The sequence below is a fragment of the Poromitra crassiceps genome (genome assembly GCF_964638095.1).
Source record: "Poromitra crassiceps genome assembly, chromosome: 5".
Classification (NCBI taxonomy): Eukaryota; Metazoa; Chordata; class Actinopteri; order Beryciformes; family Melamphaidae; genus Poromitra; species Poromitra crassiceps.
In genome coordinates this window covers 36,058,680-36,130,768 of record NC_139642.1, presented here as the reverse complement: position 1 = coordinate 36,130,768, position 72,089 = coordinate 36,058,680, and the positions used below count along the sequence as shown (strand labels likewise).

General features: G+C 42.7%; 3 protein-coding genes across 4 annotated transcripts in view; 1 reads left to right on the top strand and 2 right to left on the bottom strand.

Annotated features, from left to right (window-relative positions):
* Positions 1-22,863, bottom strand: part of eml2 (EMAP like 2) — a 38,235-nt gene extending 15,372 nt beyond the window's left edge. Inside the window, exons 1-5 of one of the 2 annotated variants that reach the window (XM_083636405.1) lie at positions 22,722-22,863; positions 15,971-16,201; positions 14,595-14,712; positions 12,044-12,172; positions 330-358 (exon numbers count right to left, since the gene is read on the bottom strand). In XM_083636405.1, coding sequence (XP_083492531.1) covers positions 330-358; positions 12,044-12,172; positions 14,595-14,712; positions 15,971-16,201; positions 22,722-22,728 — 514 coding nt within the window. In that variant the 5' untranslated portion in view covers positions 22,729-22,863. Of the gene's footprint in view, positions 1-329; positions 359-8,919; positions 9,031-12,043; positions 12,173-14,594; positions 14,713-15,970; positions 16,202-22,721 lie in introns of those variants that run through there. The other variant, XM_083636406.1, reaches the window with a different exon arrangement.
* Positions 22,864-34,049: 11,186 nt separating this feature from the next.
* Positions 34,050-41,751, top strand: rhbdd1 (rhomboid domain containing 1). Its single transcript, XM_083637200.1, has 8 exons — positions 34,050-34,268; positions 35,119-35,283; positions 36,822-37,101; positions 37,517-37,649; positions 39,258-39,346; positions 39,473-39,529; positions 40,067-40,183; positions 40,360-41,751. The coding sequence occupies exons 2-8, from the start codon at positions 35,131-35,133 to the stop codon at positions 40,461-40,463; spliced, it is 933 nt and encodes a 310-aa protein (XP_083493326.1). The 5' UTR covers positions 34,050-34,268; positions 35,119-35,130; the 3' UTR covers positions 40,464-41,751.
* Positions 41,752-43,921: 2,170 nt separating this feature from the next.
* On the bottom strand, positions 43,922-62,042 carry LOC310776444 (solute carrier family 35 member F2-like; the record flags this gene model as incomplete). The annotated part of the gene is made up of 9 exons (XM_083636635.1): positions 43,922-43,948; positions 50,323-50,505; positions 54,010-54,164; positions 55,020-55,072; positions 58,456-58,612; positions 59,286-59,445; positions 60,249-60,376; positions 61,310-61,485; positions 61,933-62,042. 9 exons carry the CDS (start codon positions 62,040-62,042, stop codon positions 43,922-43,924), a joined length of 1,149 nt encoding a protein of 382 aa, XP_083492761.1.
* Between the last annotated feature and the right edge of the window lie 10,047 nt (positions 62,043-72,089).

The window sequence follows — 72,089 nt, the reverse complement described above, 5'->3', positions numbered from 1 at the left end:
AATTTCCTGTAGGAGCTCTAGTCTAGAGACCATTCATGACTACTAATGCAAAAGGCTGAGAGAATAATAGCAATGTCCTCCAGCAGTGTGTGAAGGACACCAGCAGCTTTCCATTTGATCTGAAATTGAATTACACACATCAGACACCGCTCCTCCTCCTTTAGAGCACATTACAGCACTGCCTGCTGTAATGGGAGGGTGCATGTGAGTTCCTGATTAATGGATTCTCAATCTGCACACACACACACACACACACACACACACACACACACACACACACACACACACACACACACACACGACCTCTATGGGGTAAAAATACAACTTACCTGAATTGAGGGTGCAGTCTTTGGATTTGCTGAAACAGAAGAAAGAAAAAGACAAATCAAATGTAGAATCTGCAGAGTAAAGCACTTCTAGCACATGGATTTGCAGGTTTGATGATCTCTGTGGAGGTCGCCCACATTCACAATACATTTAAAACATGTTCATCTTGAAGGTTCCTTTAATCCTGTATTAGCTTAAACGCTAATGTTCCTTTAAGAAGTGTGAAACAGATCTTGGTAAGATTAGTGTGAGGGGACTGGGGATTTTCTGTCAGATTTGGCTTCCAATGTGGCTGTCTATCTGCAGGGGTCTGATTCCCACTTGGGCCATGAATACTAAGACACTCAATAGGAACTGCTTTGGATGGAAAGGTCCCTCAAACGATATAGGCTATATACACACCGGTATTGTACTTATTATCAGTTGTGTCACCAACTCTGTTGGGAAAGCTCCTGAGATGTTGTTCCTTGACTTCAGGAGTTCCTGTAAGATTCTTAATTATTTATTCTTTGCCCTCGGCTGCAACTCTGACCACTCAGGCTCCTGTTAACTGGAAAATGAACAGAGAGACATCTCTCAAAGGGCTGCAGAGCATAGTCAGCAGAAAAACACAGGCCTTTCATGACACAGGAGAGCTCTGTAATACCTGCAATGTGTTTTTGAGATGATGTCTTCTGGATGCAGGATCCAGATCCCTTGTGCTGAGAAATACTGTTGTCAACGTTTATTTACTCCCATTGCACATATTAAAAGTAATGTGAAAGGCGTTCTGGAGTTTGGGGATTACACAGTAACATTTGAGATGTTTTTATCAGTTGTATTTTTTTAAATATGGACCAATAAACTTTTCCAAAACCCCCCCCCCCCTCCATTGCAAAAGCACATGAGCAACTTAGATCAGCGTTTTGATCAATGTGTCTAATTCACTAGCCGGCAGTTATGATTTTCTTTATTTTACTGTACGCATATACTGTAAGTCTCTGTTATGTGAAAAGGCACACAGCTGAGGACTCGTATGAATGGAGTATAATTTTTTACTCTTGAATCTGTGTACGTGAGCGGATTAAGAAGTTGGCTTTGAACTGGCTTTGAAAGAATCCAGGACAGGTTCAAAGCAAGCAGACATATCCTATTATCTGTGTATCCACACATGGGTGGTGACACCATGCCCAAGGCCTGGAGCTCTAGATGGGATAGAGGAGACATGAGGATCAGGTAGACAAACACACAATGAGTCTGGTGCCCGGCCAGCAGCTGTTACAGAGGAGCATGAGAGACTGACAATGAGGAAAGAATGAAACAGAGATAGAGACTGCGGGACGGTATAGAGGCCATTTACACCTGGCACTAACATGCATTTTCTGTGATCAGTTTGCAATCGGATAGTGTTTGACCACTTGAAAGTACAGGTGTGTAAGACACATTGGAAACGGATTGCCATCTGATCGGCCAAACCACCTCCGGAGGTGGTCAGGGACGCATTGTTGATTGAGAACAGTTGATTGAGAGGACACCCATTTTGGGTGATCATATTGCAATCAGATTCCAATGTGATCACCCAAAACGCATGCTCATGCCAGGTGTAAATGCAATCAGGCTAATGTGGTCAAGCACTATCCGATTGCAATCTGATCTCAGAAAACGCATGTTAGTGCCAGGTGTAAATGGCCTCTGACACAAACAACAGGCAGGTAAATATTAGCCAGCTATAGAAACACATAAAAATGTCAGTGAAGTACCCCATCTCCAACTCACAATACCAGATCTACAACATATTATTTTGATCTCAGTTGTCTTCTTCTTAGCCATGTTGCTTGCTGTTTGTGGTTGTCTGTCTTGGCTGTCAGTGTGAAATATACTAACAGCTGCACTTTGCAAGTGTCAAGATGGACTGTTTAAAGTGCAACATCAGTGTTTCTGTCAATTCTGTCTCTGCAAAGTGCACTTGTATGTTCCAACGCAGGGGTGAGCCAGTTACTTCCTATTGTGTTGACACTTCCTGTGACAGTACAGTACTAGTGACCAGGTAAAACAGACGGTGTTTTGAACAGGAAGTCATAACACAACTGGGTCAAGTGGGCGGGGCTACATAAGGTGAATACTGTACCGCAGGAATGAGTCCGGATAACTGCTGTAGCACTTCCGGCTCGTACGTGAAAAAGTGAATTGGATTTTTGTATGGGGATTTGGGTTAAATGCATGAAATCTGTGGTAATCTGTGGTAATCTGTGGTAATCTGTGGTTAGCAAAAGTGAATGAAACAGCGACATTTGTGTTCAGCAAGATAATCTTCCTAAATGAGTACCACTTTTATGACTTTATTTCATGCATTTAACCGAAATTCACATACAAAAAAATGTCCCTCTACGAACCAGCAGTGCAGGGACTTCTGGGTAAGCCTACAAAACAAAATGTCATCCCTGCGGTACTCTATTGCTGTGGTGTTCCTGCACAGCACCTCCCACAGATCACCTGTCAATCAAACAGTGTGGGCGGAGCTTGGATCCTCTCTGTCTGTTCAGACATGGTGGCTATCACTGCTCATGATAACTACACAGTTCTCCTGTTTATTACAAACAAACTGGAAACCTAAAATGCATCACTTCCTGTTTTCCCAGCAAACAACTCCAGATATATACTGCAGGCTGAATCACTGTTGTGTTATTCAATCGGTGATAGAGAGTAGGAAAACAGTATGTATGTCAACTTGACTTTAATCTATACTGAGAGCCAGTGAGCCAAACTGCCAGTTTGTCAAAATGTAGATGAGAGCACTCAGTCAATCAAAACTCAAACTATTTCTAGCTGCATCGGCTGAGCTACAGTACAGTGACAGCACTTCCTGAATCATCTGTCTGTCAACCAATCACAACTGCCCACTGTACAGTTCTGTTCGTGCTGACAATTCAACCTAACCTGTCAGGATGCTGTCAGCCAATCAGGCTCCGTCAGGATGCTGACACGCTGCCTCAGCGGACAGGTGGATATCACCATGGCGAGCGCAGTAAAATAAGGCTGGATAAGATAAGGAGAAGCTGAGGACTGCCTCTATGCGTTCAGCATCTGGAGAATACAGAGTCTAGAGAACAACTTGTTTGACTTGACCTGAGTGTTTGTTTCTATGGATGCAGAAGCAGAGGGGGAGGTGGGAGGGAACACCACACCACACTAGCAGGATACACACTCAAAATCTGCAGAAACCACATGCTTCTAGACACGCTGAGGAAAAGTCCAATGATTTAGGAGGTTTGTCTTAAAACATCAGATGCAAAAGAAACCAACCAGAACTGTCACACTGATGAGAAAAGGAGAAGTCCAAAGAGAAATCCAGAAAATGCCAAAGACAGTCAGTGCACAAACAACAAAAGTGCACAACAGAAAATGTTGCACTCAGGAGACCACAGTTATGGCCCAATTCCACCGCAGGTAGTACCGCGGTCCCGCTCCGCTCGACTCGATAAATGGTCTCATCCCATCGGTAAAAACCGGCCCAGCCCGGGTGATTTGGGGCTGAGTCGTGCAACTTTTCGTCCCTGCCTCGTCGGGGTTCTATTCTGCGAACCCGGGTTCATACGGTGACGTGAAAACATTGTAGACGACTGATTGGTCAGGCAGAATCGTGTTTACTCTGTCTACTGACTGTCATATGTAATGCTGGCGGCTGCATACCAGTTTAGTGGGCTTACCTTCTCTCTGTTATGTATATTTCCATCAGTCTTTGTGTTGCTGCCTTCGCCTCCGGTGAAATAAAATCGTGGCGGGTGTTCAATTGTCTGAGAAAAAAGTCAGCTGCTCGCTCAGGGAGCTCTGTACTGTAGCTGAGTGGAGGCTGCAGCGCTCCGCTAGGCCGCAGCGGGTGTTTGGTGAAGCCGCGGTCTTGCCTAGAGGCCGCGGGGTAGAGGCGTCACTCTGTTGCGCCTCTCCCGTCCCCGCACAGCGCAGCGCATGCCTGTGAGTGATATCCATTCTCCTGGTCGATTGTCACATTCGCCCATGTACACTGTAGGTCATTTAGAGGCACCAGTATTTCATAAACAGTTTAAAAGTTCTGTGGATGGATTTAATTGTAATGTTATGTTATAGCCTACTTCGGCTATAAGCGAAGGACAGATATGCAGATATTGCTATGATGGGCGGGGGTGGGCGGGGGCAGATGAACGGCGGTCGAAACAGAACGTCCATCGAGTTGAAACAAGTAGAGGCGAGTGGTGACGGGCTGTGCAGGGCTGTAAAATGTGGTGGGAAAGAGCCATTAGTTCTCAATTGCCTGTCAACCAAGTGTAAAAATCTTTCATGGACTATTAGTATGACATTGTTTCTCTTGCATTGCAGGAAGGAGACTCAACAGAATCAGCCCAAGCACCCATATTGGATCCAAACTCATGAGGTCTCTGACATATTTGGCTATCACACTATCAACAAACTGTAAAAGAGGTGATATGATGGTAACTGGTACTCTGGCATGAAGACAGACTGGAGGCAACTCTAGGAAGCTACCAGGATGAGCCGTGTGTATCCTGGCCTCACATTTGTTTAATAGGGAGTCGACTGGGAAAAGCCTCACAGCATTCTGTCAGCTCAGTGTCTGTCTGAGCTCGTCAAGTCACATCAAGCTCAATGTATTCATACAGTTTTTGTTTGTTTTTTACAAAACAGGTTTGCTACAGTGTTTCACAGAGTGACAAAAGACACATTGATGAGAGAAGAGTGAACAAATCTCACAACATAAAAAAAAAAAATTGAGACTAGAGCTTGCATGTGTGTGTATATAAAAAGCATAGAAGGGCAGTCTGAGGAACAAGTGAACCTCATGAGGAGCAGACTGGTGTCCATGTCTGCTGTTTGGGGGCAGCTGGAGACAACCAGGCAGAGTCGCCTCTTTAAAAGAACCACATAAAGGCCAGCTTGTTTCTAAAGTGTGTGTATGTGTTTGTGTTTGTGTGCCTGTGAGTGTGTGTGTGTGGTCTGCCAGGAAGGACGGGGAGTGGTCTGGTTCTAGCCAATGAGAGAACAAGATTGATTCAGAGCCAGTAATTAGTGCAGTGCATGCTGGGTATCTGGCAGCAGGACAGGGGAGCGGGGTAAATAACTGTGTGGGTCTAATGAGGAGAAGGGAGTAATGCACGAACACACCGCTGACTCATTATGCGATGCTGAGGGAACCGGTTAGCATTCTCTGCCTGTCTGCACTCTAAAAACGAGAGTTCTTCTAAGATCCAGAGGGACCTAATAAGCACCATATGGTTCTTGATTGAATAAAAACAACAAGGAAAACCCGGCCCTACAGGGTTCTTTAAAGAAACCTCCCATTATGTTACACGTTCATGAAGGTACATGAACCCTTTGTGAAGAGGTTCCTCAAGGAAGCCTCTGAGTTTACCCTATGGTTGACACCTAACACCTCAAACACACCACCTGGCCGTTCACACCAGACGCACATTGTTTTGCTCCACGCGGGTCACAACTTGTACTGACTTCCTAGCTCGTTTTTGACACAATCGCTAGCGGCTCGCACAAAACTAGACCAGATGCCGAAACTGTCACTGCAGGGCGCGAGCCGCCTGTGCTCTGAACAGTCTAATCTGCTAGCAAGGCCGCTGAAATGAAACTAGCTGCATTTCCAGGTGCTTCGCAGCGCGTCCGCATCACTTCAGTGTCTGGTGTGTTCCTCTTGAAAGTTCCTTAAAAAGAGTCAGCCAACTTTTGTGTTACTGTTGAATGCCTGTCAGCATGTCACAGTTAGAATGTATTTAACAAGTCAAAACATGCTGTGTTATTAAATGTCGGCATATCATGTTTGACTTCTTCACTCACTTCAAATATTCCTCAGGTCTCTGCGACATTTTATTGACCTTTTAGGCATTCAGATGACACGCTTGTCCACAGCAAGGTAAGTGCAAGAACTTGGTGCAACAATATAATAGTTAAATTACTAGATTTGAGTACAAGAGATTACATTCCATTGTAGCCTATTTGGTAAATAAATGATCATCTGATGAAAATGGTTCCTGTAACTGGGAAGACTGCAGCGACGGCTGTTGCAGTAAATCACTTTTTATGACAGCGATCCAGCCATTAGGCAAATGGATGGTGCGGTCTGAGTGTAATGTGTTCCCAAGTCCCAGTCCATTATGAGGGAAGACTGCAGAGGTACACTTAATGGACGAAGAGACACAGTCAGTGTCTCTCTCTCTTTCTCTGTCTATATCTGTGTGTGTGTGTGTGTGTGTGTGTGTGTGTGTGTGTCTCTCGCTCTCTCTCTCGAAAATACAGTTTGAAAGACCTTTGTGTCCGATTACATTAATTAGTCTAATCCAATCTGATAGGTTCTGTGCCCTGTGGCGTTAGATACATCAGGACAAGAGAGAGAGAGAGAGAGAGAGAGAGAGGGAGGGAGAGAAAGAGAGAGAGATTGACTGATTGAGCATGATAAGAGAAATTTTCCTTATGTCTTATATTTGCATGGATTCAGGTCTGCTGTATGACGTAACCCCAAATACAGTGCAATGCACAACTTCCTCCAGCATGCCAGGCCGCAGGGCCATTTTGAGTGTACTTAATATTAACGCGGGCAGTGTAAATGAAAGTGAATGACTTTAAGCACTGACACAAAAGCTTTCTGGAGCAGAAAAGAAATCCTGGTAAAAAAAAAAACATTGTTTTGTGTAGCTGCAAAGTGCTGCTCTGTAACCAGGGCCCCAGCCGATGCGTTTACTGCATGTCAATTCTGCTTGCTGAGCAGAATCTGTAATCCTGACAGATCAGTCAGAGACACACCCCTCCTGTCCCTGCTCCACTGCTGCAGGCAGGCTGTTACAGAGCTACCATGTTAGCAGCATGTCTCTGTTGTCATGTGAAACCTCCAAACTGCTATTATGGGGATTTTCATGGTTTACCCTGGAAATTCGGCATCTAAAACTTTCACCTGAAATTAGTGCTTCTAATATTTTCACGCTACCTAAAAGAAAAATTAAAAGGAGCACAACTGATAGGCATTTCCAATTATTCTCGACAGACCATGCAGCTTAATGTCCACCCTGTGGTCCTGTGTTAGCAAAGAAGTTTAATTTAAACCTTCTGACCATCCAAAAGTCAAAATGCTCCATGTTAACTTCCACAGTGCAATGTTTCAACTCAGTGTCTCTTTGTCAGACAACACATGAGAATAAGAAAAGTGTGTGTACACACAGCTACATGTATATATAAAACATAAGTAGGTCAAATGAAGTAATTTGTAAAACCTAAGCAAACGTAAGATTGTTATTTACTTTTTCAACTTTATTCTATTATATAATGCAGGAGCTCTGTCCTCGGTTGCCTCTGTTGAGTCAATGAGGTTGTCTGCCTGTCACTTTACATCTCCTCTCCCTGTGTGTGTGTGCGTGCGTGCGTGCGCATGCGCATGTCTTTCATAACTGGACATGGACACAATGTGACATGTTTGTTTGTTCCCAACCATAATTTGAAGCCCGCGGACAAAAGAGCGAGACGGCCCAGTAATGTAACAACATAAAAGAGATCCACTCTTGAAAAAGGCATCACATGCTTTCATGAGCTGGTGGAAAACGCTTTAGATAATTGTTCCAACATTTGCAGCCTGAGATGAAGACCGTACAAATCAGTCTTCCATTTTTGGGGGAGCAGAAGTACAGCAGATCTTCTTTTGGAGTGTCTTTGTTTTACACAAGTCTCATCTGAGAGTAAACAACCTTTGTGAATGAATCCAACAATCCAATAGTTTTTAGATCATGAGACTTGAAAATATCACTCATCTGAAAAACACGACGACTTTTTCCTCTTGGTTTAATCGTATCAATAGCTGAGATTCCCACTTGAATGCTCCTCAAAATGTCTTTTATTAAGATATCTTGTTTCCGTACACTATAGCGGTCTATTGTCATCTGATCTGTGGCTCATTACAACAACTGGCTGTGGTTTGTGTTTTATTTATGCTGTCACTGTGTGCCTGCCCCTCCCCAAACACACAAAAACCCTGCTGACGAGGAAATCAAACGCACCAAATGGTTTGCGTGACAACACTGAGCTGCATTAAACTACTTCCTCAGGGTGCAGCACAGTCCACTGGCTTCATCTCAATACAAAATAACCCAAAAGCAAACTTTGAGCAGTGGATTCTACTAAATGCATTTTACAAACACCCAAACCACACTAAAGTATCATCTGCACCAACTCATATTCCACTGTGCCACATATAATCTATTTGAATAGTAGTCTAACAGCAAATGAAGGGCTGGCTGGCTGTGGAGACCATTTTCCTCTTTTATCATCATCCTGCTACTTCAAAAGGCTAGTAATCCATTTTGGAAAAGCAAGCATCTCCATCATATAATATATATTGTTACCAGTTGGTCATCAGAGGAATTTAGTTTCCAATACCATTAAATATCTCAATTCTTGTGCAATGGATCATTCCGTGAGATTGAGACATTTTCGCACATCCCCCTTTGGGAAGCAAAGCACTCCCATGTAAAACCTTTCTGCTGGCTGTATCCTGCACTGTCTGTCACATGTAAAACCTTTCTGCTGGCTGTATCCTGCACTGTCTGTCAAACATGTCAAGCGTGTGTTTACCTTGTAGATTTCTTCATGGCTCAAAGCTTCCCGTTGGGTAACAGTTGTCAAAGCGGTTTCTGTCCTGTCCGGCAACCACAGCAACACACAGACTTCCTCCTTCACTGAGCTAACTTTTAGCTCTGCCTGGAGAGCCTCTCCAGCCAATCACAATGCATTTCCTGATCCTGATGCCCCAGCCCACTCACCAGAGAGAGAGAGAGAGAGAGAGAGAGAGAAAGAGAGAGAGACAGTGAGAGAGGAGGCAATGAGAAATAAAGGAGAGAGAGAGAGAGAGACAGAGAGAGAGAGAGAGAGAGAGAGAGCGGAGACAGTGAGAGAGGAGGCAGTGAGAAATAAAGGAGAGAGAGAGAGAGAGAGAGAGAGAGAGAGAGAGAGAGAGAGAGAGAGAGAGAGAGAGAGCTTAGTCTAACTGTTGCATTTTACTTATTCCATAGGTGGAGAAAGGAAAGGAAAGGAAAGGAAAGGAAAGGAAAGGAAAGTGTAACGGTTGATGAACCCTATAATAAGAATGTGAAGTGTGTATGTGTGTGTGTGTGTGTGTGTGTGTATGTGTGTGAGAGCTGGGTTTTTGAATTAGGTAATTAGGGCCGACTAATTGGCCAAAAATGACGAATTAGTGGCCAAAATGAATGAGTTCAGGGCCATGGAGAGCTCTAGAGTGGAGGAGCACACAGGTGAGTAGAGTTGGAATCAGCCAGGGAATGGGACTTACGAAACCCCTCTGAGGAGAGAGAGGAGAGGCTGCATGCCAACTCTGTGAGCGAGGCCTGACTAAATGGCCGGGCCACGGGTATTCCACTAGTATGAAGGATGGTGATGAGAGAGAGAAGAGAAGAACAAGAGACAGGAGAAATGTGTCAGATAAAATTGTTAGAGGAAAAATTGTGGAGAAACTGGAGAATTGAGACACAGACAGACAGACAGACAGAGCAGACAGACAGAGCATACAGACAGACACAGCAGACAGACAGACAGACAGACAGAGCAGACAGAGCATACAGACAGACAGACAGAAAGACAGACAGACAGACAGACAGACAGACAGAGCAGACAGACAGACAGACGGACAGAGGGAGAGGAACAAGGTGTTTGACTATAACCATAAACTTGTTCTTAACAACGCATCCATAAACCACCGTATCACTCTGTCTAGTTTGCCAAACGATGACCGGCCATCTGGTTTGTTTGCGGGCGACAAGCAAACACGTGCTGCCTTCATTTGCCTGGGAAATATGAGCGCTTCACGGTCCATTAGACTTCACAGAGAGATGTGGAGACTTGGCAGCACAGCGCCAACAGCCTGTCGACTGATGCAGCATTTACTGTGACAGACAAAAGTTGACTTACTGTAGGCGGACAAAGCTATTTACCACAGTGCTGAGGGTGGAAGTTACACATGGCGACGAGCCACATTAGATGAGATGATAGTGTCAACTCATCTCTATCTCGCTCTACTATCTGCTCACACATCTCTCTCTCTCTCTCTCTCTCTCTCTCTCTCTCTCTCTCTCTCTCTCTCTCTCTCTCTCTCTCTCTCTCTCTCTCTCTCTCTCTCTCTCTCTCTCTCTCTCTCTCTCTCTCTCTCTCACAGACACACACACGCACAGTCTGAATTATTAAGGCAGCTCAAGCGTCCTGTATGTACTTCCCATCTTTGAAACTCAAAACCGTCACATCAGAAAACAACAGCAGCTGCATCAGTGACTGTAGTCAGTGTAAAATGGCTCCATCAAACAGAGACGTGAAGCAGTGTCCTTGATCTTGATTCGGGGGCAAACACAGCCAGTCTGCTTGTCCTCTCCGCTCCATTCCAGGCTCTGTTTCATCTTTTCTCTTCATCCTAGATGAAGTGCAATCAATTCTTTTGTGGTTCAGGAGGTTCATCAATGATGTGACATTATGAAGACTTTTGTCATTTACAAACGGATGTCAAGATTGGATGTTTCATTTCCAGCGTGTATCAAATAAGATACAATTCAGAGTGACCTTTTCACTGTGAACCATTAGAAATACTTGAAAAAGGTGTGTCTTTCTTTAAAGAAAATCTCCTCAGGAACAGTAGGTACATAGTTGCAACTTGTTTCTTTCTGCTTCTGACAAAACCACACAGACGCTTTGCTGACCGTCTCAACTTGGGTTCCAAACTATAGATGTCAGACAGAAAAGCAGACAGTGAGTCCAGGCAGGTAAGACAGCTGATTACAACCTGATGTACTGCTAGAGTACACACACGATATCCACAAGCACTGACCTATAGGATATAAATATCCTCTCTCAGCTTGTTAGAGGCAACATGGCCATCTATATCGTGTGTGTGTGTGTGTGTGGGTGTGTGTGTGTGTGTGTGTGTGTGTGTGTGTGTGTGTGTGTGTGTGTGTGTGTTTGCTTATTTGTTTATTTAAAAGGATCCCGATTAGCTGCGACTATGACGACCGCTAGTCTTCCTGGGGTCCAAGCAATTACACATTACATGACAAACAATAGTAAAATGCAAGCAAGAGTAGAATGCAATAGTAAAATGACAATATTAAAATGACAAACAATACTAAAATGCAATAAGCCCACACACACAAATCACAGAAGACTGAATAAAAAGCAATACAAATCAAAACAGACAATAGCTTGGTCTGCTAGTTATCTAGCTGACCTATAGCCCAAAAGGGTATAGGATCAGCACAACTATAACTGTATGTCAATCTGCCTTTGTCATCACCCTGTGCGGTATTATATATATCTTCTTTGTATGCATTATTGTGGTCGCCAATTAGGCACTCTTGTATCTGACCAACTCCCAACATCTGATTGCATTACTAGTGTAAAAAAATAATAATAATAATTTAAATGTGTGTGTGTGTGTGTGTGTGTGTGTGTGTGTGTGTGTGTGTGTGTGTGTGTGTGTGTGTGTGTGTGTGTGTGTGTGTGTGTGCACACGCGCGCGCGTGCGTGCGTGTGTGTGTGTGTTGACACTCCCATCACAGCTGGAGACATCTTGTTACTTCTGCCTCTGCCACAAAATGTGGAAAGAGAGACATTGGTGATTTTTGGATAAGTATAATAGAATCCCATGTGTTGGCAAATGTCTCCAAAGGACAGTCTAAGTCTAGCAGGATAAGGCCGTTACCTCTTTCCGCTGGAGGAGCTGCTCCCGGAGGAGGTGGTTCGACTCCGGCTCTCGCCTCCCATCTCCCTCTTCACCAGGGTCAGACGCTCTGTAGATATGCTCTTCAGACGCTCTGTAGACATACTCTTCCTGAAGGAGAGGAGCAGAGGAGAGGAGGAGAGGAGAGAGGAGAGGTGTAGAGAGGAGAAGAACATTCAGCAGAAGCGTTATTTAAAAGAAAGCCGGATATTTCTGACATCATTATTACTCAGATGTGATTGTGTATAACCTTCCCTCCCTCAAAACTGCTCCCCCGGGCCACTGCTAAAATATTAATATGGTTTAATCAACTTGCTTGGTTAAATAAAGGTCATACACATAACTGTTAGATTGGTGAAGAACAGAACAGAAAGTAAGAGTTGAGGAGCTTGGAAGGAAAACGATTTGACAATCGACAAACGATGACCGATGTTAGCCACAGCGGCGTCGATTCCTCATTAGGATACAGTTGGCTCTAGTTGTACTGCCTGTCAGCAGCCAATCACGTGCTAGAATGTGTACAGATAACAGGACTCATCTAAAGCAAAGCACCACATTGGCTTCAGACTCCACAGTGTGCACAGCCTTGCTGGTTGTTGAACCAGTCCCCAGTGCTTCGTCATCTGCAACTGGTCTAAAATATCACATGACATGGTTGTGTCGTCTGGTGGAAAAGAGTCTCCATTTACTTTTCTGGTTTATTGCCTTTGTGTGGTTGCCAGTTCGAGGCCCGGCTTGCTGAGCTCGTTCGAGGATATCTGCACCTTCAATTTTTTTTTTTTTTTTTTATAGGCAACAGTTTTTACATAATACACATTAACACTGAGGAGTAGGCTTGGGCCGATTTTCAGAAATATCACAATATTCGTGAAATATCACAATTTTGAAAATATACTTCCAGAGGGTGTAGCGGGCTCAGAGTGATGTTTCTGGTGCCATGAAGACATAAGCCAAACACTGAATTCCATTTGATGTCTCCAGGTGAAGATGCAGTTCTTTAAAATAATTAGCATTGTGGATATAGTCTTTTTATGTGAATAACATTTTGGGTTAAGCCAGATTTAGCTATTTCAAGAAAAGTGGCAGCAGTGTAGAAGCTAGTGTAGAAGTGAGTGACTAAGCTAATAACCATAACAGCACAAATAATTGACCAAAATCTCGAAATAAATATACAGTATTTACCCTAATGAGAAAAGGAGCAAAATATTGATGGTTAAAACTGAATAATGACATCACAACAGTCTAATCCTTATGTTAATTTAAAATGAGATATTCCTCTAAATCTGGCTTCAAATGGACATTTTAGAAATAGCTAAATGGACTAGGGATGTTCATTTTGAAAATTTTCCAAAATCGATAATTGGTGAATATTAACGATCAATTATCGATCATCGATTTTATTAATACTTAGAAAATTTTCAATATTTTCAATATTTTTTTTTTTTTTTTTTTTTTTTTTTTTTTACAAAATGAATGCCTATGGCAGAAAATACGAAAGACAACGTGTTCTCCTCAATGAACTCTTTATTTCAATGTGTCTCCTCTCCAACACTGCTGTCCCCGGCGCATGCCGGTGTGAATTTCCCATGTTTAAAACAGTTTTGTTGGCACAAAGGCCCGTGCCCAGCCAGAAAACTAGAGACTATATGAAGCTCCACCTCACGTTAGTCGGCTGTGCAATGGAGTGGAGCGAGGAGGAACGAATTCCACCCAAACCTAGTCCCAAAAAAAAAAAAAAAAAAAAAAAAAATTTTTTTTTAATAATTAAAAAATCGATCCAAATGCCACAGGATCGATTCCAATCCTTAACGATCGATTATCGATTTTCGATAATTGATGAACATCCCTAAAATGGACCGATTGATAGATAAATCAATCAATCACGATTCAGCACACTTTATCTAGGCAGACTGATTGAATCATTGCAGATCAATTCAGACCTTAGGTCGCCACCAACATTTTTAGCCGGAGACCTTTGGTCGCCCCCTCAGAATTTTGGCTTGCATGATGCCCCTATGTGTGTGTGTGTGTGTGTGTGTGTGTGTGTGTGTGTGTGTGTGAGTCTACACATTTTCAAAGGGGTCCTCTTTTTCACAGCCTAATGTTGGTGTGTGTGTGTGTGTGTGTGTGTGTGTGTGTGTGTGTGTGTGTGTGTGTGTGTGTGTGTGTGTGTGTGTTTGAAGCGCTTGCGTGCGTGTGTGTTCTGAACCAGTATAGCCTTATGTTGTTATTTAGCCTTTCTGATGCATGGTTAAATCAGATAATTTTCTTTTATGGGGAAAATATTGTTGGTATCCGCAGTGGGAGTGGTCCCTGGGAGATTTGGTTAGGTACATAGAGATACTTGGTCTGAAAGGTTTGGGAGCCCCTGCCCTACGTTGTGGTTACCTCTTTAATTGCAACGTGTCCCCACTGAAATGGAACATAAATGGACAAATAAAGTGCAAAACCACAGCACGTATAGACACGTATGTGTATGCGGTGTGGTTCTACTATGCCTTAAGGGTGGAATGGGGATGGGTGTTTACTGTACCTCTTAATGGCCTGCAGCACCTCTTTCTTAGGAGAGGAAGGGGAGGAGAGGAGGCGTTTCTGTTGAACATAACCGTTACTGAGGGGTCTGGAGGGAAGAGCCTGGAGCAGCTGACGCACTGAGGGACAGGAAAACATCACATTCATAGACTGAAGATAGGAAAGGAAGCATATTCTCTACTTCAAAACACTTGTAGCAAATTTGTACTTTTGCATTGTTAGTTACAAACTAGCTAGCAGGCTAATTTACAGTAGCAAAAGCAAATGATTCTTTGCTTTTGTTTAGGCTATGTATCTATTACAGGTACATACTGTACTTAAGGTACAGTATGTAAGTTAGTGAGCAAATCAGATGTTAGCAACAAGGCAGTGATGGTGATCTGACCAGATGTGCTTAGCTAGCTAATAAGCTGGCTTTGTCTAAATGCAAAATTGATCAGATGTATCCGTTCCCAGGCAAAAACAGCACAGACATTTATGGTGACACTTTCTACGAAGGTCTTGTCTATAACGCATTATGAGCACATTCATAAGACATTATAATGCATTTATAAGCCTTTATAAAACTTTATAAATGTTTATAATCATGCATGGCTACTTATAACAAGGTTTATAAAGTATTATAAGGTTATTAGCAATTGTATGATACTAGAACTGTTATGAGAACTTATGAGCAGTATTTGCTGGCTGAAAGTAAAGTGTAAAATAAAAGGGATTATTCTTTCAAACATGCGCTATGAATGCTGACCTTATAATACATTATGTGGACCATTTATAATACTTCATAAACCTTGTTATAAGTTGACAGGCATGATTATAAACATTTATAAAAAAAGTTTTATAAAGCCTTATAAATGCATTATAATATCTTATGAATGTGTGCATAATGCATTATAGACGGGCAGCTGTAGCTAAGGAGGTAGAGTGGGTTGTCCACTAATCGCTTTGGATAAAAGAGGTTGTTGGTTCGATCCCCGGCTCCTCCAGTCTGCATGTCGAAGCGTCCTTGGACAAGATACCGAGCCCCAAATTGCTCCCAATGGTGTGCCAGCACCCTGCGTGGTAGCTTGCACCATCGGCGTATGTATGTCTGTATGTATGAATGTACCTACTCATTGTAAAGTGCTATATAAAAGCAGGCCATTTACCATTTTACCATTTAGACATGACCTTCATATAATGTGTTACCAAAGTGACCATGTATATTGTCTTCTTTTTTTATATTCTTTTGAGACAGCCAAATTGGTCAAGAAACACACCCAGCTTTAGTTTCCACAGCTACTGTTGCCAAGCAGCTGTGGACCTCCAACATGCACGCCAGAGGGCGTGTCACGTCACCTAAAAGCCCTCTACAGTCCTGTTCACCTGTGTTCTTACCTTTCATGGGCGGTGCTGGAGGTGTGGTGGCCAGGGGCCTCCTCCCGGCAGCACGTCCCCCTCCCGGGTGCGACCCGGCAGGCTGCTCCTCGCAGCAGCCCAGCCTCCGCAGGGCGTCGGCCAGGGCTGCCTTCAGCAGCTGGATCTCATCCTCCTGCAGCTGCAGCCTCTGCTCCAGCTGGGACACCCGGTCCTCCATGTCCATGTTACTGCTCGCTGACACCGTGTCATCTGGACAGGACGGAAAGAGAGACCAGACATAGAAGTTAGCGGGGCTTTAAATTAAAAATTCAGGACATTTTCAGATAAATAAATGTCCCTTCTGTGCCTCTCTATTGTTGACCGAGACGGCACAATAGTGATTCAAAATATATACAGTTGATGAAACATTTACCATTCTGATGTCACCTGATGTCCTCTGTCACAAAGGAATGATGCATTGTATGTATGGCAGCAGTAACAGTGGTTTGTTTAGAATAAACAGAAGAAGAACTGGGCAGTAGTTAACACGAGCAGTGATAGCCACCATGACTGAACAGAAAGAGAAAAGGGCACCACCTGCTGTACAGAAACTCACACTGCATCAACAGAAAATCCAAGCTCCACCCACATGGTTTGATTGACAGGTGATCTCTGAGAAGTGCAGAGCGGAAACACCAAAAGAGGGAGCAATTAGCAACCGAGACGGAGACTAAATACAAGGAAAGAAGGCAAGTTGCTTCAGGTGAATGTCATGGATAGCTGTTGCTTTGTGACGTGATGGTTTTGAGTTTCTAACTTGGTATACGGGATGCTTGACCAACTTTAATCAGTTAAACTGTGTGTGTGTGTGTGTGTGTGTGTGTGTGTGTGTGTGTGTGTGTGTGTGTGTGTGTGTGTGTGTGTGCGCGCTGAAGCCTGGATGGGCAAAACAAAACAAAAACAAATGTGTGGTTGTTTGTATGGGAGAGAAGATGGAGAGAAAGAAAGAAGGGGGGGGGGGGGTAGCTGGGATGCTGACTGAGAAACAAAGCTTCGTTCTCTTAGTGATGAAACAGATGGCCAGCCTCCCTCTCAACTTTGGTTTTATTTCCAAAAAGCTACAAATCCATTTTGAGGAAATCCATTTTGAGCGGGGAAAAACACTACCAGAGGTTCATTGTTTAGCGCTACAATAATGTTGCAATAGAGGAGATTCTCCCATGATCGTAGACTGTATAAAATATGGACATCATGACAGCTCCAAAAAAGTGAAGCCAAAACATCTCGATCACACTCTGGTGGCTGGTACCAGGATAGAGTTCCAAAGTCACGCACTCTTCTGGGTTCGGCATCCGCACCAACGATTTAGTTTAGTAATGAAAGGCTTACATTACTAGTTACTGGGCAAAGTAATAGAATTACAGTAACTAAGTTACTGTAACTAAGTTAGGCTACTTCTTCAATTACACAAAGCCTGGTCTACAGTTAGAGATGTAACAGTATGAACACTTCATATCACGATTATCGTAACCAAAATGATCACAGTTACAGTATCATATTATCATGGTTTGTAATGTGCTAAAAAATTTCAACTTGCCAACTTTGGTTGATGATGGACAGTATTTACCATGTTTTTCAAAGCACTGTAATCATCGTAACACAGTAATCACGGTACCACGGTTTTAATGATAATGAAAATTTGAAACGGTACGATTATCATAAGGAATTTTATCACGGTTATCATTAAAACAGGTTATCGTTACTTTCATCCCCATCTACAGTACACTGGTCTCTCTTTCTCTCCCCAGCTCTCATACACACATATCTCTCTCAGCCTCTCCACTACCCTCCCCTCTCTCCTCTCTCCTCTCTCCTCCCTCCTCTGACATTATTACTCTGATCTTGAACTCTTTCCAACTAAATCACCCACCAGTCTCCCAACATGATGACATCACCGCCGGGGGGCAGCCAGTTTGTGGAAGGCACATTTCCCAGAACAGACCGCGGCCCAAATCAACAGATTACGACCTGCTAAAGTCAGAAACGTCCCGACTCTCCCCTTGTCCTACATTCTCTCCTGTACTGCATCCCCGTCTCTGGGATAAACCCATGTCTGCACTACAAGCACAAATAAAGAGTTTCAATCTAAATTTAGACCAAATGTGACCTGCTCTGATAGAATAACTGCTGGCATGAATGTAAAACTCACTATGCTCTAAGTAAGACCTCATTTATGCTCCATTTTCATCCGAAAACAAATGTGTCCATTTCAAACGACCATCACAGCCCACAAACTTCCATGCGTCTTTCATGTTGGTCTAATGTTAAGCAATACATCCACCAGTGGGCAGTAGAGAGTCAAATGTGTGAGTGTGTTTCATCCATATCCATAAACTTTCAGAAAATGTGCAGAATTACGCACGATATGAACGCAGCGTACGGACAGAAAGCTCAGTCCGTATGCGTACAGTATGCGTATTTAACATTGAGCATACAGTAATTGAAAAAAAAAAAAAAAGTGCTCGTCAGTGTCGATGATAACGTTATCTGACCTGGCTAACAGTGGATACTCGCTTGCTTGCTGTGTACCGAGCTGAAAGTAGTAGGCTACGTTCTTTGTTTTACCCCCTGCACGGTCCTCTACAAAAACAACTCTCTTCTTTGACGTTCTTTTATATTTCGCGCCGTGACCGCCGGAAGTGTTAAACGACCCGGAAGAATTTGGCCCACCCCCGCGTCTGAACATAAGGTGAATACATGTAGCACTGAAAGATTTGAGCACTCAAAGTTACAGTAAGCACCAGACTCCATAAGGGGATTTTAAAAGTCAGGAAAGAGCCACGATAAGGCTCCCAGCATGCATCTGTTCAGTGCGGCCAGCTGAAGTGGTGGAGAGAGGGATACTGTTACTGTATCACATCTAAGAGTCAAATGAGAGCTCACAGCAGCAGGAAGGGGCAGCGGGGAAGTCCAGCTTCACATTTACATACAGAAATCAAACTGTGGGGACATTTGCATATATATATAGCTGCACGGACGGATGTTCCAGTGTGATTAATATCAGATTGTTTTTGGACCATAGCTCCGTTTCTTCTTTCACTTTTATCTCACTTTCTCTGAGATTGTCCATTGGGTGTAATGAAATGTTTTATAGTAGGCTTAGAGCTAGTGATGCACAGATATATCAGTTTTTTCCTTACTGAGCACAATCTGCTGATCGCCCGATATGATTAAATCCAGCGATGGCAGTGGCCGACCGATACTCATTAAAATACTGTGACCTGCTCTGACAAAATCAGTCTGTTGTTGCACTGGCCCGTTTGTGTAGAAATGTGATTTTATGAGAAAATATAGATTTTTGCTGTTTTGGGGTTTCACCAGATTTTAGTCAAATACAGCCTTGGCTTTCATTCTGTGTAAAGATTATTGTGAAATTCAAATGCTATAGTTTTGAAGCTCATATGGGTGACAAGAAAAACTATCTTACTTTGTCATACTTTGAGACTGCGTTTCTCAAAAACACAGTTTGGAAACAGTCAGGACATAAAGGGATACATCTCAATACATTTTTGGAGTACACTGATAATTTTGATATCACCGAAAGCTTATATTCTCCTCTTTGCAATGGTGTATAAAATACAAAATGTGTTTCGAGGTCAATGTGACTGATTTTGATAGAGCTGGTCACTGCTCCATTCTGTTCCAAAGATGTAAAAATTTGAATGGAAGGACAGGCTATCAGTGTGCCGTGAAGTAAATGTTATTTGTTTATTTTAATTTGAAAAATACCTTTTTGGTTGGGTGAAAGAACGTTACAATGAAAGATGTTTCTTAAATCTATACATTTGTTTGCTTTCAAAGTTGTTACAATTAAACCTGATCCTTAAATCCATATTCATTGCAAAGTATAATGAAGGGCAGAATATATATTATTTTGGCGGCAGGGCCCAAATGGGTCACTACGAAACAAAATAACGGCAGGCTATCGGTATCACCCCAAAATTTCCATATCGGTGCATCCCTAGAACGATATATCGGGTCGATATTGGCCTTTTATAGGTCCATATCATCCATGTCTTGAGATTCTTGACATCCATTTGTTTCTGATTCGTTTATCAGTGGAATCTGTGTAAAATATTAAATGTCTGTATGAAGGATGGTATGAAGTGCATCTCGCTCAGTGTTGGGGGTCGTTACTCAAAAAAGTAATATACACAAACAGCCTTTAATTAATTACTCCCTGCATGGAGAAAGTAGCTTGTTACACTACTCATTACATTACTTTTGTTACATTACTTTATGTTTGATGTTTTTTTTCCATAATCCTGCAGATTCAACCCCCGATCCTGCTGATAATTGAAGAACTTACAGGTATGTAGTAATGCAAGTAATGACATAGTATTTGATTTAGTAACTGTAATGTGATTACTGGATTTAGGAACCGTAATGCCTTACACTACTCATTACAGACAAATGTAATGTGACTACAGTAATGCCTCACTTTGTAATGTGTTACCTCCAACACTGATCTTTAACAGCAGTATTTGCTCTTGCAGGGCGTTTCTCACCCCTGTGCCCATAGTGCAGTGATTCTCAGCCTTTACCAAGAACTCTCAGTAGATGAGATGTTGTCTCTCAAACCCAAATCTGAGTTAGATTTGATTTTGTCCGGAATTCCATGACTATCTGTATTCAGTCACTGATTCTTCAACATTATCTACTGTAACTGTGTTAACTTCCTGTAAATTAAATAATGCTGAAGTTTAAGAATTCATCCATTTGCTGGGGACCCCCTGGAACCCCTACAAATAGGCTACCCCTGGTGGTCCAGCGACCGCACGTTGAGAACCACTGCCATAGTGTTGGGACGTAGGTTCAAAATGGCCACCATGGAAATAAGGTCCATTATCATGGTCCTATCTATTACACTACTGGCCAGTATCCTTCTGCAGCTGAAGGAAGACTGTACTGTATGCTGCACTGTCTCCTAACATCCACACAGCGGTAGAATATTGACTTGTCTCTGTTGCATTGTCCTTCTGCACTGAACAGTAAGGGACGTTCTGTCCTTGAACCAGGAAGCTCTGTGAGTGTGTTTCTATGCAAGCTGTCACTGTGCCTCTGTACCTGGAGCTTAAACAGACTGAATAGAATTACTGTGTATGGTGATGTGCTGCAGGAGACATGGACACAACTGTCTGAAATACATTGTGGACAGAGAGACAGAGACAGAGAGAGAGAGAGAGAGAGAGAGAGAGAACACACACACAGAAGATAAGAGAGAGACATCATCAGCATCCACCTTTATCTCTTTATCTCCTCTACTGTCAGCAGAACACCTGTTTAGAATGCTAAACACACACACACACACACACACACACACACACACACACACACACGCACACACGCGCACACACACGCACACACACGCACACACACGCACACACACACAAAAGCCAAAATTCTGAGGGGGCGACATTCGGCGGCGACCAAAGGTCTGAATAGATCTGCAATGATTCAATCAGTCTGCCCAGATAAAGTCCACTCATGATTGATTGATTTATCGGCCCATTTAGCTATTTCTAAAATGTTGGCCATTTGAAGCCAGATTTAGAGGAATGTCTCATTTTAGATTAACATTAGGATTAGATGTCGTTATTCAGTTTTTGGTCAATTATTTGCGCTGTTATGGTTCTTAGCTTAGCCACCATTGACATATATATAATGGACCAACGGAGCTCATTGACTTTGACAGTCATATGATGGTGTAATTGGTGTTTCATGTTTTTCCACCCTAACAAGAATACAATTCTGAAGATTTTTTTTAGCATGAAAATGTAATATTGAATATCAATCAATACAAAACCAGTGCCCAATTCAATACATCTCTGACACCTTGTGACAACCAAAGCACAGCAAATAGCAACTTCTCAACTTTTTGTTGAGAAGTTGGCTCGTTTCCCATAGAGGTGAATGGATGTTCCCGGGAGTGCTACACAGAATGCAATTTCCGCATCGGCCTCAAAAAGAGAGGGGCTGTGTTGGAGACTGTTAGCCACTCACTTCTACACTAGCTTCTACACTGCTGCCACTTTTATTGAAATAGCCTAGCTAAATCTTGCTTCACCCAAAATGTTATTCACATGAAAAGACACAATGCAAATTATTTTAAAGAACTGCATCTTTACCTGGAGACATCAAATGGAATTCAGTGTTTTGCTAACTACAGACACACATGTGATAGTGGTGGTAAAAACTAACAGCTCACTGCCATAACAGCTCTGGCTAGCATTACAATGCTAACATTAGCTGCATGGTAGGTAGAAGTAGCCAACTAACTTGCTATACAAACTATGTCTTTAATAACTAACATTTCATTTTCACATGTTTGAAAAGGGGATTGATGCTCTACTAGGTAATGACTGCCATGATTTTTTTTCTTTTTTACTCCCGAGGGGGCAACTGCCCCCTCAGTTTCAATGGGCATGACGCTTCTGCACACACCCACACCCACACACACACACACACACACACAGGCTGCTGTATTCCTAGCTAACGTTCACCCTCTCCATCACAGCCGAGGCACACCACAGTGTTAGTTAAAAACCAGACAGCAGGCGGAAATAACATGACACTGAAAAATGACCACAGAGAGAGAGAGAGAGAGAGAGAGAGAGAGAGAGAGAGAGAGAGAGAGAGAGAATGGAAGGTCAACGCGGGGCGAAGGAAAATTTAAGGCTTATAGGCTGATCAAATATTCATGGTGCAGTGAAGTAGTGATGGAGCCTACCTGCCATGCTGCTGTCCAGTCACTCCTCTTGGCTCCTGTCAATCAACCAGCCGGCCAGTCAGTCAGACAGTCAGTTAAACAGACAGACAGTCAGTCAAACAGACAGTCAGTCAAACAGTCAGGTTGTCCACTTTCTCTCCCCTGGAGGCTTTCTGGACGCCGGCTCCCTCTCCCCTCTGCGGGCAATGCTTGATCGATCGATATCTCTCTCTCTCTCTCTCTCTCTCTCTCTCTCTCTCTCTCTCTCTCTCTCTCTCTCTCTCTCTCTCTCTCTCTCTCTCTCTCTCTCTCTCTCTCTCTCTCTCTCTCTCATACAAACTCTCTCTCCACTCCTCCCTTGCTCTCATCCCCCATCACAGGACCACTCCCTCCCTCTCTTGCTCTCCCTTCTCTCTCTTGTAAACCACTCCCTCCTCCTCCCCTTTTCCCCATTCCTCTCCTTCCTCCCTGTCACTTCCTCCTTCTCATCATCCCTCGCTCCACTCCTCCACACCTTCCCCCCTGTCTTGTTAGCTATAGGCGGAGAGGAGTGGTGAGGAGTGGAGGCAGAGGGGGGTGGAGTCTGGCTCAGGGCCAGATACGCATGCACGCACACAGCATCAGTACAGCCAGGCACTACCAGGAAGAGATGCTGCAGAGCCTGGGCCAGACTCTCTGGGATCAATGACACACACACACACACACACACACACACACACACACACACACACACACACACACACACACACACACACACACACACACACACACACACACACACACACACACACACACACACACAGAAGAGAAGGTGCAGCACACACAACCCACATGCCCCCACTGTTCATCTGTATAAGTGCATACACACATATGAAATGCCTGCCACTACAGCCGTACAGAACTTGCAGTAGAGGTAGAGACACTTTTCAGTGCTGGTCAACACATAAACCCATCTATAGTGTCAAAGATTCAAATCGCGACAGTCATGTGAAAACCTCGTAAATCCGGTCTTGGTGATTTTCATGAAGGATTGCATTACATGCTCATGCTCCTCTAAAGGGCTGAGGACATTCTACCACACTCCAGCTAAACTAAAAAAATACATGTTATTAAACTGAAAACAAGGCCGCCTTTCTTCCAGAAAGGTTGACATTTTGGAGATACATCCAAGGTTGTCAGCAGACAGTGACTCAGACACAGTGTGATGCTATCAGTCTACAGCTAAAGTCAATGGGGTAAAAAGGCAAATGACAGGTCTGTGCAGCAGTACAATGTGCCATGATTGATAAGGATTATTGCTGTGTAATTTCCATACATGACTGCTCAGTCACCTCCCTCTAGCAACACTGTAGGCTGCACAGCTAGCATAGAGAGCCAAAGTCGATGTCACTTTCTGCTTCAGCATGCTCACCAAGAGATTTCTTCCACCATTTATTTTCCAATAGACATTTCATAAAATGCTCATAAAAATAGTTTTACTTGGTGGTCAGACCAAATGATTCAGCTATATTTAGAATCGGGAGAGACCATAGAACTTAATGTCCTTTGCCAGTCACACACCTGGTAAGTGACGCATGCACTAGTCGTGGTTGTTTTTAGAGATGGTAACAAGTTATACTAAATAAGTTATACTGAATGCATTTGTTGAGGAAGGAGCTTTTTTAGACAACAGCAGGCAGGTTATCAGCACACTAAACTGACTTTCAAACACTGTCTCATTGTGTTGTCCTACTTGGCAAACCCCACCCACCTGTCACCCAGGTATAAAACAAGCTGTAACATTTGGCCCAGGTCTGATGAGACCAGGTGGCAGAGGAGACAAGGTCTGGGTCTGGTTACAGCAGTGAGACAGATGGCAGAGGAAGGAAGGAGGGAAGGGGAAAGAGAGCTAGGAAGCAAAGAAAGAAAGGCGAGAAGGAAAGAAGAAACAAAGACAGAAATGGAGGGAGGGAGGTAGAGGGAGGTAGGAAGGAAGGGAGGGATAGAGGGAGGGAGGGATGTAGGGAGGGAGGGAGGGGGAGAGATAGAGAGGGGGGGGAGAGGGGGAGGGGAGAGTGGGAGAGAGGGAGGGAGGGGGAGAGAGAGAGGGAGGGAGGGGGAGAGAGAGAGTGGGTGGGGAGAGTGAGAGAGAGGGAGGGAGGGGGAGGGATGAAGGGAGGGATGGAGAGAGGGAGGGAGGGAGGGGGAGAGAGAGAGTGGGAGGGGAGAGTGAGAGAGAGGGAGGGAGGGGGAGGAATGAAGGGAGGGATGGAGAGAGGGAGGGAGGGAGGGATGAAGGGAGAGAGGGAGGGAGGAAGCGAGAGAGGGAGGGCAGAGAGAAAGCAAGCAAGGAGGGAAGGAAGGGCAAAGGGAAGGAAGAAAACAAAGAGGAAGACAGCAAGGCTGAGAAGGAGACAGGAAGGAAGGAAGGAAGGTTGGAAGGAAGGACAGCCAGCTGTTTCTCCTACCTGGCCTCGCAGATGGCGACAACTCCACACTTCTGATAAGAGCTGAGCGAAGATGAGCAGTATATATATATATATTTTCTACATGGTGAGGTTCTCGATAAGCCCTTCCAGGGTTTCTTACCTCTCCAAGCACTGATATGTATTGTATTTTATTAATTTCCCCTCCAGGTGAAATACACTTGGCATGTATTGTCTTTACAGTGCAAAATCAATAAAATCAATAAAATCAAATCAATCAGTAAAAGATAAAACCCCAACTCTGCCTGCCAGAGTGGTTTATACCCTCCCAATGTCTATTCTGTTCTATTCTACCACTCTCGACTGCAATCTATTCTACTGCTCTCCACTGCAATCTATTCTACTGCTCTCCACTGCAATGTATTTTACTGCTCTCCACTGCAATCTATTCTACTGCTCTCCACTGCAATCTATTCTACTGCCAAACCACTGCAATCTATTCTACTGCCAAACCACTGCAATCTATTCTACTGCTCTCCACTGCAATCTATTCTACTGTTCTCCACTCCAATCTATTTTACTGCTCTCCACTGCAATCTATTCTACTGCCCACCACTGCAATCTATTCTACTGCTCTCCACTGCAATCTATTTTACTGCTCTCCACTGCAATCTATTATACTGCTCTCCACTGCAATATATTCTACTGCTCTCCACTCCAATCTGTTTTACTGCTCTCCACTCCAATCTATTCTACTGCTCTCCACTCCAATCTATTCTACTGCCAAACCACTGCAATCTATTCTACTGCTCTCCACTGCAATGTATTCTACTGCTCTCCACTGCAATCTATTATACTGCTCTCCACTCCAATCTATTCTACTGCCCACCACTGCAATCTATTCTACTGCTCTCCACTCCAATCTATTCTACTGCTCTCCACTCCAATCTATTCTACTGCCAAACCACTGCAATCTATTCTACTGCTCTCCACTGCAATGTATTCTACTGCTCTCCACTGCAATCTATTATACTGCTCTCCACTCCAATGTATTCTACTGCTCTCCACTGCAATCTATTATACTGCTCTCCACTCCAATGTATTCTACTGCTCTCCACTGCAATCTATTCTACTGCTCTCCACTCCAATCTATTCTACTGCTCTCCACTGCAATGTATTCTACTGCTCTCCACTGCAATCTATTCTACTGCTCTCCACTGCAATGTATTCTACTGCTCTCCACTGCAATCTATTATACTGCTCTCCACTCCAATCTATTCTACTGCTCTCCACTGCAATCTATTCTACTGCTCTCCACTGCAATCTATTCTACTGCTTTCCACTGCAATCTATTCTACTGCTCTCCACTCCAATCTATTCTACTGCTCTCCACTGCAATCTATTCTACTGCTCTCCACTGCAATCTATTTTACTGCTCTCCACTGCAATCTATTATACTGCTCTCCACTGCAATCTATTCTACTGCTCTCCACTCCAATCTATTCTACTGCTCTCCACTGCAATCTATTCTACTGCTCTCCACTCCAATCTATTTTACTGCTCTCCACTGCAATCTATTCTACTGCTCTCCATTGCAATCTATTCTAGTGCTCTCTACTGCAATCTATTCTACTGCTCTCCACTGCAATCTATTCTACTGCTCTCCACTGCAATCTATTCTACTGCTCTCCACTGCAATCTATTCTACTGCTCTCCACTGCAATCTATTCTACTGCTCTCCACTGCAATCTATTCTACATTTACTGACTCTACTGCCTGCTGAGTGAAGGTGCTCATCACGGTTTCCCTCTTGAACAGCTGGTCACAGTGGAAGATGGGAGTGTTATCAGGTTTGGTTCACAGCTCTTCAGTTTTCAGCACCTACAGCAGTTTAAAAACGTATTCTGTTTGATTACTCACAACATTATGATATAATCTATCAGTTGCTCTGCACCTGGCCTCTTTTTGCTTGTTTGGGGTTGTGCAAATTATATACTGTATTTTCCTCTTATTTACATTATTTTACCAGTGAGAGGGGTTTTCCAGCTGTGGTAGAGTTTGCCAGTTCAAATTGAGCCTCGTGGGTACCCATAGAATTCAATTTTATTCAGATATCTTGACGTGAGAGGTCAAGGGACCCCTTTGAAAATAGTTTTTCCCTGGCCAGAATTTTGCCTCAATTTGCAGCATTATTTACCCCCCTTCCCCAACAATGTAGCATGACCTGGTTGGCACAATGGAGGCCTTAGGTCATCTACTTTCATATGATACTCAACTTCACTCATAGCATTACAACTAAGCCCACTAGCTACAGCCATTTGATTTGTTTCAATATGAAATCAGGAGATTATCAGGAGAAATCCCAGCAGGAGAAAGGGCTAAAAATAAGGGGACTCCTGAAGTGTTGGCAGGTATGGTCTCTAAGGCATAGACTAGTCTTACACTAGCGTTAGACAACTGGTCTTCATAAGTATAGAAAACACAAGAACACACCCCATTAATCTGCCTGTGTGTCGCTGTAGCAGAGTGACAGCTGCTGCTCTTGAATCGGCATCATTCTCCTACAAACTGTCCGTCAATCTCCACTCTGTCAGAGCCTGCACCATCTCATCTAAAACATCTCCTACAAACTGTCCATCACTCTCCACTCTGTCAGAGGCTGTACCATCTCATCTAAAACATCTCCTACACACTGTCCATCACTCTCCACTCTGTACAGAGCCTGCACCATCTCATCTAAAACATCTCCTACACACTGTCCATCACTCTCCACTCTGTACAGAGCCTGCACCATCTCATCTAAAACATCTCCTACACACTGTCCATCACTCTCCACTCTGTCAGAGCCTGCACCATCTCATCTAAAACATCTCCTACACACTGTCCATCACTCTCCACTCTGTACAGAGCCTGTACCATCTCATATAAAACATATCCTACAAACTGTCCATCACTCTCCACTCTGTACAGAGCCTGTACCATCTCATATAAAACATATCCTACAAACTGTCCATCACTCTCCACTCTGTCAGAGCCTGGACCATCTCATATAAAACATATCCTACAAACTGTCCTTCACTCTCCACTCTGTCAGAGCCTGTACCATCTCATATAAAACATATCCTACAAACTGTCCATCACTCTCCACTCTGTCAGAGCCTGCACCATCTCATCTAAAGCATCTCCTACACACTGTCCATCACTCTCCACTCTGTCAGAGCCTGTACCATCTCATCTAAAGCATCTCCTACACACTGTCCATCACTCTCCACTCTGTCAGAGCCTGTACCATCTCATCTAAAGCAGCTCCTACAAACTGTCCGTCACTCTCCACTCTGTCAGAGCCTGGACCATCTCATATAAAACATATCCTACAAACTGTCCTTCACTCTCCACTCTGTCAGAGCCTGTACCATCTCATATAAAACATCTCCTACACACTGTCCTTCACTCTCCACTCTGTCAGAGCCTGTACCATCTCATATAAAACATCTCCTACAAACTGTCCGTCAATCTCCACTCTGTCAGAGCCTGTACCATCTCATATAAAACATCTCCTACAAACTGTCCGTCAATCTCCACTCTGTCAGAGCCTGTACCATCTCATATAAAACATATCCTACAAACTGTCCTTCACTCTCCACTCTGTCAGAGCCTGTACCATCTCATCTAAAGCACAAACCCAGGAAAACATCTTTAAAGGAAAGACAAAAAAACACTGTCAACTACCTGGGTTCTGCTGTGTTTGGTGGACTGAGGCCTGTGAACGTTGACTTCTTCAAATCCAGCACCCTTTCTCTCTCTCTCATAATGCAGTAGAAATGTCATAAAAGCAATTAAAATCGGCCTGCATGTCTGCTGAGAGTCCCTTGTACTTTGACATGCACAAAAACATACACATACTGTATATACACAAAGAAATGGAGGCTGGATAAAGGCAGTCGACCCCTGACTGCAGGACCAGCTGTCACTCAATATGCTCCACTGTAGCGTACACAGGCATTACTTACTCACTTTACAGTTTTTCATTGTACATTACTTAAAACACGTTGTGCCTTTGTTAAGACCCCATGCGGCTCAGCAAGTAGAGCGAGGAAACTCAGGAAAGAGTTGGGGGTTTAACTCCCACTGAGGCCGACGTTACTGAAAACTTTATGAACCAAGGGGGCCGGAGGAGGCTATGGAGGAGAGAAATGACATGTGGAAAACAAACATGGTGGCTCCCGTGGCCCCCTCGCTGGCTCCCCAGCTGCCACGCAATATGGCTGTCTGTGAAATAAGTGGAGCGCTTTGATCACAGAAACGAGACATGCTTTCCACACCAGGGAAAAAAGCAATCTGCTTTCAGTTCAATCTTCAGTTTGCATTATATTGAATTGATTTCTTGGTCTCGTTTTTGGGGAAAGGCCAAGGTGAACAGCACCCACACACACAATCTCTGCTCCCATGTCTACAGGTTTTTGTTTGTGGTGTAGATTGCTTGTTTGTGGTGTAGACTACTTGTTTGTGGTGTAGACTACTTGTTTGTGGTGTAGACTACTTGTTTGTGGTGTAGTAGACTACTTGTTCCAAGTCTTGCTCTTGTTTAGAGCTGCAACGATTAGTCAATTAATTGATTAGGACAAAAGAAGACATTTGAGGATGTCATCTTGGGCTTTGGGGGAAAAGTGAGCAACACTTTTGACAATTCCGTAATTTTCTCCACTACCATAATTGATTAGTTGAGAAAATAATCAACAGATTAATTGATCATTGAAAATAGTTAGGTGCAGCCCTCTTGTTCCACAGTGAACAGGACATTTTTTTTAAGTGCCGTGTGTCACGCCTCTCCAGTCCAGATGCTGCTACGAAGTTATTTGTTTGAAACAGCAAAGCCAAGACTCCTCCTGTCTTGTTTGCCTGACACAGACACATTTTAATAATATGCCACAGCCCTCTATTCTCCAGCGCTCTCACTGCTGATATCATCTCAGCTGGCTGGCAGTGAGGCTTTAGCATCTATTTCTAAAGCATGTGACAGCTACACAGCAGGCTACAGGTGGGAGGGAGCAGAGAGGAGATACCCTCCATCAGAGTCAATGTGACCTGCCACCATCCAACAGCTGCAAACCTCTCACCATGAAAAGTTTCCTTCTTCAAATCTATTAAGACATTGGAGAATAGAGGCTCGATTGCCATTTCAATTCTGAAATGAAGAAATTTAAGGCAAATTTCAGGGTTCCTCCTACCTAGACTGTATAACTGACTGACTATGTTCCTATACGCATATCTGGAAAATATGTATGGGAAAAGAATTGTATTGAAAACAAATTTGGTATTTTTCAGGTGCAGACGAGTTTGCAAAGATATTGGAAAAATATTGTTATAATGTGCAGGCAACTAACTAGACATGTTCTGGTGTTTAGACACCTGTCATCTCAAATAGTCTGATATTTGTGTGAAGAATAATCTTCATTGTCAATGCAGTGATGTGGCAGTTAGTTAGTAGAGAGAAGATGACCATCATGTAAATTGTATTGAAGACAAACTCTTCAAATCGAATCAAGAAAATAAGGTTATGACATGGACAAATTCTGGAATTTTTTAATTGAAACTGTAGGAAACCAACCAAGATCTTTGGGTGGCTCCCTGCTGTGAGAAGAGGCTTGGAATGATGGGTTTCTGAAGGCCATAGAAAAGCCTCTCAAACAGCGTTTTCACCATCACAGGACACTGAACTGACACTAAGTTCGGATACATCCTCAAATGACCTCAACTACCTCTGCACTAACAGGTAAGAGGAAGATGTTTGGCATGAGATGAGACTGATTTGAAAAATACATTTCTCATTATGTTCCTTGTAGAAATGTGTCAAAAAGTATGTAAGTGTATAAAAGTAAGATTATATTAATTCAAAATATATGTACAGTGGAAATACATTTCCTACCTCTACTCTGCCCTGTCAACAAAATACTGTATGTCCAAAATGATGTAAATTTAACCGTCAGGCTGTCAGATTGGAATAGCATTGTTGTCTCATTTAAACACCTTTTTCCTTAGACTGAATAGAAAAACTTCTGAATATGACTTTACTACAAAAAAAAAAAAAAAATCAAAACAAATGAAAATGGAAAAGATCAAGCAACTGAAGAGAGAGAGAATATGGTCAAACCGTAAAATGAAAGACATTTTCTAATTGTAAAATTGGCATTGACATTCACATTCATGACACTCATTCACAACATATTTCTATGCTGCAGCAGAGGAAGAAAAATTTGTTCACCACCATCCAATCAAAATATAATTTAAAAAAATATAGATATCATTTATTTTTTATTTAATCTTTCCCAATTAATGAGGATGTGTGACTGAGATCTGAATCAGACAGCCGCTCAGATGTGTGGAGAGAGAGTTCAGATGAGTGGAGAGTCTGGTCTGAGACTGAAAGGAGATAGCAGCCACTCACCATTGTTGCAGTACTGTAGCAGCAGGTTGGTGCTGTCATACAGGCTCCCACACGAAGCAATCCTCTCCGACATCCCCTTCTCTCTCTCCTCTCTCTCCGTCTTTCTGGCCGGCTCTTCTTTCCAGACGCGTCCCAAGTCTTCCTTTTGCCTTGTCCGTCTCTGCTCCACGCCGTCACCCCGTCCTGTCTTCCTCCACATTCATAAAAAAACACAAGCTGCACACCTTTACCTGCTTCTACTGCCTCTCCTGTCTCGTCTCTTTCTACCAGTGTCAAGCAATCCGCAAAAAGTTAAATAGGACTTCCGCTCCCTTGTTTCAAAATAAAGGTCATATTGATAGTTTTTATTAATACATTTTTTTCTACTTTTAAACAGTGTATTTATTGGGTTTTCCATGAAATAGAGGACTTTGCAGTAATACATTTTGAACATATTATTCAACCCCCCGCCTCCCACAAACTGCTCTTCCTCTAACTAACTAGTAGCCTGATATTCAGACTGCATGGTCAATTCATAAACTCATTTCCAAATTCACAACTGTGGAGTGGGCGTGGCTTCAAAGGTCTGGAGCCAGGCTAATCCTCTAGACAACCCATGCTGAAAAGAGGGGGGGGGGGGGGGGGAGATAAATGGCCTACTGGCTTTTTCTGAATGTGCAAATTGTTTTCCATTGACACTGTGCCACATTAAATGTATTAAAATAACAACACAGGTGGGAATAAAACCCATGTCTATCATTCAGTCGAGCACGCTAACCAGTCGGCCAAAGGGACAATCACAATGGCCAAAGGCCAGCGTACTCTCCTTATACTTCAAGCCCAGGTCGTTACACTACCTCCCCCTGTGTGAAGCGCGTCCCCACGCTTCAGCTTGTACTGCTCCCTCACGCCTCCGTAACATGCCTCCGATGACCTTGTGACCACCCAATCCCACTTCTGACACCAATGTAACAACACAAGACCTGGACCAGGGTCTAGCATTCCAAAGTTGAACATGAACCAGTCGACCAAAGGGACAATCCCAATGGCCAAGGGCCAGCGTGCCTTCAACCCCGGTAACAATGTAACCTGCGTTGTGTTGACAGCACTGGGCTTGCCCAGGGCTGGAGTGGGATTTGATCCACCGACCTCCCGCTTCCAAAGCACATGGCCACCCACCATCACCAAGAGAGCTATTAAGCACCCTTGGCGGTTAATGGGCCTTCATAGCCTACTGGGGAGGGAGTTACTTACTCGACCCCTCGGTAAGGAGTCACAGTCCTTTCTTCTTCTTTTAACAATTAAGACTGAGCAATTGTTTTGCTTCTATTTCCTTGTATTTTTGTTTTCCTTAAATGTACCTGTCCATAATAGCCTACTCTCATCAAGTAGCCTAATAGGTTCACTCGAATAGCTTTTTTTGCCTATTTATTTCACAGCTGGGGTTACACTCCATATTTAGCCTACTGTAATTATTATTTTTATAACATTACTTTTAACATGACATTTATTTTTTCTAGTTATATTTTCCCCAAAAGTGACAGCTTCTCGCTTTTGTTTTGAAGGGAAAATCATCAAATTTCCGGTATTACTCTAATTATCTCTCGCTAGCTTGACGCAACTTCCTCTCATCTCTCTACTCTGCGTACCGCTGTTACTATAGCAACAGCCTCTCCACCAGCACCGGTTGGCCAGCCATTTGAGACGACGTGGTCGTGGAGGTAGTCTCTCGGTTAAACTCATTCCGGAGAGAGAAATGAGTTTAACTGTGGAAACTGTAGATGTTTGCTCTTTTTGCTCTGGGTAATAGCCCTAGCCCTATCTCAAATAGGCTACTGAACTGTAAGCTTTTGTTTTCAATGACTGGTAAGAACAATGGTGATCTGGGAGTCGGGTTTCTGTTTCCTGCACAAGGCTGAATAATTAATTGTGGAAACGCGTGTACACCTGGCACACGTGTTCTTAATTGACACCAGATAGGAGTGTAAGCCAAAAGTGAGAGGTTTACTCTTCAGTCTTCACTAGTGAAGACAGGCCAATCAGATGTCCGATCTAATAGTAGGCTACAAGGTTGATCGGCAAATAGGCTACCAAAGTTCCTGCTGTAGCTATATTGGCCTATTTGACACTCATTATGAGGAACAAAGGGGAGGAAATAAGAGACGAGGTAGTGATGAGCAGCGATGGCTAACACCAGAAACCGAACATAGGAGCCTAACTGCAGGAAATATACAGTAGAGGGAAATTACTTGATGGGGGGAATGAAAAGAGCAGGGCTATAGTAACAGGATCAGCAGCGTTAAAAGGCATACTGGAGTGTGGTGCAATTGTTTGATCAGCTTTCTTGAGACAGCTGGACATTGTAGGGGTTAACTATCTCCAGAAGATGGCAGTAGTGCAACGATAAGGTTGCAAACTGCCGTTAAACCCCGAAGAAGAAGAAGAAGAAGAAGAGCGCGTGCGCGCTACTGTACACGTCGATTTGTTATGATCACGTGACATTCCGCCAAACAACTGGTGCAACTGCGAGAAATTATGACCAAATGCCAACCAAGATACTCTGTCCTCTTGCCTCGTGTTTGCTTGATGATCTTTTCACTTTCCATCTGTGAGTGATGATGTTTTGAAGCCTGCAGAGCGAGAAATACAAACAGGACCTTATTTGGAGCCACCTAGCGTATCCAAACGAAAAGGATGAGGAACATCTAACGTTTTACTGACTTAGTTCACTAACGCACAGTAAGTTACTTTGTCTAACGACGTCATTCACTAATGTTAACGCGTAGTTGGCGTTAAAGCTTTCACTTTAGGATCAACACTGGTTCTGTAATGTATTTTAACGGCACAATCGAACCTTTTTGTTTTTCAGACAACTAACGTTAACTAGTTACGCTAATGTAACAGTAGTGCCTGTAAGTCACTGGAATTATGTTGCTAAGTTTGAAAAACCCAGCTTAGTTCCTGACAGTACTGTATTAGCAAACACTTTCATCAGGAATTAAACTAGAGGCCATTTAGAATGTTTGTTGTCAAGTGGTCTATTTAGCTCCAATTGTCTTTTTATTTGTTTCAGAGAGTTTGAGACTTTGTTTTTATGTCTCCATGTGAAGAATAAAATGTGTGTGTGTGTGTGTGTGTGTGTGTGTGTGTGTGTGTGTGTGTGTGTGTGTGTGTGTGTGTGTGTGTGTGTGTGTGTGTGTGTGAGAGAGAGTGTAGCTCATAAATTTGTAGTTGCATGTAAGTAACTTTATTTATACCATAGCACCTTTCATAGAGCAAAGTCATAACAGTGCATAGCAGCCAGGAGTCCATAAAACACAGTATACAGACACAAGACAAGAGGATAGACAAAGTCTGACCAGATGAGTCTTTAGCTGTTTTTTAAAAGAAAAAACAGACTGCAGTTTCAACAGTAGTTCTATGAGGTATATAACTTGACTTACTTGATCTTCTCAGGCTGGGCTGATATGTGGATTGGGCAGAGGCCCTCTCCCTCTCTCCCTCTTCTCTCCTGTCTGTCTCTGTCTGCTGGAAAGTTTCTGGTAAGCAATAGAAAAGAAAATAAGCAGGGCCATCCGTCTCTCCCCAGGCTGTTTTCAGTATGCGCCGCCGACATCGGGGGTCCCAGCTGGGCTTGCTGCTCCTGGCCTCCCAGCTGTTCCAGGTGGGTCTGGACAACATCCCCCCCGTCACCCTGGCTGTCCTGGGACTCAACGTCTACCTCTACCTGTTCCCTGCCGCTCCATTGATGAAGGTAAAGCATAAACATAGCAACACTGCTAATACTGCTATTACTAATTCTGCTACTTCCACCATCAGTGCTTTTACTGCAGTGCTGAAGTATCTTAAAGTCGAGCTGAACTCATAAATGACTTTTCTTTTCTTTTAGTTCAAATACCTGGGCATGCAGTGCACCTATTTAATAATGTATGCAAACAAAATCACAAAAGTCTAATTTCTTTAGTTTTTCACACTTTTTTACATCAAAAGTTCATTTTTCAAGATTTCATTGATAACAGTAATGTACAGTTTGCTGACGTCACCTTGTACTATCAAATTTCTACCCCATTTCAACCAATCATATCACGACATGCATCTGTCAATCAAATCTTCATTTCAGGATAATTTTCTCTTCCAAATGAAGTAGAAAATGGCGCCTAGTGTCTGTCATCTGGCAGAATTCCTATCCCATAAACTAACTACTAACTTGGCCAATTGTTAGAAACATGAACAAAAAACAAAAACTATAATCTCTAAGAATGCAAAGAAATGTAACTGGCTCGTTAAAACGCGCATTCCAGGGATATCGTATTTACAGAAATAGCATAAAAGGCGCGCGCTTGAGAGCGTGGTTGTCAGGGGTCTGCCCTCGGAGATTCCAGGCGGGCGGGCAGCACCCATTCATCGGATTGTGCGCTCCCTCCGCACGAAGCAGCTGGCTGCCTGGTACTCCGCGGATCCCACTCGCGTAGCACGACAACACGCTGAATCCCACTCGATTTGGGGGTGGAACACGCCATGATTGACCAATGCCAAAGCCAGTCGACAGAATTGTCAAATCAAATCATCGACATGATACTATGACCCGCCTCTCAATTTGTCATCTCAGACAAATTATGTTTTCAGTCTGAAACGGACTGCGACGCACGTGACGATACGGGTTCAGTTCGACTTTAAAGCACCTACAGAGAACTTTTAACTCGTTATGAAACAATCTAAAAGTCTACTGATGCCTCACATCTTATGTACATCAGCAAATGAGACCATCAACGTGGAGATCTGCCGTTTCTATATACAGCACTGTAGTAGTGTTTCTAAATGCCTCGTATCGCGCATAGCGTCCGTCACGTGTCACGTCCGTGTGAAACGGCTTGTAATTCTTATTCCGGCCGGCGAATGAAGCAGTGATGTCAACCTTATGCAGTAAATAAAACAGCGGGGGAGGCTCGCTGACTCTGAGAAGCCCTGCATGCCGTGCCGCGGCTCAGACAGCCCGGTGGAGACGGCGGGAGGAGCCTCGGTGTTCACGAAATGCAGCTTTCATTTTGGGTGAACAGTACCGCTTTTGTCCACTGGTGCCTCTACAATAACTACAAAATAAACGTTCCCCGTAGCTGCTTTAAGTAAGACACTGGGGGCGTTACACTTGCGCATCAAAGTGATATTGGCCTGCATCATTTGAAGGGGACGAAGTGTTCACCTTTGCCGTGTATTATTATTTTTAGTTTTATTATTTTTAGTTTTATTGTATTAGTATTATTATTATTACTAGCACTATCCATCCATCCCCAGGCCTGTGTGAGTGTCCACGAGGCGTACTGGCACAAAGACTGGCGCCGCCTCCTCCTCTCCCCACTGCACCATGTGGATGATTGGCATCTCTACTTCAACATGGCTTCCTTCCTCTGGAAGGGCACCAGGCTGGAGCAACGGATGGGCAGAGCCTGGTTCATCTATCTGCTGTCCGTCTTCTCTCTGCTCACCGGATTGGTCTATCTGCTGCTGGAGGTGGGGCTAACGATGCTCACCGAGAACCAGTCCTACAGCATGGAGTGTGCTGTCGGCTTCTCAGGTACAAACTAGCAACAGAATCCTAAAAGACAATAGGACGAATCAGTGTGACAAGTCACAACAGCAAAAAAATTACTTCTGGGTGCCACTGCAGCAGAAACTAGTATTAAATTAAGCTGAAAAGCTGCTCCAAACGTTAATATCTCAAAAACTGTCTAGCTTAATATGTATCCAATATGAAGGAGTAGTTAGAGTAAAAAAAAAAAAAGGCATGGGTTCACCATGAACTGCTGTTTAAAATGAACGGCACTTGCACCCGGAAGTGTAGCCAATCTGATTTGTTGTATACAGTTTTGTTGTTCAAAAGTCTGTGCTGGTATTACAGGTACACTGTTTTCCAGAAAGTAAAATATTTTGATATACAGTAATATGATTTGATGATATAATGATGTTTCATTAAACTGCTGTGTTTCTAGGTGTCCTGTTTGCCCTGAAGGTGCTTATTAACCATTACCACCCAGGGGATGTGACCTATGTGATGGGTATCCCTGTATCCAATCGCTTTGCTAGCTGGGTGGAGCTAGTGCTGATCCACATAACAGCACCCGGGTGAGACAGAAATCAGAATTGGAAATTTCTCAGAACTCACAATGTCTGGACAACCCAGCTACATGTATATAGATATTATAATTTATTATCAATATGACGTAATACAGGGGTTTTCAAGACAAAGGTTGGAAAAAGGCACCCAGCCCCCCTCCCCCCTATTAGTTTACTTGCTTAGTTTCGCTCAGTTCCTGGATGCCTATGGGATCATGATTATGTTATTTGTTTCCATAGACACTCAACAATTGGTTGACATACTTCAGACTACACCAAATACTAGGGCTGGGTCGGTTTGAAAATTTTAAAACCGGTTCGATATTGCCGTCTAAACCGGATCTAACCGGTATACCGATTTTTTTTGTAATTAATTAATTAATTTTTTTTTTTTTTTTTTTTTTTTTAAAGCAGGGCTCCCGAGTGTGGCCCATAACTGTCTGTAGTGCAACTTCAGTCCACCTGATAGCGATAATACACCTCTAAGCTGGTATTGTCAACCAGCAATGATACTGAATAAAAAGAAGCAGGACACCTGTGTAACAAACACACCCTGTATTTATTTCTCATAACTATTCAGCTCAACTTTTCTTCTAAACATCAAAATAATAAATGAAATAAGACTGCTGCCTATAGTGCAACTTGAGAAAAGGCTAATAAAAACACAAGCAGTGCAATCAGAATGGATTGGCTTACAGCTGAGCTGCCTTATAAACTTCAAAACTCACAAATTCACACAATATAGGGCCTAGGCATGGGTCGGTTTGAACATTTTGAAACCGGTTCGATATTCCCCAAAAAAACGTATCAAAGCGGCTGCAGTTGGTGGCGATAATGCACCTCTAAGCTGGTATGCTGCCAACCAGCACGAACACTGAATACAAATAAGCAGAACCTTTTAACTGTAACAACACACTGTTTTTATTTCTCATAACTATTCAGCTTAACTTTTCTTCAAACATCAACATAATAAACAAAATAAGACTTTTGCCTACTAGTGCAACTTGAGAAGAAGCTAATACGAACAATAGTGCAATCAGAATGGACTGGAAAAAAAAAAAAAAAAACTAAAAAAAAATTTTTTTTTTTTTTTTTTAAGGTTTTTTCGGTTTGCACGTGATCAAACCGGTTTGGGCTCGTATACCGAACCGAACCGGTAAAACCGGAAATCGACCCATGCCTACCAAATACATCAAAATGGTCTGTCTGAAGGCATGTATTTGTTTGTGACTCTGTCTGGGAAAGTGGAAAAAACTGTAAAATTCCATAAAACTACTGCAGCATCTCTGAACTATATCTCTCTAACCAAATAATCACACATTATTCTACGCGATCACCTATTGATAACTAAGATCATATTTTTTCACTTCCATTCACTAAGCCTCCCCTGAAACTGTTTGGAGCCCCCCTAGGGAGGCCCGCCTCCCACTTTGAAAACCTCTGAGGTAATAGATTCAAGTGGTCCCATGTCTAACTCAATGGGGGCCAAGGTCAGTGCTACTGTTCTATTCCCTATGGAGCGACCCATGCTTAAATTAGTCTTTTAGGTGCTTTGGATAAAAGCGTCCACTAGATGGTGTTATGTCACACAGGTGTGTAAGTCTGTGCTCTCCTCAGGACGTCCCTGATTGGTCACCTGGCCGGCATCGTGGTGGGTCTGCTCTACACCGCTGGACCACTGAAGACCATCATGGAGAGATGTGCAGGTCTGCCCCTGTGTGTCTGTGCGTGCATGTGTGCGTTACTAAATCCTAATATCTAAATGTAAATGTAAATGTATTTATAAGACTTTTTATACATTGAAATGCTCTGTTTTTCTAAATTCCCACCAGGGATTGTGACCTCAAACGGATTTAACTCCCGGCCAACTACATCCTACCGCTCTTCAGGTACAACACCATTTAAGGAAAGTTAGTCATGTATCCAATTTGAAAAATTGTGTGATAATTGTTTGTATGGTGCGATACGATAATACAAGTCTTACTACTATGTAACAAAGCACTTTCAGGAAACTTTTAAGAGTTCTTCTATTCTAACGATCAGGGATTTTTCCCTATCTTTATTCAAGAGTGTGGTCTATCACTTTGAGAGCATGATTTATTGATTTCATATTCAGATTTTGTAAGGCTTTCCCTCAAACCCCGCCCTCGCACTCAAATAGCCCCTGCTCGCACTTAGATTTGCTCTGCTTGTGCTCAGTCTGTGCTTGCAAAAAATCCAAGCGCAAAGAAATCCAAGAGCAGAAGTTTCGCAACCGCACAGAAGCAGTTTGACTGCTACCAAGTTGGTAGTCTGAATGCTAAACATGCTAAGCTGTAAGCGCTTTGTGCAACAGTGAGAAATTTCCATCAGAAATAATGAGGCAGCCTGCCGTCATCGTCTACTGTTCGCCTAATGTGTATTGTTCTCTCTCTCTCTCTCTGTAGGCTACACTGGCACTAGAGGAGGAGACTCAGCAGGCCAACGGTATGCAACAGATGATGGATTATTGTCTGAGGAAGAGCAGCTTGAGGCGGCCATCAGAAACAGCTTGAATGACAGAGGTGAGGGAGACTGTGGTTAGAGGGAAATGTCACAGGTTCATTGTGCCGTCTCAAAGTGTTCTTGAGCAAGACACAGAATTCTCACCTGTTAACCAATTAAAGGTTCCTCTGGATAAGCGTCAGTTTAATGCTTAAAATGTATAAATATAGTAATTACAATATTTTATATTCTCTAGGACGTACGAGCCAGAGAGGGGCACCTCCTCCTTATGGTTTCCAGCTCACTGAGGAGGAGGTCAGGAGGAGGAGACTGCAGAGGTTTGACCAGCAGCAGATGTAAAGATAGATGAGACAAGAGAAGAGTCTGGGTCTGGTCTAAACTGCTTCCACAGCAGGCCCAGCGATACCACAAGAACGTTTTAGCAAAGAGTCTGCCATAGTAACCTGTTTACCACATAATCTTTTATAATAACCTGCCTCTAACCAAACGTCAGGGTTAACGGAAGTTACCCCCCTCAGATAATCTTATATATTTCATCAGTCTGATGTTCAGTGCAGTTATTTTGTTCTGGAGCATTGAAGAAGCCCCCGCTCTTTGATTCTGAGGGACTCACACCAAAACCTGACGATTACCGCAGATCTTTTATATCCTGAAACATTTTCTCATATCAAACTCCGTTGTCGCTGCTGTTTGGCCAGTTATCCACAGGAATAAATAAGACACAAAACAACAAAAAATAATCGACAATATTTTCAGTGTTTGATTAAGGGAAGCTACTGTGTGTGTGTGTGTGTGTGTGTGTGTGTGAGAGAGAGTGTGAGATAACTTCAGAGTTGGTAATGAGGTTTGGTTTGGGTGTGTTTGTACCCCTATTTTGAAGCGAACTCACCAGGAAGAGAATAATTTGAGGCCTTGTTTCATCCTGGAAGGCTTTTGCATTCATTCATCATTTCATTGCATACTCAGATGTCCGCCCTTTGAGAAAATGGCGCCTACTATCACCAATTAATTTTTGGCATGAAAATGAAGCACTATGCACTACTATTAAATTCCCATAACCGTTTAGAATGTTATGTTTTCAGTTATATTTTTGGAATAAAAATCTGTGTTGTTGAAATATTATATCCAGAATTTGAGGATGAAACCTTTCATTAACAGCTGATTTGAACAGAGGCTTGGCTTTTAGACCAGTGAACCACACAGTTTTGAAATCCTCTTGATAAACTCGTCAGTAAGTGTGTTCAACACCAATCTGGGCACGTCTATTTCGGCACGTAAATAGACTCTGGGACAGCCGTACCTTTTTTTTAGGCTTCCTGTACAGCACAGATCTTCTGCCCGGGACTTCTACTTCGGTGCAGCGGTGCCTTTTAAAAACATACATTGTGTCACCTAGATCTGATCATTTTGTTAAATTTTTAAGAGAAAGACGGTCAGATCTGCAACACAAAGGGTTCTGAAGGTTGAGGTTCAGACTTTCTGTTCCTGTGTGAAGGCAGCCATGCTGGCCCAAATACAGTTTTACTCCATTGTTTACTATTGTTTTGTGGGAATGGATTTGTTGATTTACATTTTGGTTGGTGAGTGAACTTGAATTTGAGCTGGAAAAGCAGTTGATCAGTTTTGTTTACAATCTATTTTTCTATCAATATAATAAATACGGTATACTGCGTTAGAATGTTGTCCGTTGATTTTGCTCCATCTGTCAAAAATGTATAGAGTGAGTATAGAGTACCTCAAGGATGACGTGTGTTTCTAGGCTTAACCAGAAATCGCCGCCATGTTGGTTAATGAGGGGAAAAGGCTATGGGATTTTAGAATGGGTATTTCGGTTAAATGCATGAAATAAGGTCTGTGGTTAACAAGTTTGTGGGAGTGGTGGTAATTTGTCTTGAACAGGATAATCTTCACAAACGAGGACCACTTTTATGACCATTTAAACGTTTTCTGAAAATCACATAAAAAAGATTTATGATTCAATAGTCATGAAAGTGGTCCATGTTTGTGAAGATTATCCTGCTGAACACAAATTACCACTCCTATAAACTTTTGTTAACCACAGACCTTATTTCATGCATTTAAATGAAATCCCCATTCTAAAAGTGCATTCACTTGACCCCTAGTCTTGCTGGCCAGCCTCCTCTCCCTTCCGTGAGAGGGAGGGGAGGCTGGCCAGCAAGACTACTTCACCCCCTATGAACCGAAGTGCTACTTCCGGACTCACTCTTGAGAGAAGCACAACTAACTTTTAATTCTCTGGACAAGAAATGGTGTCAGAGAAGCAGAATTTGCATGGATCACATTTTATAGTGTAGTTGCAATTTTGAGCAACAACAACACAAAAATCCACACATTTTGCAGCTTTTCATTTAATGTACAGCAGAATCACTTAGACTTAGAATGTTTTATTCATAACCAGTCCAGCAGGACTACACCCAGTGTTTGCTGCTGCCCTTAAAAGACACTAAGTTTGTTTGTTTGTTGAGCGTTGTTACGAGCGCCCTGCTGCCCTTGAGTGCTCCCACTGTTGCCCTGTCTGCGTCTGCGTAGATGACAAAATGCAAGTCATGATTTACGCTTTGGATTGAGTTAATTTTTAATAGTAAATATCCTGAGTTGAACTCACCTTTCATGCTAGCAGCAATTAATGATATGTTCTGATATGGCAGCTGGAGTTGGGTTGGCAGTTATCTGTGGTGGTGTGTGCAGTAGGCTCTTGATTGTAGTTTCTAGAATGTTATATAGTTTAAGTAGTGTTTTTCATTCGTTATGCTGACTTTACACCAAAAGACCTTTCAAGTGATTTCACTGTTACAGACAAATGTCCAATGTCAGGATGAAATCATGAGAGTTTCATCTCAAACATGAGCTTCAATGGCTCCATATGGGAAGGCATCCCAGCGTGACCTACAGAAGCCATAAATGGACGTTTGGTCTCTCCCTCAGCCCGAGGCTGTTTGTGTGGTGCATGGAGGCAGCTATTGCCCCACTCAGGCGCCTGGGCATTCGTTTGGTGACTTATCTGGATGACTGGCTGATTTTGGCACAATCAAAACAGGAGAAGCAACCGCATATTGTCATACTCATAATACACCTAACCTGCTTAGGTTTTTTTAAACGAGGAGAAAAGCATAGATTTCATTGGTTTGTCTCAGTTGGCCACTTTCATGGCCTGCCTATACCGGCAGAACAACTGAAATCTTCCAGGGCTTGCCTCATCCTCTTTTCTGCCAGGGTAAACTTGATCGATTCACATTGTGCCTCCGGCTTATTGGCTTTGGTAGCATCTTCGTCATGGCCTGCAGAGGGTAAGGTTTATACCGGAATGGGTCCTGGCACTCCGCCTCTGGCTAGCCCCATCTTTTCTGACTCAGGGGGTGCCCTTGGAGACCGTCCTGTGCAGGAAGGTCGTCACCACAGATGCAAGTCTGCGGGGGTGTGGCAGCATCCACGACTCGATAACCAGTCTGTGAAGGGCTGCTGGGACGCAAGTCTCCAGTGGGCTCATATCAACTTTCTGGAGCTCATGGCAGTGTTTCTCTCTCAAATACTTGCTCCCATACCTCAGGGGACACCACGTTCCTGTGAGGACGAACAACCCGACGACTGTGGAGTATATAAACCGTCAGGGTGCTTTATGCTGACTACAGTTGCACATGTTGGCTCGTAGACTGATCCTCTCCTTGAGGGCGACTCACGTGCCAGGGACCCTGAACACAGGGACAGACCTGATGTCCAGGGGCAGGGCGATTTACAGGGATTGGGCTCTCCACCCCGAAATCACAGAACAGATATGGTCATGCTACGGCCGGGCCGCAGTGGACCTGTTCATGACAAGAGAAAACACTCAGTGTGCACTGAGTGTGTTCTTCTCAATCAAGCATGGATGCTCCCCTGGGCGTAGATGCACTAACGGACGCCTGACTGCAGGAGGGCGCGTCTCGCCCACTTGCCCTAATTCCCCCTCTCTAGCCAGAGTGAGGGATCATGGTCAGATGCTCATTCAGATAGCCCCGCTGGGGCTATCCGATCCCAGTAACAGTAGCCTACAACTCTTGAACAATAGGATTTTTTTTTTTTCACTATTAGGCCTTACCCTCCACTCATAAACACAAACACATTATTGACTATGTCTCTCTAGCTGGGCGCTCTGCTGCCCCTGCTGGCTGGAGGCCCCCACTGCACTAATCGTATTCAACTCGTGAATGAAGTGGCAGAGAGAAGCCAAGCAGCCTGCTAATCAGCTCGGTTCCTCCATCCATAAAAGATTAATCTGCTTTTTTTTTCTTTTTTTTTGCTGTCACACAGAAGCATGTACACACACATCTACTGAGGGGATGCTGTCTCTCTCTCTGTCTCTGTACCTGCATTGACCTCGGCCTTTGCTGCTGAGTTCACCATGCAGCTCCAGGTGATGGAGCCATTTTACAATATTAACAATTGGAGTGTTTCACAGCCGTTGCAATAAAATTGGATTGTAAGGAGCAATCTCCCTCCGGGACCTACCCTGTTCCTCCCTCCCTCTGTCTCACTCTCCCTCCCTCCCTACTTTCCACTCTCCAGGTGTATAACTCGTCTTCCACAGTGTGGTGCAGTGACTTTGTTGAGGTGATAAGGTGCCTGTGTCTTTGTTCAAAGAGGCAGGTCGCTTCACTACTGGCATCATAAAGTCACTGCAATAAAGCAATAAAGGTATCCTCTCGCTCCCTCCCCTCCCTCTCTCTGCCCTCCCCCCCCTCTCTCTGCCCTCCCCTCCCGCTCTCTGCCCCCCCCTCTCTGCCCTCCCCCCCCTCTCTCTGCCCTCCCCTCCCGCTCTCTGCCCCCCCCTCTCTGCCCTCCCCTCCCTCTCTCTGCCCTCCCCTCCCGCTCTCTGCCCCCCCCCCTCTCTGCCCTCCCCTCCCGCTCTCTGCCCCCCCCCTCTCTGCCCTCCCCTCCCTCTCTCTGCCCCCCCCTCTCTCTGCCCTCCCCTCCCGCTCTCTGCCCCCCCCCTCTCTGCCCTCCCCTCCCGCTCTCTACCCCCCCCTCTCTGCCCTCCCCTCCCGCTCTCTGCCCCCCCCCCCCTCTCTGCCCTCCCCTCCCTCTCTCTGCCCTCCCCTCCCTCTCTCTCCCTCCTGGATGACAGTTCCTATTATCTCCTGGATAATGTGTTGCTCAGATTAGCCATGGGAGCAGAAACGGTATAGCAGGGATATGGCACTGTGTGTGTGTGTGTGTGTGTGTGTGTGTGTGTGTGTCTGTGTGTGTGTGTGTGTGTGTGTGTGTGTGTGTGTGTGTGTGTGTGTGTGTGTGTGTGTGTGTGTGTGTGTGTGTGTGTGTGTGTGCGTGCGTGCGTGTGTGCGTGCATGTGTGTGTGTGTGTGTGTGTGTGTGTGTGTGTGTGTGTGAGAGTGAGTGAGTGATCCAATCCAATCCAAATTTTCCTGTAGTGTGACAAACTCAAAAACATATTTATATATATTTATATTTGGTTTCCAGGGACTAAGATAAATTAAGTTAATTTGTTAACTTAGGTTCTGGTGCAGGGCCACCTGGCAAGTTTACTCATACCTGATCAAATCTCTAGACCCATCCTCCCTTCCCTACCTCATCCCTCCCTTTGCTCATCCCTACCTACATCCCTCATCCTTTCTTCCATCCTCCCCTCATTCTTTCTCATTCAATCCGCTGCATACCTCTCCCATGTCTCATAGGGGGCCTGTAATCAGCTCTGATGAGAACATGCCTGAGACGGAACCCCCACACTAAGTCTCCCTCTGCCTGGTCTTCAGCACGTCCTCCTAGACCAGCCAAACAGACGACATCCCCTTCACCTCAACATCTTAACACATTTGAATTTCCATTAAACATTTAAATGACATATTGTTATGGTGTGGTCTTTCCCAGTGAATAATGTATTGCCTTAGTCAAGGCAGCAGTTTGTCTCTGAGCTTTTTAATGTATTTTGGAAAAACAAATGGGAGACTATGAGTTCAAACTTGCAGTAGAACAGACAGTAGGACAATGTCCTAATTCTCTGATTCCAGCTTTTCAAATGTGACATTTTCTGGTTTCCTTAGATGGTAAATCATCTCTTAGTCCTCTGTGACAGTATTCTCCTTTGTGTACCCTCCAACACATTACAGTTCTTTCATTTCAGTTTTAGCTGTTTTTCAGCACAGCTTTTCTCCCTCACTTCAGCTGTTAATCACCTTCTGTGAGGGCTTTTGGCTTACAGGCAGCACTTCTACATGTTAACCTCAAGTTTTGGAACTTTGACCATGTTAGCCCTAGATATCTGACATCATAACAGTATCCCTGGAGATCGGGCCCTATCTTGGTACAGGCCTTAGACGCAAAAACTGGCGTTAAACGCAAAAAAACGTGCCTTGAGCCTGCCTCGGGAAGATAGCAACATGGTTTTAGGCCCCAAAATGCGCTTTAGGCCAAAGAGGCGTGGCGCAGTGCCGGAATAGGCCAAAATGGGTGTTTCGGCCTTAAATACCGGCCTAACGATATCTTCCCCCCTCGCGTTAATTTAGCGCTTTGCGCTTTTGAAAACCAGGCCTTATTCAGTGCGCCGTGGATATTCCACGCACAGCTTCTCCTCTGCTGATCTCACACTTTCTCCCCCCCCCCTCTCTCTCTCACCTCCTCTCTCTTGCGCTCAGACAGGCACAAAGACCGATGAAAAAAAAGTTGTTATACCGTACATAGTAGAACAACATGACAGTTTTAGCAACATGACAGTTTTTATAACATGACAGTTTTGAGCCCCTGTCATTCAGAGGCTGTTGCATCCTCCTCCCTGTGCAGTGGGGGAGAAGAAAACTATATATTTCTGCCAAAACAAATGTTCACCAAATCTCCCAGCATGCATTGACGTTATTACATTTCAACAATAAATAGCAACTAAATGAGCCTAAATAGATAGAAAGGTAGATAGAAATTATGTTTAATGTTAACACAACATGCAATTGTAGAACATGTCAATATTGGACCAAATAAAACATCGAAATCAAAACACAACCCTATGTGAAACATATACAGGTGCAGCTCATAAAATTAGAATATCGTGGAAATAACATGGACAAGTTATTTCTTTAGGCAGTAATTAAAGCAAAATTATTTCCGACCAAGTATTGAGTGCAGGCATGAACATAACTTTTCAGAAGATCGACATTTCTATTTTGAAAATAGTTTTTTGTGTGTGATATTTAATTTGTTGAAATACTGTCTTGGGGGGGTTTATGAGCTGGAAGCCAAACTTATGCAAAGTTAAACAAATAAATTCTTGAAATAATTTACTTAGTGTGTAATGAATCTATAATCTATGAAAGTTTCACTTTTTGAAAGGAATTATGGGGAACAAGTAACTTTTCCACAATATTCTAATTCATTGAGCTGCACCTGTATGTCATCCTGGGGCTATATATATCTCTCGCAGATTTAACAACGCGGTTCTACTGTCATGTCCTACTGTGATGTCCGCTCCAATAAATTGGCTCTACTTCACATTTACTTTTACAATAAAAACACATTTATGCAATGACTTTACATAATGTAGGCTATATTTATGTGCATCATCCTACCTGTGCAACAGGGGAGAAGAAAAGGTAGCAAAACGATATCATTCTGGACAAACTTTCACCAATCTAATCTCATCATGACATAGGGATAGGCTATATTTTTCTAGCTGATGCGTGCGTTTAGAACATTCTTTTCACTTTGATCTTGCTATAGTGTAGCGTATTTACATGTTTGCAGTATTTAAACTGCAGTCAGATTGGTTTGAGAAGCATAATAATATGGAATATTATATATGAGACAGATGGGAATGAAACAGGGAGAGGGGGAGGTCAGAGCGCTTCAGTTGGCTTTTCTGACCGGACTGGATCGTTCCGTGGAATTGGAGCTTAAAAGGGAAGCTTGTGATGCGTTTACTGCACTTCTCCAATGAGCAGGTAGTGCATAATTTTACGCTTAAAAGGCGTGGTTATAATGCTTAAGGCCGCCTGTAGCGCTGACACCAAAATATCGAGTGCGCTGGTCCACACCCACTAATCTGCGCTTCGCCTGGCACTAAGCGCAGTTTATAGGCCGATACAACGATAGAGCCATGGCCATGTGCCATGGCTGCAGTTATGGAAATCGCCGGCTCTACGGGCTCCCAAAAAAATCATGACTGACAGACAGACAGACACCGCCCACCCACCTTGGTGCCATCGTGCAAATGTGCGCCATCGGCTCATACTACATCAGAGTTGCTCGAGTGACATCACTGATGACATCACAACTGCCTGAGTGACATCACAGTTGGGCAAACAGTGGCTCGAGTGACATCACTGATGACATCACAATTGATCAAGTGACATCACTGATGACATCACAATCATGACCCACACTGCCGCCAGACACACTGCCACCCACTTTGCCAATTTTAATTAAGAAGATAATTAGTTGTGTCTTTCTAATATACACTGGTTTGAATATGCTGTAAACCGTTTCATTTGCAGATAGCCCAGTGCATGCAATTTCTAATGATCAATTTATATTAGTAATTTAACTAATTTATGACTGGGGGAATTTCCACCAATACAAGGCTTCATACTAGACAAAGAAGTGATGTGAAGTCTGACTCAAGACCCTACTCTGCCTCTGATTTGTGGTTGAGTTTGTTCTGAGGGTAAGCCAATCAGAGGTAGAGTAGAAGTAACATGTCACATTTTTTTTCTCCACAGTTTAAACCTGTGTCAATGGTAAGAATGTCAATTTGAGAATAAAATAACATAAAATTAAAGAAAAAAGTATTTTATGTATTTAAAATACACAAAATACAAGGTCTGGAAGTAGCTTGATACAAATTACATCTTATTTTTCTCTGTCCAGCCAAATACAAATGACAAAATACACAAATGTATTTGAAATACGTATTTGAAATACATGTATTTAAAATACTGCCCATCTCTGCCGCCCCCCTCCTTCCCCCTCTCCCCTTGCCCCTCCCTCCTGTTCTCTTCCTCTCCTCTGCTTCTCCATACAACCTTGCCCTGAACTGCCACTGTTATTTGTACCTGTTGCCTGTTGCCTGTTGCTTGTCTTTTTTATCACCGTTTGTATTTTTCCTGACTGTTAAGCGTCTTTGAGTTTTTGAAAAGCGCTATACAAAATAAATGAATTATTATTATTATTATTATGAAATCCCTTGGTTTGTATGCTGAACTTGGAAGAGGTTGTGACTTTGGAACTCTATAGTTTGTAACTTTTATAGTGGAGAACTTTTGTCTCCCCCTTCTGGCAGTGAGAGTTTCTGTGCTGCAATCATGTGGTGTTTGAAAAATGTTGATGCCGAATGTTTCCTTTGCTCTTCATTGACATGCAATAACTGGAAACGTGTTGTTTAAACAATAAGCGAATTCTAAAATACAACACATCTTCTTTGTACTGTCCATGTTGTTTTCACATTATAACCTAAAGTTCATGAACATACCGAAGTTGGAAGAACAACTTCCCAACTCGGGAAATGGGACCATCCACAGTTTTACTTGTGGGCTATGAAACATTATTACAGTTTCCAGCACTGTTTACAGATTGACGATGAACAAAAATCCTTCAAATTTGGCGATGAAGTCAAAAATATATGGCCATCAAGCTGAAAACAAATCTTAACTCTGCCAGTCCTGTAGCCATAAAAAGATGGTGTCTTGTAGCTGTAGCTTCAAGGTACCGTTAGAATGAGCAGATACATCAGATAGCCTACATATATATATATGATTTGATATCTTTCATTTACTGAACAGGATCTGAGAGATGAAAGGAAGTAAATGCTATCTTGACAATTCCATAACTCTTTACACCTCAGCTGTGAATCCTCTTCTTGCATTCAGAAAGAACAATACTCATCAGAGCAAATGCACCATGGGACTGTACAAATGCATCATGGGACTGCACAGAATTTCTGAGCCTTTTCCCCCCTCTGTCTTTCTTTGGTTGAGGAGATCCATTCTCTCTTTGGCATTTTGCACAAACAACAGGTGAAGAGGACTTTTCCTGACTGGCTGCCATGCTGCAGCTCACATTTGTGTGCTGTATCCAACTGCAGCAACATACTCATCCACCGTATCTCCCCCCAGGCTGTAGAATGGCCCCGAACCCCTCCTCCTCTTCCTCTTCTCCTCCTCTTCCTCCCTCTGTCGCTCCTCCTCCTCAGCTGTGATCCTCACTGCCACGTGCTGGTTGGTCGTGTAGTTGCCAGTGGCTGCAGGATTGTCATAGCAACCTTCCTTCCAGGTGACAGGAGAGGAGGAGGGGTCTGGGTTTGCGGGCTCAGAGGGCATTGGCACAGCATTGAAGGTGATGAAGCCGATGAGGATGACCACCAGGGAGACCAGGTACAGTCCAGAGAACTGATGCAGAAGATGACACAACACAGGTCACCTCCCTTGTTTCAAGATATTGTCATTTGTTTGAAGATAATTCTTTAGAACAAGTGACATACCGATACATACTGAGAAAATCATGTTTTTTTTTCTTAAAAACAAGTGGGGAAATTGTACTTGATTCCAGTCCACTTAAATTTTTTACAACAACAAAATCAATTGTCTTGATTATTGATCTCAGCAAATAAAATTTGTAAATCGAAATGTGTTGTTCTTAAAGCAAATGAAAAAAGCGATTGCAATCCACCTCATTATTTTAAAACAAGGGTGCTGCCCACACTTTTTTGCCTTGTGAGCTACTTTTAAAATGACCAGCTCAACATGATCCCCACCCCCAAAAAATCACTGAAAATACATATTTTATTTTTTTTATTTTATTTTTTACCTTAGATTGCTGCATGGACCCTCCACAGGACAATACATTTCAATAGATCTCAGGCTGTTTTGTGGTTGTTAGGGTTACCTTATTATAGGTCCAAATATAGGATAACCCTGATTAAGACAACCCCCCTTTTTCAAGACTCATTTTTGGAAAGGCCAAATCTTGTTTTTATAAAGGAAATCATTTTATTTGACAATTATAATAAAACACGTTGAATAACAAGCTAAGTATGTCAGCCCGGTGTGTCTCATACAGACGCTAATGGACAGCTTGTACGTCAGCACAGGTACAAGCTGTGCAGCCTTGCCCGCAGCTCGGCTGCTGTGTGGCCAATGAGACCACCATCACCAGATTTATGACATCACTGATGATGTCACAGCAGTGGCGTCGTCAGCCCTGGGCTTCCGGGTCTAGAGCCCCGGATGTTTCTTTCCTAGCCCCGGAGGTCCCCGGAGGTTACAAACAGCCTCTCAGTCAATGCTTGCAGCGAAACCCCCCTCTTTCCCCCGTCGAGTTGGTTTTTCCCATGATGAGGCATCATGGAAGAAACCAACTCAGTCAGAGTGTACGAACCCCCCCAGTAACTCCTGTGAAGGTATTTTATTAACTCATTGAGTGCCAATGACGTCGATCGGCGTCAAATTAAATAGTAACGTTGAGTGCCAATGACGTCGATCGGCGTCAAATGCGTTTTTTGACGGTGGGACGTGGATCAAAGCCTCATGTATCTCCTGTACAAATATTGGAGCTATTGAAGGTGTATAACCTATTTTACGGACCCATTAGGTGGCGACAGTGCTCTCCAGATTAGAGAAAGGTGAGGAAAAACAGCAGAAGAAGCCCCGTGATGAAACGGAAACCGATGCTGGAGCCAGAGCCGTATACATGTAGATTGCTCTGGCTGGAGCTAACGTTAGCTGCGAACAGCAGTCAATCCGCGCCCACAACTGAGCCCCTCTGTCTCTGCTGCATAGTTTCTCCACACGATTAGCCGCCAGAAAAGCAGCACCTGACGCCGAAGGGCCAAACCATTCTCAGCAGTCCGGTTTGGCTTTTCGGTGTCGCGCTGGGAGCCGGCGCACAAAAACGGAGCGCTCCGAAAATAGACGCTGGGTGCGTGTTAGGCTCTGTGTTAGTGTGGGGAGGAGTTTGCAGCTGAGGGGGGGGAGAGGGGGGTGGGGCATGCAGGGCACCACACAACTACACCACGTCACTACATCAGAAAATATTAGCTTCAGAGTCAGTGAATGTGCTTGAAATGCTTCATTTCACAAAAGGCTGATTATCTCAGCTTCTAATTTGAAACGTCTGTTTTTGCTGAAAACAACCTATCTTCTCCGGCTGATAACTAAAGAACGGAAAATGGTATCAATAAACTTTTTTTTGCTGATGATACAATAGAGTCTCCTCGTTCTTTGTGCGTGTTCGGTGTTTACATAGTAATATCACACAATATTCTGTGGGCCTCGAGAAATCACTGAAAACGCTCTGAAACTCTGGCACTGGGAGCGTCCGTTCTCCAAAAGTGGCTGGCACTCAATGAGTTAAGGTACACGCTTCCTGTAAACCTAAATTCTGATGGCGCCGTTTTTGTATCATATGCTACTTTTATTTTGAAACTTAGAGCGGACGTAGTGATGTTGTATCTACGCTACTTGACGTAAGGTGTGCGCACCAGCCGGAAGTGAATTGACATGAAAAAGTTAAACAGACCTGCCATAAAACATGTCACTCTTCAACCTACGGGTCTTTATCTAATCAAAAGCGCCTAGCTGGAATTGGGAACAAGGTATTGTTTGTTGTAATGGTTTAATGAAGCAGTGATGTGTGGTTTTGTTTAATGTAACTGTGAAGTCAAGGCTATTGGTATTGTGACAGTCATGCTAACGTTAGCTTCTATAGGCATTGGAGTGGATGGCTGTGGCTTCATGCTGATCCTAGCTTTGTAGCTTGTATGGTTAATATTCTGTGTGAAGATATTTTCTGAGATAAATGGGCCTTGAGCATCAAGGCCCATTTATCTCAGAAAACTACACTCAGAAAACTACACTCCTTGTACCCCGTAGTTATACTATAACTACACTCCTTGTACCCCGTAGTTATGTGTGGTACAATTAGCCTATAAGTACAGAATTGGTCCCCTTTAGAATACAGCCCACGACCCTGTAGTTACCCTGTAAGTACATTGTGGTACCCCATAGTTATACTATAAGTACAGATCTTATTACCTTCTAGTTAAAGTCTAAATTCACTCCTTGTACCCCGTAGTTATACTATAACTACACTCCTTGTACCCCGTGGTTATACTATAACTACACTCCTTGTACCCTGTAGTTATAGTATAACTACACTCCTTGTACCCCGTAGTTATACTATAAGTACAGATCTTGTTACCCTCTAGTTAAAGTATAAATTCACTCCTTGTACCCCGTAGTTATACTATAACTACACTCCTTGTACCCCGTAGTTATACTATAAGTACAGATCTTGTTACCCTCTAGTTAAAGTATTCACTCCTTGTACCCCGTAGTTATACTATAACTACACTCCCTTGTACCCCGTAGTTATACTATAACTACATGCTTATTTGCGGGCTGTATTCTAAAGCGGTACCCAGTGGGATTTCATCAGTGGAATTTATGAGGGATTTATCACATCACTGATGATGTCACAGTGTGATTTATGACATCACTGGTGATGTCACAGTGGGATTTATGACATCACTGATGATTTCACAGTGGGATTTATGACATCACTGATGATTTCACAGTGGGATTTATGACATCACTGATGATGTCACAGTGGGACAGAGAAACAGACAGAGCCATAGCTTCCATTTATATACTGATGATGATGATGATGATGGTGTAAATAAAATGTATGAATATACAGTATTATGTCCTCAATGGGCTTCCATAGTAAACTGCACACAGCCAAAAAAGCAAATGAGCAGTATGATTATAACAATATTTTGCATGGTGCATGGTGATCCATGTGCGTGCGTGCGTGCGTGCGTGCGTATGTGCGTGCGTGTGTGTGTCTGTGTGTGTGTGTGTGTGTGTGTGTGTGTGTGTGCATGTTCCACTCACATGGTACTGGAAGAGGAAGAGGCCTGTGAAGAAGCCGAAGAGGTCGGCAGTGAGAAGGGAGAGGTTGACAGAGGTGGCGCTGGTCAGCTTCACCACCACAGGCATGCAGCTGTACAGAGTGTACATACACAATGCATAGCCAGCCAACAGCAGACCTGAGGAGAGGAGGCTGCTATCAGTGTCTACTCACAATGGACTACTTATCTGACAGAACTCAACGTATAGAGAGAGGCCAAGGGCTTGCAATTTTGGAAATATAGTAAATGGTGTGCTACAGGGCTCTATTTTAGGGCTAACATTCTTTGCATTAAATTACATTGATGCCTCTGTAAATAATTGCAAATTGTACTTCTATGCAGATGATGCAATTCTTAATGCCTGTGCATCATCTGCAGAACAAGCTTTCATTTAAAACTCACATATATCAAATTTAGGATTATACTGGGATCTCTCCGAAACAGATCATGCTTTACTTTTGAAAATAGAGAGAAAATCAACTTATTTCAGTTTTGGATTAGAGAAAAGCTGCATGTCAAAGCCTTTTGACACATCTTGTCTTTCAACCTAATTAATATGCATGTTGATGTGGAGCAAAAAAATCATACATACTGCACTACAAAGTCCTTCAGTCAAACTAATGAGTGGAAAATTTGATAATCGTCTGTGTTCGGAATGGTTTATTCATTCACTCACTCACTCACTGAGTGAATGAAACGAGTTTCAGACACTACCTCACTCTTCTTCTTCTTTGGTAAACCTGACCGCATTCCATTGTGGTACAGTATATGGGAGAAAATGTAGGGTACATTCGCTGTTCACTAGAAATTGCAGTGGATTGTGGGTATTTTATAGTGTACTATACTGTATATAGTGAATCAAATTCCAATTCGGACACTAGTACAAAATGGCCAACACACTATATAGTCCACTATTTCTCTAATAGGGACCAGTTTCGAACAGGGCAATAGTGTGTTGTCATTAAAATGTTTATATGCAAGACGAGTACTGACCAACTTGCCAGCTCCACTGAATGTTGGGAATTTCATGGCGTTCCAGGATCACCCTGTGTATTAAGAAAAGAAACAGTACAAACATGTTCACGAACCAGTCATTATCGGGTGCTATTATAGACCCACCTCCTACCCAGCCCCACTTTTTACAGTCTATCCCTCACGGTAACTACAGATGCGGCAACTGCACACAGTGTAACTTTACACACAAAGCCACCACTTTTACTCATCCACGTACAGGAAAATCCTTTAACATCAAAGGAGTGATAACATGTAAAAGTAATAATGTCATCTATATGCTCAAATGTCCATGTGGCCTCGCCTACATAGGCAAAACCACCAGACCATTTAAGACCAGAATCTCAGAACACAGATCCAACATCCGTAACAATGACATCAGAAGCCCAGTGGCTGTCCACTTCACACAAGCTTCTCACAATGTTTCTTCTCTTAGATACTCTGGCATTGAACTTGTTAAACATCCTGTACGTGGAGGTGACATCAACTCTCTACTACTTAAAACAGAGGCCTTTTGGATTTTCCTGGACACTCGAGCCCCAAGAGGGCTGAACGAAGATTTTGACTTGCGGCCATTTTTGTAGTCATTTGTAGTCCTTTTTCAGGTGTGCTTGTAGGTGTGCTTTTGTGTGTGCTAATCTCATTATGTCCACATTGTAGTGAATATTGCTCTGTCTAGTATCTCTGTCCTGTGTCATTTTCTTCACAGCTGTGGTATCTTCATATACTTTTTTACTACTACCACAATTTTAAAGTAGTAGAGACCACCTTGTAATAGTTCACATCACACTTTCTTCTTAAATATTACATTTCATTATGACGGTTTATGCCTGATAACCCCAGTTTATGTGATATTCAAGTTGTTCTGAATACTTCCATTATTGTCCTTTGAGACAATTATGTTTTGATATTGCCAGTTGCCATTTGATTATGTGAACAAGTGCACTGTATGTTTAAATTTATGTATCACATGATGTGTCAGGTGACCCCTGCGAGGGTACTTAAGGTGTGTGTCCCTACACTTCATTTATGTCTGAGGAAGGGCCTTGTCCGAAACGTCACTTTTTTGTGGTCAAATAAATATTTGGGAGCAGCTGCCAGTGTGCGGACTCTATTTTTATTACTTATCTGCACTTCGGTCCTGCACCTGGTTTTAACCCCTCACTGGATGTGTGTGCCTTTTTGTACTTTTTATGCTATTATAGACTGCCAAGTTACAACATTCAGTACAGTACACAGTTTGTTCCATGCTTCAGAAAGCATCTGATGCAGAGAGGTATATTTACTTGGGGAACTATATAGTCTGACTCTCTGCATCCTGTGCTCTGAAAGATAGATTACTTGTGGCCATGAATGTTTGTAATCTAACTCAAATGTTGAATGTGCCTACAAGAGTGAACACTAATACATCTGGAGTCATAACTGCTACATAGATCATATTTATACGAATGCCAGTGAACTCTGTTCCAAGGCCGCCATCGCTGTGGGCTTTACTGACCATAATAGTAGCCACTGCTGAAAAACTAAAGTACCGAAGGATGGGCCTAGAATAATACTGCAAAAATCCTATAAATCCTTTCAAGAAGATACATTTATTAATGATATTAATGACCGGGATGAGATGAAACCTGCTGCTATAAAATGCAGGCAATTTTACACCATGAGCTCAGAAACAAGGTCACTAAGATGAATAAACAGTCTCACTATCATAACAAGATTCATGAACTGAAGCAGGATGGCAAGAATGTATGGCATACTTCCAAGGAAATATTAGGCATCTCTAAACTAACACAATGACCCTAGGCATCTCTAAACTAACACAATAACCCTGCAATTATAGAGTCAAATGGCAGAAATAACTAAACCTATGGATATCATTAATTATTTAAATAACTGCTTTATTGATAAAGTCAACAGATTTAGACATAATATGAATATGAATAACTAATAAACATAATAGTGAACTATCTATAGAACTAATCGAAGAATTGGCTATGAAAGGAAGATGATCGGGCAGTTTAGTCGGCCTAATTGGCTGGTCCTGTGCACATACTGTGTTTCACTGTGAAGACTGTTTATATTGTTGTGTTAATGTTTGTAGTTTCTAATGTAATTTGATTGGGACTAAAAATTTACGATTTTAGGACAGGATTTTGGGACAGGATTTTGAAGTACCATATTTATTGGTGTTACTGTATACTATGCTACAGTTTTTAGATGACTATTATGTTTTGTGTTAGTGTCTGTCCTGTTTTTAAAACATCAGGGACCATATTGGAAATAAGTGTTTACACTTTTACATGCTATCCCTTGGATCTTTTATTGTCTCTATATCCATGAATAAATTCAATCGATCAGTACAACTAGAGGAGGTAAAGAAATCTGAGCTCAGTAAGATAAACAGTCTGGACTCGACAACCCTGATGGTAAATTATTAAGTATAGCTGATTTTATTGCCGACCCTATCTGCCATATTTTCAACCTTAGCCTGAATTAAACTATCTTCCCTCAAGCTTGGAAGGTTGCAAAAATAATTCCATTATCTAAGAACTACAGAATTGCTTTCAGTGTTGCGAACAGTAGCCCAATCAGTATTCTACCAACTCTTAATTATCTTATGGAAAGACTATTCTTTAAAATGTTAAGTTATTTTTCCCTTAATGACCTTGATGGAGTTCCAGCATGCGTATAAAGATGGCCACTCAACTTGTACTGCAATTGTCTTTACTGCAACTATCTTGGTAAAGACCTTTCTAGGGCCGTTCTGTTCTGTTTGTTTTATTTTAAAAGTGTCTTGTCCTGGTGTTTTGTTTCCTTATGATGTAGGAGAATGCATTTCTCCATTGTTGAATGATACCGTTATTTGTAATCTATTTTGTTAATTAGTCTATTGTAGACTGACACTCACTTTTAGTTTCTGATTTCTGTGTGGTGCTGATGGACAGTTCCTTTTATCGTTAATGAAAAAAAGTGCTCTGAGAACGCATTATGGCCTCCATACTGTTTATGGCCAGATGTGGGCCGCAGACATTTTTTAAATTATCAAGTGGGCCGTGAGTCTGAAAAGGTTGGGAAGTGCTGTTCTGGGGTACCGGTATGTGTGGCTTATGGGTTGTGTTGTGTGTGTGCGAGCATGTGTGTGTGTGCGTGCGTGCCTCCGTGCGTGCCTCCGTGCGTGCGTGCGTGCGCATACAACAGGTTGTATACTAATGTGTATAGTTTGTGTTTCTTTTTGTGTGGACCTCAGGAAGACTAGTTGCTACCAGTCCTAGGTAGCAACTATATGGGGATCCATTTTAAACAAACACAAACAAATAAAAATGCATAATTGATCTCTCTCTCTCTCTCACACACACACACACACACACAGATGCACGCACACACGCGCGCATGCACGTGCACACACACACAAACCTACATCTGTATGGTGCTGATGAGTGTGCCGAACAGGCCGATCATCCCCAGGAACTCCACTCTGCTCAGGTTCTTCACTGTGTACTCCTGACACACGTTAGACACGGCATACAGCGTGGCACTGAGCAGCACCAAACCATCACCTAACAAGATGTTCGAGGCTGACAGAGAGAGGAGACAAGAAGATACTGTAGGTGTTAAACTATTTTAATGCATTGTGTAAGGCAAGACAAGTTTATTTCATACACAGCGACAATTCAAAGTGCTTTATATAAAATAGGTTAAAAAAACATAAATAAAAGAGAAGAATAGACAAAAATAAAAGAGATCAGAAGGAGAAAAAGATGAGGTTTGTGTATAATTGTGACTGAAGAATCAAAACCAGTAAAATAGAGATATTTTACATAGAATCGTGGTGAAGAATAGTGGCGTTACTTCTTGGTATTTCCAGTTTGACTTTTGTGAGTGAATCCATATGCGGGTTACTTTAATGTAATTATTCCTACATATAATATTCCTGTCCAATGCACACTTTGCCTCAATTCTGCCCTGGTTTCTGATCAGAGTCCTGCCTGACCTCACCGTGCTGCTGCAGGGCCAATGGTTTGTATATTTCACCAACATGTTTCAGGTACTGCCTTCTTCCTCGACAACCTGAAGAAGGCAGTAGCCATGTTGGTGAAATAGTCAAATTAAATAGTTTTTAAGTGCGAAGAGAGAAGTTTGCGGTCTTCTTCTTTTTTCATGGTACATCTTATTATGTGACATGATCACAACATTACTACTGGCCCTTTGATTGTCTTGAGAGAATAAAGCCTTCAGTGAGGTCCTTACTGGAGCCCTGGTCTCGCCCGGCCAGCAGATCGGCCCCCACCATGGACCCCACCCCGAGGAGGCAGATGCAGACAGCGATGTAGTGGAGCGGCCTGTAGCGCGTCTTCAGCACCCACCAAGACAGCACCATCAAGACCGGCACCACAAAGCAGTCCAGTAGCTGCAGGCAGAAACACAACACGTACGGTACATACATATCTGCATGTGGGTTGGGGTACTCTAACAAAATGACTTGCAGCATTATTAAAGTAAATATTTACTTATATACGCTACTGTCATACTGTCATAGACAGACTGCATTGTTCAGTGATGTCATAAATCTTTCCCTGCTGAGGTTATAAATTGGACGACTCTTGCTCACAGCCCAGCCAATTAAGCCTGACAGTCCCTACCCATTATAAGTGAACAATTCTCGTCACCTTCGCCCTGTTTAGCCCTGCCCCGCTGGTCTCTTGGTGCTGCAGCTTGGTTGGCTGTCTTGCTCTCTATCCATTTTACATTGGTCGATTTTGAATTTGGCCCCTCCTCTCGTCTTTGTTGTGCGCGATATCCGTGATGCCAGATATCCATCTCAGGCCTAGCATGCTTTTTCAGCGATTTGGTCACATCCAAAATATAAAGTGAATAGGGGCAGATTTTTGTTTGCTTATAGTGGGTAGACACTCTGAACCTGCGACAACATGGACCAGCTCGAGCCACTTCCAGACCACAAGAGGACGGAAGACCTGGACCAGGTCACCATTTTGTTCCTGCCGCATATTCAGTAGACCACAGAAGGGACACAGGCACGTCAAGCATGCAGCGCGCCGAGCACATGGCGCGCCAAGCATATCTGGCTGCAGCTATTGCGAATTTGCTCTTGTTAAACTATGAGATTCAAAATGGATATTCTCTGGCTCCACCCATTAAGGTTTAGCTCGCTCAGCCCATGGGATTGATTGCACAAGACAGACCTGTACCTACCTGTATGCTGGTGAGTGTGGTATACTGGTAAGCTTTCACCACAGCATAGTTTGCCTCCACGTCCACCAGCCCCAGCAGCAGGTACTTCCACCACCTGCTTTTCAGAATCTGAAAAATATTGCCATCCCCTGCGTTTTAAAGGGGAACAACCCTGAACTTCAGTACTGCATTTAATTTGAATTGTTTTACCCACATGCCCGAGGACAAGTTTACACTGTTGAAGGGTTATTCACTGCTGCCCTCTATGGGGAGGAAAAGTGACAGACAACGGCCCTTTATTGCATTCATTCATGAGTGAATGACCAACAACAAACCATCTGACAAACTGGACTTTACCAATTTTTGAATACGTCAACTGCAGTAGGTTTTATACTTCAAAACTCTTCTCAGTACCGTGGAACACATCTTAATTGTGTTAGAGTTAAAAGAAATATTCTTGTAATCCCCAAAGTCAACACAATTACTGTACATCTCACATAAACGTAGGAGAATAATGTTCAGGTGTACTTTAACTTCACCTGTAACTCATTATGTGCTTTCTTTTCATATGTGTTTTCAAATGGTGAATATGTATCTCAGTTATCCTTGGGCACATGTGCGAGTGCTTTCCTCATTCTGGCAGAGGAATCTGCAGGTTAATATTCTCTGAGCACCTCTGAACTGTGGTATTACTAACCATTTGCTGTAACATGTGACACATGCTATTTTGACAATGTTTCTCAAACTCTAGGAATAATGTCTTCTAAACTATTGCTATATTTCTACAGGCTACTAATTTATGTCATTAGCTGGATTATCTGTATCTGTATCTTCCCCAGGTGCGTCACTGCAGCTGCCCACCGCTCCTGGCCTGACCACGGTCCACGGAGTCTGCCGTGCACGTGTGTGCCTGCGTGGTGTGTTGCGGTTTCTTTCTAAAACAAGACTAATAATAACAATGGTACAAAACTGCTACTTTTATTAATATTTCTATGAATTGATACTTTATATTAGTAGGCTACTACATACCAGTTCAGTTTTGATTCTATTCTAATATCCAGGTGTGTGTGTGTTGGTCTCACCTGTCCTGCAGAACAGCATGGTGGTGTAGGTGACACACAGCAGGCCATAATTCAAGAAGCTCTGCAGCATGGGCGTGTTGACATGGAAGTCTGCAGCCAGGTACTGTGAGCTGATGGCCGTCCCACAGATGAGGCCAGCCAGACCCTGACCCATGGCTACCGTCCTGGCCAGCTGCCTGGAGCACACAAAGCATTAAGTCTCATTATGTCATAAACAAGCAAATAGTTTCCCTTGCCTATTCTCTGCTGGGTCAAACACCAAGAGGGGGGGGGGTTCTAAAAGTTCCAAATCATTAGGTACCTTATGTACAGTAGACCACCAGATAACTCAGAATCGTCTTTTAATGCACACTTTCATCCACTTGCTTCTGTATGATTATTCTCCATCTTCCCCACTTCTAACCGTATGTTGTTTGTCCTTCGTCTCATTTCATTTTTTACCTCTGTTTCCAATTTTATTTCCTCCTTTAAATTTCACCACAATGTTTTTCTATTCATTCCTGTAAGACACAACTCTGCTTTTAGATAGATGCTATACATTAAGCTTTCTCATTATAATACATTTATAAAATACTGTCCCAGAGGTTACAGCTCCAAATACATAATTTCTTCCCTGAACTCACCAGGTGAAAACTTCCTTTGGCTTGAATCTCCTGATGCTCCCAATGAATCCACTCTGATCATTGTTTATGTCCATGTCCCTCAGTGCATCCTCGGCCTGTTTACCAGCCATGTTGTCACACAAATCTTCTCTTGAGTTTTCCAGTGTAGCCTACTACCGACTGAACGCAGAAGCTTTTAACTCCTTCCCTTTGCTCAGCTGAATGATTAACAGTCACACAATCAGAGGCCAAAGTTCACTCCTTGACTTGTAGGGTTAGGTTGACATATGTGTTGCAGACGGGGCAATGAGATAAGAAGTGATGATGAATGAGGAATCCACAGAAGTCATCACCATGCTTCTTTCACTGCCAAACTGCTAGCTGACAGTAAAAGGATGATAGGCTCAGATAAGATGCTCAGAGAGGAAGAGGAGATAAGATAAGATAAGAAGATGCTTTTTTTGTCTGAGGAGTGACCCCTAGTCTGAGAAGTGAGGAGACCTGAGACTTGACAACTTTTCGCCAACAACTTACTGTCTGAAGGATTTTAGGCCGAGGTCTGAGGAATGATGCCTTTTACTCTAAGCCCTGAGCCTTAGAGCAAAACGCATAGATGTCTGAGGATGTCCTAAATGGACACCGTGCCACTCATGCCTCTAAATCCAAGGTAATTGGCAGTTGGAGCACAACAATGGTCTATTCCACACTGATGAGACGGCCAAATCATAAGATTAGAAATACAATCAGCTCAGCCATTGTTGCCATGAGCTGTGGACCTCTAATATGGCCACCATGGGGCAGCGTCCACCAGCTGAAAGCCCTCTATACTGTAGCAGTGGTTCTCAAATGGGGGTCCGTGAAAAGTTTTCAGAAAAATAAAAACTTTTTGTGTGTGCATAAACTTCATATATTTTCTATCTTGTAAGGGGTCCTTGGCTGAAAAACATTTGAGAACCTCTGCTCTATAGAATCACAATCCTTTCATTGGCCAAGTATAGAATTTAGCTTTAGTGCTTGTCTTTTCACTCACAAATGGACATTCATGTATTTGAGTGTGGTCGAGGTACGACGAAGGTCACAAATTTTTTTTTTTTTTTTTTTTTTTTTTTTTAGGTATGTACGTATCGTCATGTCCGACTCTCCATTGTCCAAAGGCTCAATATGAAGCAATATGCTGACTGGTGAATATAGAAATAGTAACCCATAAAAGGACAGGGAAACATATTCAATCCATTTGGGGATTTCCAGGGTCGTTAACCAGACCCTGATGAAGACCTAGCAGGTCGATATGCGTTGGTCTGTCTATTTGCCTTATGCTTGATTAAAATACATATTTCTACCTGAAGACGGAGTGCCTTAGTTTTATTCCATGGTAGTCTGCATCAAAACCTGGGGACTGACATCAAGCAAGACCTCCTGGATTCTGTTTTGTCTAATACTATATTACCTGCCCCACTAATGAGCACCTGTCGGATGAGCCATCAGATCCATGCAGCGCTTCCCTCTTCTGTTGTATACTATCATCAGTGATGCTGTCACAATGTATATGACATCATCAGTGACATCATGTTGCCCGAGTGTAACCAAAGACATCATCAGTGGGACAAAAATTTAAACAAACAAACAAACAAACAGAGCCCACTTACTCCCTTTATGATGATGATGATGATGTATATATGAAAAAATCTATATGTAATATACATTATAAGCCACACAGGACTGTCAACAAGAAAGAAATTTGTTTTTTTTATTATTATTATTACAAGGACACAGGCCTTCTTTCAAATAGCCTATTGTAAAGCAATCTGTCATGTATGGTATACCTAATCTGGGATCTCTCTCACATAAACAGACATACCCCAAATAAATCAGGATAGCTTCTAAACCATAAGGTCTATATGCAAATGCATGGCCTTGTTTGAAAGGAAAGGTAAGAATCTATGAAATACTGTATGACTCAAGTGCAAGTAAACCTACATCTATTACCATTCCAGAGTAAATGGAGATGCAATAAGGAAAAATAATATTTTGATCCTCGCCTAGTGAATAATCAAGTTTTAAAAGGCAATATCACCATTATAACCAAGATGCCACAAATAATAATGCTGCTGAATGTATTGGCATACTACTTGACTACAACTGGTAATAGATGTAGGTTTACTTACACTTGATTCATATTTCATAGCTTCTTACCTTTCAAACAAGACCATGCATATACTGTAGGCCTTATGGTTGAGGAGCTTATCCTGATTTATTTGGGGTATGTCTGGTCTGTCTAGGCAAGCTTAGAGCAGCACCCCATAGCACCCTTGGATAATGGGAATGATGATGATTCACTACCAGGATGGGAATTTCTTCATTTTAGGGCCAAGGCCACAAGCCAGGGCACAAAGGCAATTGCTCTATTGACATCGTGAAGAGGGACTTTTCTGAAATGTGTGTTAAAATGAGCCAATTACACGTACTTTGCATAGGGCAGGCTACATTCAAACTGAGACCACTGATGCTTTTAATTGAATTGAACCAACTGACAGTAGCAGGCTGGAAGCAGGGCACTGCCCAGGTGGCCTTAGGGATCTCAGGGCACCATGGCCAGAGGCAGGGGCAACCCTGTTCAGTACTATGTGTTTGTTTCATGTTTCAATTCAATTATAACTTATCTAAGTCAGTATGGCCCTCTGGGGAAAAAAATGGCACACCGCTGCACTAAGGGCATAGAGAATTCAGGACTACCAGATTAATTATTGATGTGGTGCATCCTATTTGGCCTGTTGCCTTGACAAAGGTGGTTCTTGACATGAAAACATACAGCATGTCAGAAGTTAGAGTCTAATTAGCTTGTATTGTATCAGTTTATTTTTCTTTCATTTCATTTTATTTTATTGTTTGTTTATTTACACGTTTTTAAAAACAGACAAAATGAAAACAACCAAATAATGTGCAGGTAGAGACAGGAAACCCTAGATGGGCTTATGCTTTGAAAGGGATGTTTATAACTACTCTATATCTAGCCTGAGAGAGGAGATTATATGTGCTCAGGTAAAATTGGATGTGACTCTGACAGAGATGAAAGTCCAAACAGGAACTGTGGCGCCTCTTGTTTCAGCAGTGTGAGAAGCAGTTCAGGAGGCACAGTCAGTGCTCACTCAGGCATAGGAATATTGTGGGGCAGGTGCAGCAAGGGTGGGGAGGCCTAGGACTAGGCTTAGGGCAACCTTTATGGCGTAAGTCAACTAACCTACAGTATGTCTAGCCTATGGAGTAGGAAAACTAGCCTGTGTCTAGCCTATATTCTAGCTAATGTCTAGCCTATGGAGTAAGGCTATGTCAGGGCATAGAAAAATGGTTGTGGAGGAAATTAACCAGTAGGAATAAGCAGCAATGTGTGCTGAAGATGTCTCTCACGCAAAACAGGGTCAGTGGTACGGTATGGACTTTTAACAAAGCGGCTCAATCCATAGATTGCAAAAAAAGAAGAAGCAAAATCATTTTAGAGGCAATGGTTTTGAGACTTGACTGATCACCTTGATGTGGCAGTGCAATCTATCAACAGTCAGCTTAATATCCTGTCATTGTGCCCACAAGATATCTGTTTCAGTGTGTGCCAAAGAGGAATGTCACTAGGAATGCCATGTGGTTGCTTCTGTGCTCAAGGACAAAAGGAAGGAAACAATGTGATATAAACACCTCCTAATCCACCATTAGATGTCAAGACATGAGTCTGGAAACCTTTTGGCTGACTGTTATTGGTCATTTATAAATAGGGTGTGATAAGACAAGACATTAAGTACCGGTATTTTAGAAGTGTTACTTATAAGATAGGCACTAGTAATGTACTCGGTATTAATGCAAACTATTAGGCTATATTATAGGGATGAAACAATTACCGGTTTAATGATAAAGCATGATAAAATTCCTGTCGTTACGTTTACATTTTTAATTATCATTAGAACCACGTTACCGTGATTACCGTGTTACCGTGATTACAGCGCTTTGAAAAACATGGTAAATACTGACCATCAACCAAAGCAACAGTCTCCAGACGCAGGTGTGCAGCCTTGGTGAAATAATTTCAGTGTATCACTACTTTTTGAACAATTTCAGCACATTTTAACAATACCGCCATACTACTGATAAGTAGTAACTACTGATATAGTGCAAGTGACCTGTTTTGTAAGGCAGGAGTCTACACTTTTCAGGCCCTCCTTAGAAACCTAATGTATAAATTTATCTGCAGACTAAATGTGTCCCAGAATGCCATCATAGTACTGCTAACCAACCCTGTGTTTAGTGCTGTGAGATACAACTCACGAATGTGGTCCTATTGGTATAGGTGCATTCTATTATAGATCTTAATTCTTTCTTGTGTGTTTTATTTTTCTAAAGTGTTGTTCATGTATGTGTTTTTCTATGGACCTTGTGTCTGATAATAAAGTTGATTGATTGATTGATTGAATACTGATCATTTTGGTCACTAATCGTGATATGAAATGTTCATACCGTTTCATCTCTAATTAGAACACAGCCCATCATGATGGCTACTAGTTGGCACAGCTGCTTTCCACACTAAAGACAGGGGACCCTATTTAGCAGTGAGAGTAAATCAACCATGACAAAGGTTTATATTTTAAGTATAGAGGAACTTACGCACATTCAGCTATATTGGTGCTGAGCTAAACTGTATATAACAGAAAACCAATGAGAAAAAGACAATGAGCTGTCTTTTTCTCAAAGGTATATATTTTACTTATGTCCACTGACCATGGCTTCAGTTGAAAAGGGGAGAGGAATATATTGTTGGCTCAACTGGACCGATGGAGCTGGGTATACTGTATGTGCGAGTGTGTATGTTTCAGTGTGCCTGAACACACACACACACACACACACACACACACACACACACACACACACACACACACACACACACACACACACACACACACACACACACACACATACACACACACGCACACACACACACACACACACACACACACACACACACACACACACACACACACACACACACACACACACACACACACACACACCACACAGTAATCATCACAATAGTGATGCAGACAGCTGCAGCTGTTGTTCACCAAGACAAGGTTACCACTCTATACATTTGGCCCCAAGTGTATTAGCTACTTGATCATGCCACACTCCATATTGTTGGTTTGGCATTGTTCCATTGAGGACAAAGATAACCCTGTGAAATAGTTTTTGGATTCCTTCTAATGATGATGAAGGACACTTGAAAGCTTGTCCTCTACACTCTACTGCTTGAAGCAACTGCTGCCTGCCTGCTTGTTAGTTTCATTGTCTAGAAATTATCAATTTAGTCCACACATGAAATAACACATCAGTCATTTGTACCATCTTGCAGCAGTGACTTTGTTGTTATGTAATGTGTTATATGTTAAATGCTGGACTGTGGCATCACCACTCTCAAAATTAGTTTTTCATATCAAATAAATATACGCTTAAACTATGTAATTTGTTGGAAAGAACGCTAGTGTCGGGTATTAAATTCCTGACACGGCCTAACTGTAACCGGGCAGCTCCCCTCCTGAGCTCCTGCCCCCTCTTCTCAAAACAAAACATGAAAACCCTAATATGGTTTATCTGTATGAAATGCAATGTTCTTCAAATGAGAAGTCAGTCCAGTATCGTTTCTCCAAAGTGAGGTTTATTCTCAAAAAGTAGCATGATACAGATGATAGATTCTGTGAGAGCAGAAGGATGCTCTCACAGAAGGCGACGCATGTGTGTAAAAGCCCCAACAGTGTCTTAGTGAAGCCCTGTTTTATACACTCTGGGTAAGTCAAAGCACATTTTCCTGGCAAGAACGTCACTTAGCTCTATGCCAAAGTCATCGTGACCTGGCTCTACTGCTTCAGGATAAAACCATTCAATAGAATATTGCTCAATGTTCAGAGACTGATGATCCTCCAAACATAATTTTCGGCCTTCAGTGTTATTTCCCAATCTTATGGAACATCAGTTTGATGAATGACCATATTTTCCCAAAAACATATTGACGACAAACTGGTTGAGCAATCTGGTTATACAACATGCTCAATAGGCCTTATACAACATCTCAACCTTGTTTTCCACAAACCGGTGGACCACCAAACAGGGTGCGAACCAACTCTACACCCACATTCCTCCCTTTGGGAGTTTTCCCAAACCAAATAAACTCCCACCTCCAACTTCCCTTATCTGTTCTCCTTACACATCACCTTCCGGTACTCTCCTCCAGGCCTCTGGCACCTTCTAAGAGAAAACATAATTTGACCACCCTTGGGAGACATAATCTACTAACTACATAACTTGTCATGCTACCAGTAAGCATTTAAATATTAAAAGATTGTATAAAATGATTACATAAAAATGTCTGCATACATAAAAATGATCACATAAAATGATTGTAGGAAAAATGATTATATAAGAAAATTGTAAAGCACTAGCCTATACTAAGTTTAACATGGTTTCATGGTAATGCCATTTCTGGTTTTAGAGTCAATTTTACAAATTTCCCTCCAACACAAAAAAAATACATTTTACCATAGGAAACTGTTTTCTTCACTCACTCATCCTAATGTACTCCATGTTCAGCCCCTGGCTTACTATAGGGATGGTATCCAGTTTATCAGCTCCCTTTTGTTAAAAGGACTTCCTACTACAAAGCAGACATGCCATGTCGCTTATACGGGCATGGTTTTTTACAAGCATATAAGGCACTTGGTGAATTAGACATTCAATTACTGTCACACAAACATCAAATATTGTCACATGGTCAAAATATTGTCACATAAACATCAAACTATTGTCACATAAACCTCTACACATTTTCTCCATTTGAATATCAAGAAAACAAACAAAAAAAATATATCCTTTCCCCCCTGTCAAAACATCCTCCCTTTGCATATATAAGAGGTCCCTCTAAATGCCCTCCTTTTACCAAACATCATCCCTTCATAACACAGAATCATAGTCTTTTGGACTCAGTCATTGGTCAGCAATAGTAGCCAGCATAATAAACAGCATAATAAACAAAACAACCATGATTAATAACAGACTAACAAACACTTGATAACGATGTCATAAGATGTCATTGTCATTATTTCTTTGAACAGCGCTTTTCAACCAAGAATTTGAACAGGCCTGGAAACGTTTTTCCTTTTCCTTTTATCGTTCAAATCTTTGTTTCCTTTTCAAATCTTTGAAAAGATCTAAATTTTTGAAAATATCTTTTGAGTCTTTTTGATAAGCCAAATCTTTAAAGGCCAAATCCTCATATCCCCCCTTTTTGATGACCTTACATCAAAACCACACATTTCGCCTTTAAAGAATACTAATTCAGATTTCCCATTTAATGTTTGGCCAAGAGCAATCATTAACCATTTGTCTTTTTCACCCTAGGGTTGGAAAGCACACTTCAATAAACACCTAGAGTAGCCGGCATCCCTTCAGGCCTTCATCGCTCAAAAAGACATGTAACACTCTTCGTCACTACAAAAACCGTCAATCAGTCTGGTCTTAGACCTCTTAGACCCTCTCGCTCGTTCCAGCTTGCCTGTCTTTTCCATAGCCTTTCTGGGACTGCATAGGTCGGAAGACGAAAGCCTACGCATCACCACTACCGGTCTCATTCCGAGCTGGCTCTTCTCATCGACCGTTGTTTGTTGTTTTCGTTCTTCCTTTAGCGCTAGCACAGAGGTGTTTGATGTCTCACCCTCTGCTTCCTGCCTTTCTTGACCTTGGTCACCACCCAAGTTCCATTCACACTCGGGGCAGATAGTGGGCACCCCACAGACGAGGCATGCCCCTGTCCACCCTCTGCCGACCCTCAAATCATCATAGAGCTCCCACAGCGTCTCATACACCTTCATGGGATACTCTGTTACGCCACTCCTCCTCCTTGGCGGTGACTTCATTGGAGTACTGGTATAATGTCCTGTAGATCAAACACACACATTTAATATAGTCTCTTAGCTGTTCATCAAACTAGTCTAAAGATGGACATTTGACTGGGCCACGCAAATGTGAGTTTGGAAACGGCCGGCCAAAAGGTTAGTCATTCTGTTAGTGTATTCACATTTCGAGCAAAGCAAGAGGCAAGGCGGCAATCCCATTCAGTTTTAGTCACATTACCGCTATTGTGGTCCGAACACCTTTCCTGCTGTTAAACAGCGCACAAGTAGCATTCTTCTGAATCATGTGGTCCATGCTGGTGACAAGATATGGTGAAAACCAATGCTCTTGGATTCGCCTCAAAGATGTTACTTGTTCAAATGCGAAAGCCCGGGGGCTTCCCGAAAGAGAGTTGACAAAAGGGAAATGGGTGCAATCAGTAAACCACTGATAGAACGACCGGTAGAAACTTCTCTGATGGCCCCTGTTAGAGAATGAAATTCCACAGCCAAATGATAAACAGTGAACCACTTGAAGGAAACCAGTTGAAATGAAATGATGGAGCCAGGAGTCAGAAGAAGTCGTCTGATATGATGTATTGAACATAGATCTTGGCCGAGAGATGCACTCCTGTATATTCACGGATGGATACACAGGCTTACATACACTGAACAGAAAGTCAAAGATACTTATAGGACACACATCAGATGACATGTCTTGACGCACACTTGAAGGCTACTCTGTAGACTCTCTATCAGCCCCCCTCTGGAGCCAAACGGAGCGTTCCTCTGGCGATGCAGTGGCTTGAGTCTTCTATAAGGCCTCCAAGTCCTTTGTGGGGTCTGAGTCTACATCTGATCTTACAATGGCAGCGGCATTGTGAATTTCCAAAGCTGCATCCCTTGTCGCAAAGTCAGCTGCTGAATTTCCAAGCGATATGAACATTTGTATCCCCGGCGGCTATTATACATGCTTCGATGAGGGCGTGAAGCTCGGCTAGTTGGCTGCTGCAGGGTTGATTGACATGGACCTGTCTCACCACCTTGAACTCAGTTTGGTCGTGGTTTAGTTTGACAGGCGTTCTATCACCATGGAAGTGAAGAGACTGTATAACAACGAGCCAACTGTATATCCCCCGATTCCCCCCGCATCCACATTACATCCGATCCAACAATAGCTGTGTCTTGTTTTTAAATGACACCCACTCTCCCATATTTACTTCTGGCATTAAAGTTGAACACATTATGGATTACTATCTAAGTTATGTTAAGACATTTGCTTATCAATATTAGTTTTTCTTTTGAGAAAGAATAGATAGAATAATCTGTTTTCAAATATTACCTTGACTTGCAGGAGGATAAGCAATGACATACAGTAGTAGCCAAGAACTTCATTTATCTGTGTGTGTGTGTGTGTGTGTGTGTGTGTGTGTGTGTGTGTGTGTGTGTGTGTGTGTGTGTGTGTGTGTGTGTGTGTGTGTGTGTGTGTGTGTGTGTGTGTGTGTGTGTGTGTGTGTTGTGAATAAGATCAACATCTGGAATGTCCTAAGACACCCTATGATATGGACAAGTATCTGACGATGTATCAACCTAATGAAAATTTAGAACCACTGACAGATATTGTATTATATGATATTGATATGATATGATATTGAGTATACATAACCCTTTTCATCTAAGAATGTGAAAGACAGGTTTGAATGTGTCACAAGGTTCAAGATGGCTGTTAAGACTATGGAAAGTGTCTGCCAAGTAATAATTGGCATTGACAATTGGAGAAGCTATTATCTCCTTCAAGACCTTTGCATTGCTCCACAGTGGCCCTTTCAGCTCTCCGAACTCCACACCTCATGTCTTGTCTAACCCTGAGTGTCTCTAATTACCATCCTAGGGCTGAACATAATACCTGTCAGTGACTCAGGGGGCATTCTCAGCTGTCTTGAACTCTTGTTGGAGGGGTCATTTCAGACTTGCTTGAAGTATTGAACAGCTGGACTCACAGTATCTTATCTTTTAATCATATACTGTACTCTGCCTGCCATGTATCAGCATCCTGTGAGCAGTATCCCTGTGCAGAGTCAGACCTCTTCATTACACTTCAGCAAAGCAGGGGTAAGTGCAAATGAAAACAGCAGTGATGCAGAGGTTCATCTGCCCTTTTATTTTAGTTTAAACTTAAATTGTTGTCATTCTAACCTAAAATACAACTGCATGTTATCAATACATTTTACTTTTTCTTTATATACTGTACATAGTTTT

What these genes read in the sequence shown, in the direction of transcription:
- rhbdd1 (XM_083637200.1), top strand. Translation starts at nt 35,131, where the DNA reads ATGCGCCGCCGACATCGGGGGTCCCAGCTGGGCTTGCTGCTCCTGGCC. An exon ending in CTGCCGCTCCATTGATGAAG is followed by an intron (nt 35,284 to 36,821) that starts GTAAAGCATAAA and finishes ATCCATCCCCAG; the next exon opens with GCCTGTGTGAGTGTCCACGA. An exon ending in GTGTGCTGTCGGCTTCTCAG is followed by an intron (nt 37,102 to 37,516) that starts GTACAAACTAGC and finishes CTGTGTTTCTAG; the next exon opens with GTGTCCTGTTTGCCCTGAAG.